Source organism: Humulus lupulus, chromosome 2 (assembly GCF_963169125.1).
Source record: "Humulus lupulus chromosome 2, drHumLupu1.1, whole genome shotgun sequence".
Classification (NCBI taxonomy): Eukaryota; Viridiplantae; Streptophyta; class Magnoliopsida; order Rosales; family Cannabaceae; genus Humulus; species Humulus lupulus.
The window spans coordinates 252,270,006-252,342,094 of NC_084794.1; the positions used below are offsets into that span (position 1 = coordinate 252,270,006).

Below are 72,089 nucleotides of genomic sequence, written 5' to 3' on the forward strand. Positions count from 1 at the left end.
ATGAACCCATTCTCCTTTAATTTTTCAACTTCTTCCTTTAAGGCTCTCGATCTATCCTTATCGAGCAGCCTTCTCTTTTGTTGCACGGGTGGAAAAGTCTTGTCTATATTTAGGACATGGCTGATAACTGCAGGGTCTATCCCAGCCATGTCTTTGTGTGAGTAGGAAAAAACCTCCTAGTTCTTCCGTAAAAATTCCACCAGTGCATGCTTCGTGGTGGGCTCTAGGTTTTTCCCGACCTTTACAACTCTGGTCGGGTCTTTTTCGTCGAGTTGGACCTCTTCCAGGTCCTCGATGGGTCCAACGTTTTCTTCAAAATCCTCAAAGCGAGGATCTAAGTCTCTATCCTCACTTTGGGCAACACCCTATTTGGTGACTTCATCACCGGATTGGGTTTGTGTATCAACCGCCATTTGCAACCTATTTGAGGTAGTGCTCTTTGATGTTCCTTTTTTTGCCTTCGTTACTGAGGCATTATAGCACTCCCTGGCTTCCCTCTGGTTTCCCAACACGCGTCCTACTCCTGCGTCCGTTGGGAACTTCATGGCTAAGTGCCACATAGAGATGACGGCTCGTAGATCAACTAGTATAGGCCTTCCAATGAGGGCATTGTACGCCGAAGGACAATCGACCACTACAAAAGTAGCGAGTAATGTCCTTGTAGCAGGCGTTGTACCTGTCGTCACTGGTAGTTTGATCAACCCAGCGGGGGCGAGTCCTTCTCCAGAGAAGCCGTATATCGTTTGGTTGCAGGGCTCCAGGTCCTTAACGGACAACTTCATACGTTCCAACGAAGACTTATACAGGATATTCACCGAACTTCTCGTATCGACTAGCACTCTCTTTACCATCATGTTATCCATCTGGATATCCACGACTAGCGGATCGGTATGTGGGAATCGGATGTGTTGGGCATCGTCATCAGAGAAGGTTATTTCGCCCTCTTCTGATCGAGCCTTTTCTGGCGTGCGGTCCTCCACAGTCATCATCTCGATGTCCTGGTCGTGGCGCAGGGTGCGAGCATATCGTTCCCTGGCATATCCGCTATTTCCCGCGAGGTGCGGGCCTCCAAAAATGTTCAATAATGTGCCAGTCAAGGGGAAAGGCTGTAAGGGCGGCGAGCGCTGGCGCGTGGGCGCCTGCTCGTTGCTACCCGGAGCTTCTCGTTGGGAATTTCCCGAGGCCCATACGTATCTTCTCAAGTGTCCTTGTCTAATAAGGAACTCGATTTCGTCCTCAGCTAGTTGCATTCGTTGGTGTCATGTCTGTAGTCGTTATGGTAACGACAGAACTTGGTAATGTCTCTCTTCGAAATATCCTTTCGAATGGGGCCAGGTTTCTTATATGGCACACTAGAAATTGTGGCCTGATAAACCTCTCCCCGAGACTCGATGAGGGCAGTGTAGTTAGTGAACCGAGGTTCATAACGGTTACCCTTCGGTCGTTTATTGTCAGAGGTGGAAGGCTCATTGTGCGTCCGTTTTCCACCATTCTTGCCATTGCCGTTTCCGTTCCCGTTGCCTTTTCCGTTGTCGTTAGGTTTGGACCCATTGGCGGCTTTGGCGGGCTCGGCTGCTTTCTTATCCTTGCCTGAAGGCTTTCCATCGTCGGCAATGGCGTCTTCGAGCTTGATGTAACGATCAGCCCGATCCAAGAATTCCTGGGTAGTTCTCACTCCTTCCTTTCGGAGGATTTTCCAGAGGGGGGAGCGACACCTAACCCCTGCGGTTATGGCCATCATTTTTCCTTCGTCCCCCACCGTTTTTGCTCCAGCTGCTGCTCGCATAAATCGCTGGATGTAGTCCTTCATTGATTCTCCATCTTGCTGGCGAATTTCAACCGGCTGGTTTGCTTCGGTCGGATGCACACGACCTGCATAGAACTTTCCATAAAACTCCCTTACGAACATTTCCCAGGAAACTATGCTTGCAGGAAGGAACTTAAAAAACCACTCCTGCGCGGCCTCAGAAAGTGTTGCAGGGAAGATCCTGCACCGAGCGTCTTCGGACACTTTCTGAATGTCCATTTGTATTTCAAACTTATTGACATGAGACACTGGGTCTCCGTACCCGTCAAAGTTTGGAAGCAGAGGCATGTTGAACTTGCTTGGAGTTTCTGCCATAGCTATCCTTTGGACGAAAGGAGTACCTTTCCTCCTATCGTGGTCGATATAAGATGTCCTTCCCCCGACCAGCTGTTGCACTGCTTGGTTGAGGGCATCTATCTGGGCCTGTACAGCGGCAGGAATCGCTATAGCCTTTGTTGCTGGGGGGACGTTCTCGCCATGCCGCTCGCGACGATCGTTGAGTACGTCTCGCAAATCCTCATCTCTTCTCCATTGCTCGTTACCCCCAAGCCGGTTGAAGACATTATTCTGCCTGGGCTGCCCCCTAGCATCCCGTCGATTGGGTTAGTCATCTTGGGGTATCTGGCCGCCGCCTCTACCCCTTTCTTCATTCCTCCGACCAGCATTTCCCTTGCCTGAGTCAGCCTCATTATACCCATGGCCATCTCTGAACCTCGATTGGCTGTGGTGGGACCGACTGTTCCCTCGATTTCCATCCCTGGATGAAACGTCCCGAGCGTTAGAGGGTGGCCTGCGCTGGTCTTTATGTCCCGAGGCATTATCATGCCGTGGGGGACCCCGGACCGTAGAGCCTAACTCTGAGTTCCTCTTATTACCAGGAGGATACTGACCTCTATTTGGTAGGTTTGGCTCATCGCCCCTACGGCATCTAGGACTACGAGGCTCATGCTCGGCCCTATTCTGCCTCTGTTACGGAGGATTGTCGCGACCAGCTTGGGATGGAGGTTGTGCCTCAGGGTCCAGCGGGACATCGTCATGAGGTACCTGAGGCTGCTCGGGCCTTTGCGGACTCGAGGGCTGGATTGGTGGGCTAGGATTAGGACCCCTCTGGGGTGGCCCATTGACAGATTGGTCAGGCTGCGAGACAGGTGCGGCCTGATTCCTAGCCAGTTGCAAGGCTGCCTCGAGGGCTGCCATGGCTTCGCTCTGGCGGCGGTCCATCTCTGCCTGCCATTCGCTTAACTCTGTGCGCTGCCGTTCAATCTCCTGCTGCTGCCGTGCCATAACCTCGGCAGTTGTCTCTTGACTGGCTCTCAGATTAGCCATCTCTTCTTGCAGCGCTCCCAGAGTACTCTTCAGCGTCGCATCATCCATTTCTTCCTCCTCAAAATCTAAATGTGGCTCATCCTCAGCCACGCTTGCAGGAGGAGGAGGAGGTGGCGGGTTTGACGATGCAGCGGCGGCCGCCTGTCCAATTTTCCTTGCAGTTTTCGCCATTGATTTTCTCAACAATGATAAATCAAGCTCTCAATGAAAGCACCAGAATGTTGACCCAGATTTTGGTCAACTGACACGGAGTCAGAATATGCTTGATGTGAATGAATGCGTTGAAAAGAACCGAATGATAAAAAGTAATAAGAACACGATATTTTATAGTGGTTCAGCCCCAGGATCTGGTAATGACCTACATCCACTTAGATTGTTATTGATATGAGAATCAATGGAGTGATCAAAGAACAAGGGTTAAATGAGTTTCACCAACCTCTGAAGAACAATACAATATTTCAAATAGAATTACACTAGTCTCAAGTAATTCGAAAGCCAAAAATCCCTCCCTTGAGCTATCTTGCTCTATTTATAGGCTCAAGGGGGATTACATGATTTTGTTGCCGATATTCTCTCCTAAATAACCAGATATCCAGGAGATTGTGTGAGTTAAATTCGGGATTTACAAATATCTTTATAGTAATATTACATTTCATGCAGAACCATCGACCAGACTGGTCGTAGGTGAGACTGGGTCGCCTCCTTTTTATAATGTACATTCTAGTCGATACACTAGCAGAGTTCCTCCAGATGTCAGCCACGTGTCCAGGGATCACTTGCCACGTCATCAATGCCAATTTTTTGGATAACAATATTACATTAATTGAATAAGATATTCTAATTGAAGACATGGTAAATGAAATGATTTCCGTGTTAGATTAGCTTATACAGGATCTTTATTTATTTTTATGTATATCTAATATTAAATAAATTAATACATAATAGCCTAAAATATGTTTATAAAATTGAATTGAAAGAGAAACAAAGAATAGAATACTTACAGTATACGCAGGGGAATTAAAGAGTCATTCCTTCAGTTTTTCTAACTCTTGTATCCTCTCTGTCACAGTGTATTATCAAGAAACTGAACCGATTTTTTATTTTCTTCACAATCTTCCACTGTATCCTTAGAACCACCTAGACTAGTGTGGGAAATTCTGAACACATGAGATAAATATAGAGAGAAGAAGAGAAAATAACAAAGAGGCTTAGAAAATGACTTGTGTTTAGAGAGAATCTAAATCTATCAGAAAATCTGAGTTGTGACTTATGTTTTTACTTCTTTCTAAGCACTCCTTTTATAGACTCAATTAGGTCATTTAATTTAATTAGAAAATCAATAAAATAATAGCCATTTTAAAGCCCTAGGTCGAAATTATCATGGGCTTTAGGCCTGTGAAATTTTCCATTTTATTATAAGCACATTGGACTTAAAATCAAGGCCAGTATTATTTTCTATCGATTTAATTAATTAAATAATTTTTTAAATCATTTATCAAATTAATTATTTATAATTTGAAGCTTAATTTAAACTTATTTATTAATTTAGATACTAATTTATCTTAATTAATAAAGCTGCCATAATTTCTCTTTTTTTCTGAAAATTACACAACTCTGTGAAACTATCCAAAATTGACCTGGTCAACTTTGATAATTAAATCAATTAATTGAGACTATGTAGATGATTTTATCCAAGGTACAATGGGGACCATGGGCCTATAAAATAAAGCTCCAATAAGTTATCATAAATCTAACAAATAAATTTACTAACTTATTAATTCCTTGTGACTCCACTATAGACTCGGAATTTCACTCTTGAATTCATAGAACGCTCTATAACAAATATAGATACGCTATTAATTATACATTGTTACAACCGTAATTGTCACTCAATCCTCTATAGACGGTCTACAATGAGATATGACTAAAATACCATTTTACCCTTCATTGTATTTTATCCTTAAAACACTTAGTTCCTTGTAAATGATATTTCAGTAAACTAATTTAATTACTGAAATGAGATCTCTATCATTTAACACCTTGAATTAAACTAAAAGAAAACCATCGTTTGACTTCTTCATCAGAAGCTATAGATGTTCATATCTATGATTAACACTCCCACTCAATTATACTACCAAGTTCCCAAGATGTAAGTATGGGCTAGTCCTTAGGGTAAGCTGGTAACGAACAAGTCAAAGAACTCAAATAATACAATCAGTTATAATACTAACCACTCAGAATTTAGATTGAATTGACCTATGGTCAACTATATGATATGACTAGAATATATAATAAAGGTATGTTTACTTATCTTATCAACTGTCAATATCGGTCCAGTCTGATGTAACAAATACATCTGATCTTATCTACTTTGGTAATGTTCTGGAAAGAACATAACACTGTAATGTGTAAGTAGATCATATCGTAGATTGGCAAGTCAGTGTAAATCCTGTGCACTGACTAATCTTAGGACTAACTTATTTTGAACATATAATCATATTTATATTGTACGGTGATGATGTCACTATAAATAAGATTAGCTATATGCTTGGGATTTAATAGAAGTTTATATTAAACAAATAATCATGAAAATAAAAACATGTGAGTAAAAGTGATTGACCAAGTCAAAAATTAATTTATATTCTTTTATTGATAAAAAAATGAGATTACAAAGAATTTGAGTTTTAATTAGGGCATAAAACCCCAACAGTCCGCTTAAAATCACTACAGTATAAGGTTTTTTAGCAGCTACATCTTATTTTCACTTAGGCATACGAACATAATCAATTTTATTATGTTACTCTTACCTATATGGGATAAAAAATTTAGAGGTTGATTATGGAAATCAGTGATGCAATTTTTAAACTTAGAAATCAACCCAAATGGCAAAATTCGAGTTTGGACCCCCACCAAATCAATCCTAACATATTTATAACCTTAATAAGTGGTAATAATTCAACTCTAAACTTGAAAACCACTGAAACTTTCTATCTAACACAATATATAAACCATTTTAACTTCAATTATGAGTCATCGCCCGAGCACTCAGTAAGGTTCCCTAAATCGGATTCCAAAAACCCCTATAACGCCCTATGTAATGCCCTGGTTACTCCAAGACAGTTACTGTGAACTTTGAATCTTGCTTAACTCGCTAATCGAGTTCTTTGGTTATAAACATGTATGTAGGTGTTATTAACAGGTGTTATCCCCGTTTCTCCCCAAGTGTACGGATCCACATTATGAGTCTGTGGGCCGCATTACAGGGACTGAAAGGCCAGATAAGGCCCAGTAGATGAAGACGGAACGAACTCTGGCAGCCCAAGTCTCGGTAAAGCTGAAAGGGCATCCTGGAATAGAAGCCAAGACCATCGCATTGGTGTGTTGGATACTCCTAGACCGCGCCATCCGATGCCTCCCGGGATGCAATGAAGAGGTCGTGGTTCCCAAGTCCGAGATTAGACTGGGACGACTATGGATGAACCTGCGTCCTAGTAAACGAACCGGGACCCTGGTAAATGAAGAGGGATGTTGGTAAACGGACGTGGACCCGGTGTCGAAGTTGGGTGTGATAAAGTGTCCCCGATACTGGCATCACCCCAAGAATTGTGTAGCTATGTCCCCATAGATAACCTGCAGAAGAGGTTACATTAGGAATGTACGCTGTCGGTTCAGAACTCCACTGTAACTACTCTGACAGATCCTGTCCCCCGAATCTCCCTCTAGAAAACAGGCAAACAGAGGTCGTCAACAAGATGTTGAAGGGAACAATGAAGAAAAAGCTTCAAGCCTACAAAAGTAAGTGGCCAGAGGAGTTTCCCTGTGTACCTCTTCATCGTCCAAGGGTTCCGCATCATTTTTCTCCTTGGCATCAAACTCGGCTCTTTTCGTGGTGGGGTCGGGGTAAAGCAGGAGGTTCGTGTTCTTGTCATGGAGCCAGGCCATATAGATAGCCTCGTCGAAGGTAGCCTCCAGCAAGGCGTCCGCTTGTGTAACGCCCTAGTTACCCCAGAACAGTCACGGTGAATCAGAAATTTGACTCGCTACCTGAGTCATTTGGTTAAAAACGTGCTTGTAAGTGTTATTAACAGACTAAGGTGGAAAACAATAAAAAGGAAAGGATATATTTTATTAAATACATAAAACTATTCATGGGCCCATAAAAACATTTACAAGTTATTTACAAATCAAAATGGTCATTACTGTTTCAAATTTACAACCCGCCGACCTAAGTGGCAAAAATATGGTAAACCCCCTAGTTCCTCTAAGAACTCCTTGGCCGTGGTGGTGAACCAAAACAGGGCAAATCAGAGAATTCAAGGTATAGAAACTTACCCAAAGATCAGCTTATGATGCACTTCAATGGAGGTTTATATCAATCCTATGGGTGAAAAGACCATTATACCCCTAGGTCAAATAAAGGTTTGTAAAGGCTCCCAAGGGAAAAATTGGTATTCCCCATCCATCTGGTTAATCATAATTAATGCTCTCCAATTCCTGCTATTCTCGATAATCTCAAACACCAATAATTAATATCCCGTTATCCTTTAATTCCCGGTAACGCTCTTGTTATCCCCATTTCCTGTCGTGGCCCCGGGACGATGGTCCAGGCCCATGGTTTGGGCGATTGGATATGGGCCCAGCCCAGGCCCGCTTAGCACGGGAGTAACCAAGGACGACAACCCAAGTGTGGTTCCGGACGTGGATGGTTTCCAGGAGGATGATCCATGACAATCGCCCGGGAGACGTATGGCCAGTTGGGGATACGATCGCGGTATACGTAAAACGATCCCGGAGTCTGGTAAACGGTCTGGGCCTGTGGTAAACGAAGAGGGACAGAGGTAAATGAACCCGGGTCATGTCCTCCAGGTTGGCAGGAAAAGGCATCCATGACCCTGAAGCCGCCCCACGACGCGTGGGAGCTGTCCCCACTTTCCACCTGCGGAAAAGGCCACCTTGGGATTGCACGTCGCTGGTTCAGACCTGCGCTGGCAGTGCACTGACCGATCTTGTCTCCTGAATCTGCCTCGTAACTCGGAATGTCCAAACCAAAAGCCCTATTTTTTCGGGCGGAGCATAGGCTTTGGGCTGCCCCAGTGGGCTTCAGTCTCGCTTAATCTTTTGTATTTTTATCCTTTGTACTGGGCTTCCATTATAGAAGCCTAGGGTATTTATCCTTGATGGGCCCGGGTCATACCTGGTCGAAGGTCCGTGCTCCTGTGAGCCTATAAATACAGATGGCAGAGCTCTGCAGAAGGGATCTCACTTTGACTTGTATACAGTTACTTTGTCAAAACATAGAGAGAAACTCCATTGTAAAAGACTTTCCAAGCTCTAATACAACTAACTCGTGGAGTAAGGCTCGTTAATGCCCCAACCACGTAAAAATCCTATTTTTATCTTCTAAATTCCATATCATTAGTCTTACCTAATATTCATTAATATAGTTTCCGAAAATCTCAGTAAACAACTCCAATCATTAAAATCACCCCGAGACTCATCCCTCGGCCCGAACTTAAACCTGTTATGACTAGACCGCTTATTAATATTCCATGATCGTCTCATGCCGAATAGCTCGAACAAACCCACAATATAATATGGTCTCAACACTATATCACCGGCATGCGTACAAATAGACAATTATACTCTCAACGGGCCAAAATAACCAAAATATCATAATAATTAAATGTGGATTGACATGCATGCGTATAACATCATATTATAATATAATTGACATAAACATTCATATTATCATTTAATGGCATAATTAAATAGTTATGGCCCTCCCGACCTACTAATCTAGCCATTAAACCACATTACGGATTTTGGGCCATTACAGCTTGTTCTTTCCCTTGACGGGTGTAACGCCCTGGATAGCCAAGACTGCTACACTGTGTACTTATAAAGGTGCAAGACTTGCTAATCAAGTCATTATTTTAAAAACGTGTCACTAAACATGTAAGAGCTACGGTTAAAAAGGTTTTTTGTCTCAAAAGAATCATTTCATATATTTAAACTATTATAAACACGGGATCCCATAAGAAAACGGAGTTAAAATGAGTTTACAGACTCCCAAAAGTACATGAGTAACCACTAGCCATATTAAGGAAAAATAGACAGTCTTCAAGTCTCGCGTCCCTGCCTAAACCTCAACCGTGGTGGCCGGGCACCTAGCTATGTATATTCTGCTCGCCGAGCTCTCCAATCAAGGCTGATCTAACTTGCCTTTGCCTTTACCTGCACCACATAGCACCCCTAAGCCAAGGCCCAGCAAGAAAACATCTTATACAACTCAATCAATGATAACAGACAATTAACTCATTAAGCATGTATTTCCCATCAGACAATCCACAATAGATATTCAGCACATACATTCAGATTCAAGATACAGTCTATCACATATTACACCCATATCACATAATATTCAGGGTCGACGACTTAGGCCGCACCCTCTGTTTAACCCACTGACTCCGACCCGCTTAAACCGAGCTCAGTGCATAATAAGCTATCCTCGTCTACCAGTGGCCGAGTCGCGCCCTGTGTGCTAGTGAAACCCTTGGCACCCTTAGGCCGTTGGTTCACTAAATGGCTTGCATGGCATAATACCATCTTTTCAAGCATTTACAATAGGGAGCCCTTAGTCCCGTCACATATATCCAACCAGGTGCAGTTTTCTTACCTTTAGTCTGTACAGTTATTGATTACGAGCAACGCCCCTGAAGCACGATCTGTTCTCGAGCCTAAGCCTTTATTACCTAGTCACAAACAAAGTATAGGGTTCCATTAATACTCAGATATAGGTTTCCAGTTACAAAACTAACTCCCGGGAAACCAAATTCCACAAAGCACGGTGGTGAAACCAATCCCGAGCATACTAGACCATTCCACCGTGCCTAAAACCCTCAAAAACTCATGTGTGCAACCAAGGGCTGCGACCCTTGAAGCTTAGTCGCGGCCCTAGCCTCAAAACTGAACCAATCCCATCCTAAACAAGACATGCGTCGCGGCCCTTGCCTTGGGCGCCGCGGCGCCCTCCCATGGCTGAGCCTCCTTGGCCTTTTTCATCCTAGGACCGTAGCGCTCTAGAACAGAGCTGCGACCCTCCCCTTCGTGCCCAGAAAACCCATCATTTCTAAGCTTGAAACCTCATCTTAAACCATCCCAAAGCTCCCCAACTCATAACCAATTAATCCCAACTCCTTTAGCATGACTTAAACAACATAATTCCACAAAAAACACAGCCTAACACAGACTAATCTCCTCTTTTCAATTTCTGAAACTCAAGAGCTATAAACACTCAAACCAGCCATTCAAATCCAATTTAAAACTTCTAAACCATGAGTTGAAACTTACCTCTTCTGATGAACCACTTCACCAAGCCAAAGCCAAGCTAAGTCCCCAAGTTTCCTCCTAAATTCTGCCTTAAGACATCAAAACCATGTTTGCTTCAACACTTAACCAAAACCCAGAATTCTAACCATAGAGAAGAAGATTAAGAGCTTACCTTAACCCTGTTTTAGTTCTTGATTTACTCCTGAGCTAAGCCTCCAAATCACCCCCTTCAATCCTCCTAACTCCAGTTGAATTCTAGCAAATTCTCTTTAAGTTTCTGTGTTTCTTCCCCTTGTTTTCCTTGAGAGAGAATAGAGAGGCAAGGCTGAGAAAATAAGGTCGGTTTATATTTTCTAAAGGCTTCCTTATGTCTATCTTACTCGTTAAGTTAATCCCGAGGCTCGGGGTGCCGGAACTGTCCCTGAGGCAAAAATGGTAAAATCCCCCAATATTCCCGCCTAGACATCCTAACCTTAAATATATCTTCATATATTTACTTTCATGACCCGATAGTCCAAATCGCTACCCGCTATCTAAAAATACCCCCGACTTATCCAAAGTCATATCTTAAGTCCCGTTGTGACTTTTCCCGCTATCTGACCCTAGGATCGTCTCGAGTCGTGCTCTGCGAACCTATCCACATAATTATGTGGTTCTCACATATACCACATATTTATTTCATATTACATTACCACATAATACCATCAATTATCATATAAACATTACTAAACATATAATTACTCATTTAAATCACAATTATTCCATTAATGCCCTCCTGGCACACTAAGCAAAGCCCTTAAGCCTTATTAGCGATTTTGGGTCATTACAATGGGTCTCCCCATGCATCTTCACCTCCAGCTGAAGCAGCTCATCTAATGTCTGAGGACAGGTCTCCACAGTCTTCAATGGCTTAAACATATCGTAGGGGTGAAAAGACTAAATTTCCCCTAGCTCATTTAAAGTTTTGTAAAGGCTCCCAAGGGTAAAACCGTCATTTCCCATGTGTTTTGTTAATCATAATTAACACCCTCAACTTCCCATTATTGTAGATATTCTCAAATACGAATAATTCATATCCCGTTACCCGTTAATCCCCGGCAACGCTGTAATCACCAAATTACCCGGAGACTCACCCCGAGCTCCAAACTTAATCCCGTTATGACCAACATGCATGAATATACATAATTACGCCATCAGCTGGCCAAATTACCAAACTGCCCCTATGATGAAATGTGGACCCACATGCATGCATTTAACATCATATTATAATATAATTCACATAAACATGCCCTTCATCTCTTTTTAACTACATAAGACCACGAAGTAATCAACGTTTTCTACCGTTTCATTTTTACTCGACTTCTCTTTAATAAGTTGCATCAGAATAATGGGGACTTCTCTTTAATAAGTTGAAATACTAATGTATTAAATAATTATGATACATTAGTGTTTCAGTGAAACTCCACATCATTTTTGGAAAACAATCTCCGCATTTTGCAGCTATGTTCATAACTACAAAATTAAAATTTTAATGATGTATAACTGTATTCTATAATTTGTTTCACCATAATTAAAAAAAAATATCTTTCACATGTGGTATTAATATATATTTATAAAATTCTAATGATTTCATGAAATTTTGTTAGCACAACTGGGAAGGTGCTATCTGAGTTGTTACACGAGGAAGTGGGTTCGACCTGGTGCATTGTTACATTTATGCTCTTTAATTAAACGTAAGTTCAACTTTTTTTACTCAACTAGCTTTCACCCTTCCATTGAAATTCAAATCAACTCTCTTGCATTGATTTTGCCTATATATATACAATAAATTTTTGCAAATTAAGTTCACACCACACTCAAAAGATTAGTTGAACATCTTCCCTATAGTATTTTAAGTAAATACTAAACATAATATCAACTGTTTTCAGTTTCAATCCAAAACAAGAGGATGCTGAAAGATATGAAAATAGGTAACATTACACATATTTTGATTTCTAATTAAAACAAAAGGGTTCGCACAACATGATCCTTTATACTAATACATTGTACACATACACTCATGTTTACTTGATAGAACCATATGGCCACATCGGCAACCATGGTTACTGAAAAAGAGTGACTACATAAACCAAATATCCATTATATATAGAACTACTACATTAGCTTGTTAAGTTCAAGTTAATTTTCTCTGTCACTAGACAACATCCTCCAACTCTTGTAAACACAAAACCATAGTGTCTAGTGCATCTTGCATAGAACCGATGGTTAAGCTGCTCAAACCTTTCTTCTCAATCTTAGCTCAGAGTAACTGAGCCGTCGTCATACCCTTGTCAAATTTCCCAATCTGTTCCTTAATAAAACATTCAATGTCAGTGGGTTTTGGATACTCTAATTTGGCGACGTCAGGTTTCTTAACAACTGGGTACGGGGATATGGTTGTTAATTTTATGCCTACAGCCACCTGGGTGGATCGAAAGTAAACCGGAGGAGTTAAATCCATTGCGATGGTGTTGCAGCCTGAATCCATCATTTGTATGGCTCCAGCGTCAGTGTCTGCGTCCACATCCAAAATTATGTCACGTTTGTTCAACTCTGAATCGTTGGTTGAGGTGGCCATCATCTTTTCGAAATATTACCCTTAATTCTGTTCGCCAAAACAGAAGTCCAATGTACAGATGTGTTTATACCAGTGTTGGATTTATATAATGGCAATTTATTATGGTTTCCACTAGTTTTGTCTTATTATATTACATGTACATTAGTGTATCTGTGCATTGAGAACCCATATATCCCACAATACCCGCCAAGCATTGAATGATTGACCAACTACCAACAATATTTTGAAATTGACTACACTGTCGTGGGATCCACCCATTTTTTGGAGTATTTATACATGTTATGGCTTCTTTAACTCAAATACTACCCACCCTCACCACACCTTCATGTCATATCCAAATTTGATTTTAATATCCATAGTGGGGCCAATTCTGTGGATGCATTGTTTATTTTCTCATAACACGACCTTACATTGTTACTTGCATTTATTTCAAATGTCACTGCTGTAGGAATGTACTATAAGAAATGATAGTGTGGCCTCGTATTGGCCCCACTTAAAATTTGTGTCATAACGCCTATGGCACTTAGGCATACCTACACCTCTCAATGACTTCTAGAGTACACCATCCATGTCCTATGCTCTTGTTTGGACTATGTTATTAGTGTGCATATGTATGGAACACTATAAACTCCCATTTAATTACGACCAACCATCTACTATAGATTCTGGCTCGTCATTCGACTCATGCAATCGAGAGGTTTTCCTCGAGGTCGCCCATCAAGAAAACATCCGCCCGGAACTGGAAGAGTTCACGCACTGTAGAATAACAACCCTCCCCCCACACCCTTTAGAGTACATAAATGATCTAAAGGATAAATTGGAGGAGAAGAAGTTCTTGATTTGGAAAATCAATTTTGAAATAGGTATGTTGGAGGAACGTAACAAGTCAATGGAAGCGAAGATATTGGAGCTGGAGGCCGAAATTGTTGAACGGTGCAACGAATTAGAAGGATTGAGAAGGATTGCTTCCAAGGACGACTACCAAAGGTTGTCCGAAGTAGTGGACGAACTTAAGTCTGAGGCATTGACTAGATACCAACAATATCTAGATGAAAAAGTGAACAACAGGGTCGGCGTCGTTTGCAAAAGGAAGGTAGAAGAGGATGAACAACTCCATTGTTAGTAACTTCAAAACTTTATGATACTATCCTTGTCTAAGTTAGTCTAAGTGGGCGTTGCATTGCATTAGTTTCACCAAGTAAGAATGGTTTGTTAGTTTTTAAGTGTTGTTCAATTAGGTTTGGGTTGTTAGTTTCTTGAGGTGGCGTATGTCACAATGACTTGTTTGTCAGATTATTTGACTAAACTTTCATAATATGCATTTGTAGTACTTATGATAATTAATAACTTATAATGGAATTATGTTCACTAGTATTACTCTAAATGAATGTCAGAGTTACACTTGAGGAGACTTAGTGGGACAGCCTTCCCATCATGAAGAAATTGTTAGAGTACCACATGACAGTGCACCTATCTAGAGAGTAGGTTCATCTAGTCTAAGTAAACTTGGTTGTTGCCATACCCAAACAGCACCTCCCATCCCCCAATTATGACCATATCTATATGCAGGTGCAATTTTTTTTTTATGAACCCCTGCCAACTGAAGGATTCACAACTACATTGTTAAAAAGTGTTGTTCTACAGATCGGTCATACATGGATCTTATTTTTTACATTTTCCCAGTTACATACAACATCCTCCCCTTATTGACTACATAAACCAAATATATGTCTTTCGGTGATACAAATGAGGAGTTACAAAAATTGAATCCATTTCTCAGTATATTTAATTATCCTTCGAAATTGGGTTATAATATAAATTGGAAAGGAAAGAACTCATGCTTTTTGTAATGACCCACTACTCTACACTTACATATAAAAACATCATAACTTTATTTAAAACTATAAAGCAAATGTTAAACTACATAAAATTTAAAGTAGGATATGGGATCCCATTGTTTTTAAAATAAAAACATAGCATAACTTTAACTAAATGGATTACAAAATAAAGTGCGGAAAATACATATAAAGCATAATTTTTAAAAGACTAAGAAGCGACTTCATCATCGAACCGAAACGCTCAATCCACCGATTCCATTCTGCCTCAATACATAACCCCTAAGCTGCCAAGAACCTTTCCGCCACCAAAGCTATTTTTCTGGACATATAAACATAAAGGAATGAGCCTAATGCTCAAGAAGGAAAATCTAACAACATAAATCATATACATAAATTTATATCATATGTTAAAAACATACCATAACATATACTATAAGCATATCATATATGTCATATATACTATAATGGCCGTTACTACTTGGGGCTTTTAAAGTAAACAAGTCATATTAATCAAACCTAGGTTAAAATTAATATTCTAAAACTATAGGTTAAACTTAGAAAATGTACAAGTGTTACCACGAGTGTCCAGCTAAATCCAAAACTGAACCAAAATCCACAGTCATAAAAATACTACAACTATTACTATTGGTACTACTATCTAACTAGCTAAGTAAAGTTCTTGGACTCTACACTTTTTAAATAATTACCATTATAATGATTAAATAAGCTCTTTTAATATTAAATAATACTCCATGAGTTCATAATAATCGAAATATTCAAAATTTTAATTATTTCATTTCTTCAGCTTTAAGAAGTACGATATGAAATCATGGGTGAAGTTCATAACCTAATAAAGCTTATTAACACAAACAACAAAGTAATTTAAAACATATATATTCTACTCACCCATGCGTCGCAAAACTATGACTGCCGGCTATCGTACTTTCATTTAGAGGAATATCGCCACTCACAGAAATGTTATTTTACCATGGTGTAGATGTTTCATTATTGCCATCGTCATTGCTTTCTCCAGGCTGGATGAAGCCACAACATACACTTGCTTCTGTGGATGGAAACTTAGAAAATGGTTGAATTTTTTGCGTCATTTGAATTTGAGGTTGAACTTTGAAAGTTGCCCTGTTGTGCCCTAACTCGTTGCAGTTTCTGCATCTTCTCTTGTTAGCCACCTTGTTATCATGCTCCTTCTCCTTTCCTTTTGACTTTTTATTAGGTTCCCTCCCCTTAGTCCGAATTAAAGCTGGATCTCGGATCACTCTGTTAGATGGGTGGGAGTGGTTCTCATTTTGCTCAATGTTTCCGTCACCGGATTGATTACAAAATTTGAAGCACATTGACTTAAATTTCTTCTCCAACCGAGACATCTCATTCATGGCCTCTTTGTAAGTGTCTCTTTGCTTGGTCGCAAAGTATCCCATTGCATTGAATTGTGATGTTAATGATCCCCATCTTGTACATACCAACACATCAGCGATCACCCTAGAATGGGGGAAACCATTCAATTCAACCGAGCTCTTAGCATCCTTCCTCCATCTAGCCTTAAACAGAAAGTCTGGAATGCAAGGTATGTTCAAGTGCTTCATAACAGCGAATATATGACGACATGGAATTCCATCGAACTCGAACATCATACATGTACAATAGATGTGTCCATGGTCAGTGTTGTAGTTCACTTGACTCCGTACTAGTCCTTTTGGGAAACGTGTCAAGTAGTACGACTGACTGTTAACTGTTACATCTACAGAGTCAACTGAGTATGAAAGAGCACTACTGATTTGCTCTGCCACCTTTTCGTACATGGTCCTGGTAAGAATGGAGGCAGCTTGTTGGTAGTACTGGTGGAGGACATTTGTTGGTATACTGGGCGAAGTGTGGTTACTGATGAAGTCATCCTCCCTTTCGGTGTGGCGAATGTTCTGTATGGCTGCATCAACTTGGCCGACAAGATCCCTAAGCTTAAGTTTGCTCGTGAGGAAGTACGATAGGTAGGAATTGATTGACTTGGACCTTTGGGTGGTTGTAAGACCCGCGAAGAAGTTTCCTCGAAGGAAACACTCAGCCCAACTTTTACGGTTGGCGTAAGTTGTTTTTGCCCAGCGACTTTCTTGAAGATGGAATTCTGAGACCATATTGTTCCATGTATCCTTAAACTGTTCCTTGGTACAATATTGATAAAGGAGCTCGTTGAATTTTTCCTTGAAAACTGGGTGAGGTGCATTGCTGGTTAAGTTGGCCTGAAGGTGCCACGCACACAAAAGGTGGACTGACTGGGGCATGACTACCTTTATTGCGTTTGCCATAGCGTGGTCTCCGTCGGTGACAATAACATGCAGTTCCTTGTTTTTCATGCACTCTAAGAACTCTTGTAAAACCCATATGTATGTCTCCTCCGTCTCATCGTATAACAATGCAACTGCAAAAACAATTGTTCTGAAATGATGGTTCACCCCGACGAAGATTAGTAATGGTTTGTTGTATGCATTTTTCCTATATGTCGTGTCAAAAGCCATGATTTCGCCGAACAAATTGTAATCTCTATGACAATTTCCATTGGCCCAGAACAGGTCTGCCAATCTGAAGTCCTTGTCAATTGTGTGTGTTTCATAGAAATCAGGGTCACGGAAACTGAGACATTCTAGGTAACCAAGTGCACTGTAGAGTCCAAGAACTTTACTTAGCTAAGTAGATAGTAGTATAATAGTAATAATAGTATTATCTTTATGACTATGGATTTTTGGTTCAGATCGGGATTTATTTGGACACTCGTAGGAGTACTTGTAGATTTTCTAAGTTTAACCTATAGTTTAAGAATATTAATTTTAACCTAAGGTTTGATTAATATGACTGATATTGAGGATAATATTTATTATACTATAAGGTTTAGATAAGAACCAATAGGATAATAACACATGTTATGTATAGGTTTATTAATGATTAAGTATTTTGAGGATTAAATATATTAAGGTTAAAATTTGAATACTCTAAGGTCATTCAGCAGCTTTGAAAACGTTAAAGGGCTTAGTCAAGGCTGTTTACTCAATTCAAATTAAGCTAAAAATGTGTAATTTCGTGTTTAAATATTTAGCGTATGCCGATATATCGCAGCTATAGGGGGCGATATATCGCAGTACGAAGATACGGAAAACACGAAACGATGCACGATTGCCTCGGGCATACTGGCCCAGGCGATATATCGCCTATAGGGGGCAATATATCGCCCATCTCAGCACATTTTGAAATTTTTTGAAATCATTCTCCATTCAAACCTTCAACCTATTGATAAGTCCAACACCTTTTTGAACGAGTCTTCAGCCTCTGCTGAACGATAATTCAAATTATTTTCACTTAAAAGCCATTATTTTTATTCAAGTTAAATGAGATCTTTTCATTCCTAAACTCTATAAATAGGACCTAGTACCCATCCATTTATTCATCTATTACTCTAAGTTCAGAGGCTGCAAGTTGCTAGGTGAGTGTGAGAGTGTAAACACTTGGGTTGGGAATCATAAGCTTGATCATCACATGCTTATCAAACACTTGGGAAGTAAGGTTTTATAGAATTTCGGTTCAAGGTTTAGATTGGTCTCACAAGTCTTCAAGGTATTTCCACACTCTAGTTCATTGGTATTATTTTATTTAAGTTCTCATAGTCTTCTACTCAGCCTTCTAACCTTATTCTTTATTTTGGTTAGGAAATCTAAGAACTTGCACATAAGTTTTTGGTAAGTGTATTCTCAATGGTATAGTCCTCCCATTCCTTTCATCCCTTCTTTTTCAATGTACTCACCCTGTTATAAATGGTTTTTAGGAGTGTTCCAAAGTCCCAACTCTGTCCTCATATCCCGGTAATTTTGGTAAGGAAAATAGGATAGAATTTATATGTTATATGTTTTTATATGTTATCTTATGATTTTTATGTTATGAAATATGTTATGTTAAGTATGTTTGTAGGCTTGGGCATATGACCCATATGACTAACAAGCCCCAAATAGATTATGGGCATATGACTTGCTTAGCTAGCAAGACCCCACTAATCTAATGGGCATATGACTTGTTTAGTCTATGAGACCCCAAGTAATAATGGCCATTATAGTATGTATGTGATATAAGTGTTATGTTATGTTTTTATGTTTTTATGAAATTTATGTATATGGACTATGTGTTAGATTTTTTCTTGCTGGGCATTAGCCTCACTCCTTTTTGTTTATATGTGCAGGAAAATAGTCTTAGTGGCGGGAAAGGTTCTTGGAAGCTTGGAGAATGTATATTGAGGCGGAATGGATTCAAGGAGTCGAGAGTTTTGGTTTCGAGGATGTAGTTTTGTTTCTTATGGTTTTTACATGTATTTTTCCGCATTTTATTATGTAAATCTCTTTTTAATTATGTCATGTTTTGATTTTAAAACAATGGGATCCCATATCCTACTTGATATTTTATGTAAGTTTAACTTTTATTTTTACAAGTTTCTTAATAAAGTTATGGTCTTTTCACTTGTAAAGATTTATTAAGGATTAGTGTTTATGTATGGTTTTCGTTAATGGTCCAAAAGTCTAGAGTAGTTGGGTCATTATATGCACCTTCAGTGTCTGTTTCCCCTTCTTCTGCTTCCTGTCGTCTTTGGCGACCAATCCAATTGTAAAGATCCTTTTTCATGAATGGAAGATACTCACATCCTCCCCTTTCTCGTGCTAGATAATTTAATATATGGCAAGTGCGTATGCCCGATCGTCTCATTGATATGACCTGTGCACCTATACATTATGGTATAGCTCGGTTGGATCGCAGGAAATGTACCTCTGTCTTTGCAGCTAGGCCATGATTATGAACTGGGTTAAAGTCTTTCGCCACCCACGTGCTATCCGACCTAACCAAGTTTACTCGGAGTAGTGCGAGACAACCTATCCTGGTAATGGCTCTGGGTGTTTTCTTTCGGTTAGTTAGGTTTTTCCACTTCTCTCTTCTGAAGCCCTGTTTCGAGCAAACCCATTTTCTTTGCCACTCTGAGTTATCGGCCTTCTCGCGGCGAACATCTTCTTTTCGAACACTAAACCCCATCCATTGGGAGTACGTGTAATAAAAATCTTCCCATTCTTGAAGGGTATTAAGGTGTTGATGTACGCTGTCTTCTTTTGATAGTTCTTGTGGATCTTTATTGAAAAATTTACCTTGGCTCGGTACTGTACAGATGTTACTTTCCATATTTTGCGTGTTTTCTCAATCTTAAATCCCTGAATACACTACAACTTGGTAAGTGCCGAGGAAAGTAGAAAAAATATTTCAGTAATATGAAAGTCGTGATTTAATAGATTTCGAGGCGTTAAATATTGAAATTTAGGATATCTCCCCTCTACTGTTTTTTAAAAATTGTGAGATTTTGTTGTTAAAAACTTAATTTTTTCTAGTAAAAGGACTTTTATTAAATTAATCTTCGACTTGCCAAAACGTGATATAATATATTTCAATTTCTATATTCAAATTCTTAATTAGGGTTCATTTAAATTAGGCAAAATTGAAAAATTTTATGTCTGTGATCTTAAAATGTACATCGGCCCGGTAACTTATATTGGACAGTGTTACTTCTTGGGTAAAATGTTGGTGTTTCCCTCCTATACTTTTCACTTTTCAGTTTACGTGGGAAATAAAATGAGCAAAACTACGGATAATGTTCACATCTTCTACTTCCTATGGGCCTGTTTGGTAAAAAAATTATTTTTTTAATTTATTAAACACAAAAATATAAATATTATTTTATTTTTATTTCTTTATTTTTAACAAATAGAAAGATGATCGGTAACTATTTTTGTTTGTTGTTTTTAAAAACAAAAAATAGTAAACACGTTTGCTAACTTATATATATATATATTTTAACAATACGAGGTATTGATTTGAAGAATGGAAGAAGAAAAAAAATTGAAAACTATTTAAACGAATTTTGAAAGTAAAAGAATAATATTTTCAAAATTTAATAAATTTTAATTAAAATTTAATAAATTAAAAAAGAGTTACCAAACATAATTTTTGTTTAATTGTCACATTTTTAATTAATTAAATAAAAAACTATTTTTTTTAAGTGTTAACAAACGACACCTATGTATAAAGAGGATGGGTGACTACAGCATGAATGCATGTGAATTATTATTTGGTTCTTTTTTTCAGATTAGCAACTGTATATTTGGTCTTATGTACAAGGCTTATACATATTCTTATTTCTTATGTCATATGGGTTTCTATTACACTATATGCAATAAAAAATTGGGAGATAAATTACCAATTTTTTTGTGCCCAAGGTGATCTTTCTGATTTCGTAATAAATTAACCATATGAAATCTTATACATAAATGGTCATAGTTTACAAAAAATGTAAATCAGAGTGTAAATACTTTGGGTGTGTAATTTTTATGCGATATTACTTTGGACTTTCATCAAACTAATATGTCTGTACGAAGTAAGATTAATTTAAAAGGTGAATGACATCAAGTACATAACATACAGATAGCCTTAACAAGGATATATCACCTACTACAAAGCATTGCAACTATCTTACTAATAAAAGGAACTTGGATTACCCAAAATAGTGTTTTAGGTAAATTTAGTACCTAATACGAGTGTGTACGTAATATAAAAAACAATAATGCATTTGCAAGACACTTGATGACATGAAATTTAACATAGTCAGGTCATAATGCAACTGGATCTTATAACCAAAAGCATGATAATGTGAAATATCAGTCAAGCACTATGATCTCCGTCCTAATTCCTGAGTCGTTAGCTTCGACAAACAACTCACTGCTAATGGTCTCTTGGTGCTTAACCATAGTTCCTAGATGATCTATAATTTGGCGCTGTTCGAAAAGGAAAAGACTTAATGTCCATTGAATTAACCCTTAAAGTTGAAGCTTTCTTAGCAGCAAGGTTTTTGAAAGTTGAAAGCTTTTCAATCTTAAGATCTTTTTTCATACAATTTTTGCACTTACCATGGAAACCAGGCTTAATCTTTGGTTTCTTACTACCATTATCACTCGGCGACATCGTCGCTGACCTGTTAACCGAGGAAGGAGCGGAGTGGGTTGTCATTTCAGTGTTCTTAGTGGACGGTGGTGTTGGGGGAGTGGACTCAACATGGAAAGGAATTAGGAATTGATGGGTTGGTGATTCAGGCTCTTTTTTAACTACGACCTCCTTTGGGAATAGATTGACGCATAAGTTAGAAGATGCCATGTTTTTTTAATGGTTCAGTGCAAAAAACTAGGGTACAAGGCGAGTGATTGGGGGTGGCGGGTTTCACTAACCGAGAGTGTTATATATACTGGGAGGCTGGGGTTGTTAATTCTCAAAACTGTTTCCCACCAAAAAATTTGTTGGTTAAGGATGCTATATTCAACCTTAACGATAATGTGTAACAGTGAAACAAAACCCTTAACAAAACGATGGTTTCATGATTACAAATGAAAGTGGCTTACATCTTCCATGTTTCAAGCAAAGAAAATGAACAGTAAGGGTCAGTGGTACCTTTAAGTTATTGTGGCCCAATGCTATCTAAACACTTGCATCCCTTCTTACTCTTCCACCTGCTCAATTACGAGTAGCTAAATCAAAGGACACAATATTCCCCTAACAATCCGCCCCAAAGAAGATCCTATACAACTTTATTAATAGGCAAATTAATTAAGGCAATATCTTTCATTTTATTCTGAAATGGCGGGATCGATTATAGAAAATGTACATATAACATGGGAATGTATTTATTGATTTTATTAAAGCTGGTATACCTTAATAAGGAGTGTTAGTTGAACATTACGAGTGGTGCATAAAATAATGAAGCCATGAGTGAAAATTGTCTCCTAAAAACAAATGAACACTACAAATCATATAGAGTAAGTATATCTTCTCGTAAATTTGTTTAGATGAGCATGACATAAAAATTACCTCTTTCAGTAGCTCATAAACTATATACTAACAAGTAAACGTTGGTTGACTTTGTGACTTTCTATGATACTAGATGTAGATCTTGCCATCCAAGGGCGAAGAGAGGCACAACATCAATTTGGTTCACAAAAAACATGTGAATGGCTCATATATATACTGTTATTGAATGAGCCATTTAATGTGGTGGTTCTAGTTTGTTGTCGCAACTGTGCCTTACATTAATTATCGTTCTCCTTACACCTGGTGGTAAATGGTGAGTCATTTCATCCATACATTAAATGACAAACATTCATCTTATTCCATAATTATAATTTGTTAATCAATAAACGCTCAAACAAGCAATAGAAGGTGACATCACCGTAAATGCATTAAAAATATGGGGTGGTAGATGTGAAAAGAAATTTACTCATTTGGTACTTTTATTTTTTTTTTGCAAAATATCGTTCTGGTATTCTGTTTTCAATAATACTCATATGATACACGTATTTTGAAAACATAGATATTTGGTATCCTAATTGATAAAATTTTGCCATTATCACCAAATTGTCAGCAGTTATTTATAATTTGTAGCTCATATGATTGAGAGTAATTTGGTTAAATTGGTAAAAATTTATTAATTAAATTTTAGTTTTTGGTACCAAATATGTACAATTTTAAAATACAGGGTACCAAATATGTCAAATTTTAAAATGCAGTGTAACAAATGAACATTATTTGTACCAAGTTGATACTCTGGAAAAATACATGCTAGCAAATGGTTACTTACCCGATGTAAAACGAATTAATATATTACAAAGGTTAAGTGTAGTGATTGACTTACATGAATCGTCTTTGTTGGGTTGAAATGGAAATGGTGACAATTGTTGGGGCTCTTACATGACAAATATAGATTTTTATTCTTGAATGTGTAAATGGTAGTACATAGTTTTTTTTAATGGTAGATGCCATCTAGTAATGAACCTTCATTTAGAAGCCATAGGAATTGAGAAACACTAGGAGTAATCGGCCATAAAGGGTATTAGTCGGTGTTACACAATACATACGAAGTAAGCTGGAGAAGACTTGTTAAAACTAAAACCATATCATTTAATATATACATAGAGGATAGTTTGCATTACACATGCAAGGACCCCTTACACATTGATAAAAAAAAGCCTTAATCATAGTAGGGGTACACAAAAGAGAAGAGTTTCCAAAAGTACGATCCAAAAGACCGTTTTACAGCAAAGTGACTTGTAAAGCCATTAAAACTTGAAAAGATACATAATCAGTGATTCCATTTATAGTAAGTGTAGACCAAACTGAGTACATATAACTAAATAGATATCTATTGATTAGGTGGCTTCTGAGTTTGGACGTATAGTGGGTACATGTTGATATAGCCACTTCGGAGCTCATTGATCGCGGCTGCCACAACTTCCATTTCCTTTCTCCAGGCCATCTCTATTGCAACCGACTTCTCTTTCAGCTCTAATACCACCATCTTGATGGAGTGTAGGTCAGACTTAAGGAGAGTGTTCTGGATGTTGGACGCATTGTATCTCCTCTCCCATTCGTTCCGCTTGGTGGCCAGCCTGACATTGTCATGCACAATTCGGTTAATGTATTGCATTTGCTCAAGATGATTGTCATCAAACGACAGGAAGTTAACGATGTTATTCATTGGCAAAGGTGTGGAGTCCATTTTAGAGAGAAAAAGAGGATATCCAAGTATACAGGTAGGGTGGTGGAGATTGAATTGAGGTCAACACGATCCCTACACACATATATATACATATAGAAAACACATTCCTCTGTAAATGGTGGAGTTGTTAATGCACTGTCACTTATCAAAAATAGGGTTGCACATCAGTCAAAATTACATAAAGTATGCCATTATTAGAAACATAAGGAAGCAGTCACGTATTACGTGGGAAGAATTAGAATTTGCATTTCAGCACGTCATGGTCACGTGAGTTGTGAGTGCTATTACGTGGGAAGTTATTTGGAGCACATTACATGAGAAAATCAAGAATGGAGACGGAATTGACTTCCATTTTCACGTTTTTTTCATGTATATCAGAAACCTTTTATTAGTGGGCCATACTTAATATCAACTTATAATTCATAGATTATTTTCAATTTAAAATAAAATCTACGTATATATGAGGGCCATACTCTCATGTTTTAGTATCGTGTAAATAGAATGTATAGGAGTAATATTGGATCCACACACAAGTACAAATCATTATATAGGGCCCCACACGTTTGACTATCTATTTGTGTTTCTGATTTTAGCTTGTTTCCAAAGGTTGCGTGCACAATTTTACTATGGATCACATTTGGTGGTCATGGGCCCACGTTATATCACTTTCATCAAGCTTTCATTAGCTTGTACCGATCAACATAAACCGAAAATACAGGATAGTGGGTTGTCATTTACACTGTACTCTACCATTATCTCTCTTGATATACTGCGGTGGGACTATATTGAGTTATTGAAACTAAATTTTTGAAAGGGCACTCGGTCATGGATTCAAATTCTTCAATCAATTCCTGCAATTTAGAGTTTCTCCATGACCTCCCACCACGACAACCAAACCCCCCAGATTGGGAACAATTCAGTTTCTATAAAATAACAACACTCCTAGCAGATCCTGTCGATTACATTAATGATCTCCTGACTACATTAGGGGAGAAGGAGTACCACATTTCAAATATTGATAGGGAAAAACGTGTTTTGGAGGAACGAAACATAATAATGAAGGAGAAGATACTGTAGCTAGAGGCAAAGCTTGCCGAGAAGTCAAATAATTTACAAGAAATGGCACGGGATGCTTCGTACTCGAAGGACGAGTGGATGGAAGATTATGAACGGCTTTCCGAAGCAGTGCTGCAACTTAAAACAGAGTCAATTACTAGGTACCAAGAATACCTAGATGAGAGATTGAATAATATTGTGGGCCGCGAACTCTCCAATTTGAGGTGGAAGAGGATGACCAGTACCTGAGTTAGTAGCTTAATCTATTACTTGTTATGTTCATTGTTTCCTTAAAGTAAATGTTAGTTACCATTTTTAATCTTTCGTTGCCTCTGTTATTTCCAAAGTTGCTGACATTTTTTAAAAATGTTTGTTTGTAAGTTGGCTTTCTAAATTATATTTAATTAAATTTTATTTTCCTTTGTTATTTATGGACTCATCACACTTTTTTTGACATTAAGTTTGAAAATATTTTACTTTCAGTATCGAAATGAAATTGAGTGTATCTGTTTACTATTATATTGATAGGACAGGACAATTTCGGGAGCCCATAATGTGAACTGTTCTTCACATTACCCCATAAGAAGGAAAGGTGAGTCTATTTTTAGGGTGGGTGGATGTAGTATTATTAAGCTCATGCTCTTCTAAGATATGTTAGAATAAAAGAAACAAATATTGTCATAATGGCCAATATCTTGGAGGAAGGCTATGTTTTACCTATTCCATGTTTACTAAAAAAGTTGACTTCAATGGTTTTTGTATATCATGTTACCTCATACACATGACCTCAATGATGGTGGTCTTTAAAAAATAATTTTTTTGTAATTTATTTTTTGTGCTATTCATTGAAATTGAGCGTGGGCCGTATAAACCCAAAAATCCATATTTTAACTGCATCTTCACCAACTCTTAAAGATCATCACTTGTCCCACATTTGGGTATTATAGTTTTTATGTAATTCATCTTTTCTCGTGGCGCATACACCATTTACAGAAATGGCCAGGAATACCCATTTGACACATTGATTAAACATGTTTACCCTTTTTTAAATAAATCTTAATTTTTTAAGAGACAATTCAAAAACTACCCTCATTACTAACTTGATAAAGAAAGAAAAACATGTTGTTTATTGTTTAATCACAAAGTTCACAAACTAGTTAGTCTTTAATCATCAGTTTTAACAAATTTGTAAACAATGAGTTTACTATTTCAGAAATTTTCCAACCGAAATCGTAAAACAAAAAATACATGAACAAGGTATTAAGTATTTTTTCAAGTAAATTGTTAAAATTAAGATTAACCGTGAAGCTTTTAGTTTAACACAATTGTATAGGCAAATATTGGTTTCTAGTAAACTGTAAACAATGAGTTTACTCTTTTTTTTTTTCAATAGCACTGTAAACAATAAGTTTACATTTCAAAGAAAATAGAGATTCACAATATTTAAAGAAAAAATAATTAGTCAATGAATCTATCTGTGTTCTACTACGGAAGAAGATGTATAAAATTCAAAATTAATACATTCAATAAATTAATGATTTATTCAAGTAATCCCCTTTTTAGTAAACAATTTTAATATTTACATGATACAATTTGATTTTCTGAAAGAAACAGTAGTATAACATAAGCAACGAATGTCATTAATTTTAGTTGACAACCATACTCATGAACTTGAAGCACTCATTATGTTGCCAGAGCCTATTAACCGTTAACGTATATCATGGAAGAACGTTCCAAATTTCCTTGTTGAAGTACTTCCTCCTTATTCACTCTCCTAATGTCAGATTCTCTTAGTAATCTCTGGTTTTGTAACAATAAAAAAATTTATAAACTAAAAAAAAAAGAGCCAAATTATTTTGTAGCTAACTAAAATCTCTGCTATGTACAAGTCAACCCACCTGTTTCCCCAAGAATTATGTAATATTACAAAAACATCAGTACAACATACAGAAGGATATATACCATAAACCATATTTAATATGGTTGCACTAGTGCATTTAAGTAAAATTACAAGCAAGGTATTTTTTGGAATGTTGGAGCCTACCTTTACCTCCACAACAATTTCAAATTCCCAGCAAGTGGTCCTCAAAGCAAGTGGATGCACTACACATTCAACATATATGTAAATTAGTTCCATTATTGGTACGAAATAAGGAAAAAACATGAATTGGAGTAATTATACAAACCAAACGATTAGAAATATGAACAATGAAGACTAGGAATCAGGTTGTATCAATTACCACTTTAATTTTGGAGATTACATCTGCAAAAGCTAGCTTCCTGAACTTTTTACATTTATGCCAGGCTATTTTCGTGGTCCTCACCGATTTCGGGTGTTAAAATCTATACAATTGATCTATTCTAATGTATAGAAACCTCTTAGCAAATTGAGCGTGTTCACAATTCAGTTAAAGTAGTGAGAGAGTGCAAATGAATGTACTGAGCTCCTATTAAGTGTTCGCACTAACATAATATATGTGATACGCTACGTAAGAAAAGTGCAAGTTTACGTAAAACGAGAAATAGAGTGTGAAAATTGACAGTTCAAGTACATGACCATCTTTCCAGCAAATATAAAGGACATGATTATGTTTTGCATATTTGAGCAGTACACATAACACAGGTCTGGTTTTTACTAATATGGTTGATGGATACTCGCATTATATGTCCCAATAATGCCTTCCTATTTAAGAGTGAATAATCAAAAAATAAACCACATAACACACATTAATGTGAGAAGCATGCATGCCCAACTATTGTATAGTCACAAAGAAATTAATAGTGTAATAGCTAATTGGTCTAAACATGGCATGGTAGTATGAAGACAAAATATGTAAATACAAGTTTAGTTCATTGACTTCCTCTTTTTTCTCATTTCGCACTTCGACCAATGTTGCTGTCTAGACTTTTTTGTTGAAAGCGTTGGAGGCGAAGCATCACGTCTTGGGGGAAAACACTTACCTTCTTTTAAGGTTGATGATTCACCACCTTTGCTTGAACAAACTCCATAATAAGCGGTTGCATCATGCATCACATCCCAAAATAGGCCATTGGATTCCGATAAGACAATATCAATTGCAAATCGGAATCTCTCATTATGGTCGACTATCTGCAAAGTAGAAGCAGGCAAGCATACATTTAAGATAGTAACGCGATATTCTAAACACAGTGCATAGGTTGTTTAACCAAAAATAAAAATATAAGGTGAAGACACCTACATAGGTCGAGGGAGGAGATTGTCCGGATGCAATGTACTCCATAAACCTCATGACAAAAATACCACAATCATGTCCATTGTCCTGTTGCGGGAGTTTTCCGGCAGGCACTATATTGAAAACTTCAAAAACAGGTTGGCCAGAATGAACATCATCCATCGTCCTCAACAGCAACTTATCAAGCTTCTTCAACTGTAATAAGAATTAAATAGTACATATACTTTATCCATTATTTAACATCAATAATATTAAATTGACAAGACACGCATACCAGTGTGCTAAGCATATGTATCATGTGCCTTTTTGCGCGTGCAGTGGACATGGAGTCCCAATTCGATGTAGAGGAACTCTTAATGTCCAATACAGCCAATATCCGGTGATTGTATTCGATGTCCTTCATAGACACTAGGATCTAAGTTAACTCATACCCAAAAACAGATGATTAGATAAGTGAATTATTCAAAGAAAATAAATAACTTGCATAAGGAAGGCTTGGAATACCTTTTCGGCATTATTTAGAACCAAAGTAACATCGACAGGTACACCAAGAAAACCAAAATCCCCCGTCTCCCAAAAGTTCTGAGCATGACCACTTTCCTATTACTAGATTAATAGAAAATGAGCAACTACTAACTACATTATCAATGTTCAACTGAGGCAATCAAACATACGTTACAACTTACCAAATTGGGATGAAAGGTGGGCAAAATTAGAGTTCTCATATCCTCCATTTTGTCACACTTCTCTTTATGTCTAAATCGTAGTACATGAGCAAAAGCATCAATAATCTGCAAAACATAATTAAGTATAAAGCCATTTATCCAAACCCACCTTATTCAACAAATGTAAGGCGCAACCCTTCATAAGATACTTTGGGCATCCTAATAAAAGTGAACTATGTGCAAACTGGGTACTTACCTTCATGTCCACATGAGCTTCAGGCCTAAGGCTCCTAAAGTACCAACGTTGCAACTTTGCCATTGGATTTTCTACCAACACCTCACTGAAAATTATGGGGTTGAAAAATGTAAAAAAAAAGTAAACCTAACAACATAAATATTTTCAATGTAGAAATTGTGTCAGACATAAAAAATGGTTGATTTAAGATGGGAAAGTATCACATACCTCAAAGACAAATTGAAGTCAAAAATGAAAAGTGCGATTTCGAAACTCGCCAGGGGCAAGGGCCTCCGCAATTTGAATGCTCCAATTTGGTAGTAATTGCTTTCATTGTATGTATGAATCATATTCTGAAACAAGTTGTCCAATTTTCATAGCTCCTTCTCTCTCCTTAGAGTGGGAGGATCGATCTTCTCATTATCATCTTCCTCTATTTCATGTACAACATGATCAACTGTAATCCTCGGGATACTAGGTTCATGAGTTGTGACTTCATCCACAATATCCTTCTCCTTCCCTTTCTCCACCTCCTTCTTTTCTTTCTCAGGAGGTCTAAGTTTAGCAAGAGATTCGTTGAAATCTTTGTCCATTTCAACCATGGTCTTCCCATTCTCTGAATTAGATGGTTCACAGGGAAAAGCATTTGGGTGAGTGTTTGCTGGGACCTCATTGAAGAACTCCTTCGGTGGTGAAAATGTTAATTCAAAATTAATAAAGTCATGCTTCACTTCCCCCAGGTTGCTTTCGTTGAAGGAGGGTGAGTAGTTTCCATAAGAAGGTTCATTCCGAAATCCTATACCGCACTCCAACAACATTGGGTCATTCCTAATTGAAAGCTTCTCCAATATCCTATTCTAATCCATTTGCATGTTTTCTAGGATAGGGTCATTAATTAATATGGCTGAATCTCGAGGCTCCTCTCCCTTACTATACTTGGGAACACCATCACCACGCACCCTTGAACTGATTCCGCCGCTCAAACTCTTACGTAATCGTTTGAATTCCTTGGCCAGTTGCAACTTCAAATCCTCATGAAATTTTACCATTTCTATTTCCTTTTCAATCATTTTGTTCTCAATCGATTCAACCTTATCACACAAAGAGGCGAGCGTGGCGGGCATCTTCGATGCTGCAGCACCGTCCTGCAACTCTATCATTGGAATCTGAAAAACATGGGAAAATTTTATTAATTCAACCAAACAAAATATTTCAAAAACAAGAAATAATTTTTTACACAATCATATACTTACTTTATTTGATTCAAACCCCCCATGCTCCTGTACCCAATCCAGTATAGCCTTGAAATCATTGTCAGACCACACATTTAAAGGGCAGAGGGATCTATCAATATATCCTTCCTTCCAAACAACGTGATGACAGTAAAATAACTACAACATGCAGAAACATAAATTTTTATACGATGGTGTCTCATAAAACAATTACAGTTGCTAAGTGTAAAGAACATGTACCTGTAAAAAATATATGCATCCTCCTACAAACATGCCTTTGTTTTTCTGATGCCGTCGAAGGGCCTTCCATAGATAATTGTACGACAGTGATGCCCAGTTAACACGACAAACTGCTGCAATGTCATTTATGGCCTTTATAGGATCCTCCACTTCGCGATCAACATTTACAGACGTATTAGGCATCAAGAATACAGAGACAATAAAGAGCAAGAAGTTTTGAACGAATGACATGTCCGCCGATTGACCTGTTATCAATTTCTCCTCTAGAACTTGCACAGCAATGCTTTCAACCTTCTTTTTCGAATGCTTCTTCCTGCTATCATGAAATAAATCGTCAACACCATCCTTAACACCAATCGTAGCACCAAATATTTGACTGTTCAATTTAAATTGTTTCCCATGAACCTCTAAAGACCCGTCCTAGGTGTTGAACCTAGACAACAACCATGTCACTAGATTCCTTCTTACAACACAATCTTTCATCCCCAAAAGTGCCCCAAATCCCATTTGTTTCACTACCTCCTTTTGATCCCCATTGAGTTTGGAAATAACAGAAAATACCCTACAAGGTGAGCATCTATAATCTAACTTCTTTGCTTCAGCCATTTTTTAATTATTTTAATCAGTCCAAACTAACCTGTCAAATAAAAAACGAAAATTTATTAGTCAAACTTAAGATTTACAAACTCATAAAAATAAATACACCATTTGCCTATCATAAAATTTACCAATGACAAAGGACAAAACATGAGGAATTCAGAGAGATTGTTCTTAAAAGTTGGTGTATTAAGGGGTTCTGATCTGATCTGCTAGGAATTATTCAGAAACTAAATAGATTGAAGTCAGTGTTGATTCAGTTTAATAAGAGGAAAGTTGGAGATGTCACAGATAGATATTTAGAAGCCAAGGAAAAATTTCAACAACCACAATATTTGCTGCAATAGCAACCTCAATCTATAGAGTTACAGCAAGCAGAACAAGTAGCATGTTCAGAGTTTAATCACTATTCAAAGATGCATGACAATTTTCTTAGGCAAAGGAGCAAAGTTACTTGGTTGCGATTTGGAGATGACAATACATCTTACTTTTATGCTACTTTAAAACAGAGGTCAACTTTTAATAGAATCACTGCTTATTTGGATGAACATGGCAAGATTGTTGATTGTTATGATGATGTGGTTAATCATTTTTTTTAACCATTTTAAAGGTTTTCTGGGCAGTCCTCGCTCTGCTACTTCTAGGATTCAGCTGGATTGTTTTAAGGTTGGCAACATTTTGAGTTTAGACCAGCAACTCAGTTTGATTAGGCCTTTTTCGAAGAAGGATGTAAAAATGGCCATGTTTAGTATTCATGCTGTTAAAAGTCCTGGTCCTGATGGGTTTGGTTCGAGGTTTTTCAAGTATATGTGGAAAGATTTGGGGGATGAGATAGCCACTGCTGTGCTGGATTTTTTTATTCTGGCTGCGTACCTAATTCCCTTAACAGATCAATTATTACCCTTATCCCTAAAAAAGATACTCCTTCCACAGCAATAGATTATAGACCAATAGCTTGTTGTAACACCTTATACAAGTGTATTTCGAAGATGATGTGTGTGAGAATGTCTACTGTTCTTCCTTTTCTTACTCATCAGAATCAGGGTGCTTTCATTTAGCAAAGATCATTGGCCCATAATATATCACTCTCTTTTGTAAGGGTTCCTATATTTCAGTTCAGATTCTGTATTATGGTTTTCGAAAATTCAGTCAGGTTTCTGGTGTTACAGTGAACTTATCTAAGTCTCACATCTACTTTGGTGGTGTTCATTTGGATGAAAGGAAAAAAATCATGAATAGCTTGAATATTGAGGAGGGATCCTTCCCTTTAAATATCTGGGATTGTGTCTAAGACCAACTAAATGGAAGGCTGAGGATTATGATTTAATTCTTAAAAAAATCCAAAATAGATTACATACTTGGTCTAGTAGACATCTTTCTTTTGCAGGAAGATCTCAACTCATACATTCTATTTTGTTGGGTATTAGGACTTATTGGATGAGTATATTTTTGCTCCCTCAAAGAGTTATTCAGGAGATTGATAGGTTATGCAGGAAATTTCTTTGGGGAGTTAAAGGCATCCATAGCAGAGTGCATTTATCATTATCGGATCAGGTGTGTTTGCCTAAAAGTTTGGGTGGGATTGGTTTTAAAGAAGGATCTAAATGGAATATTTTATTGATGGCCAAATATATTTGGGCTATTTCATCTAAACAGGACTCTTTATGGGTCAAATGGGTAGTTAATATCTATCTCAAAGGGCATAGTTTCTGGTCTTATAATCTACAATCTGATGTTAGTTGGTACTGGAGGAAGCTTATTAAGCTGAGAGATCATTTCTCTCATGATTCATTAAAGCCTTCGGTTTCCAAAGGCAAGTTGAATCTTTCTAGTCTTTATATGCATCTGGCTCACAAAGAGAAGGTTCATTATGATAAGGTGGTTTGGTGCAAGCTATCTATTCCTAAGCATATATTTATTCTTTGGCAAGTGGTTTTAGGTCACCTTCTTACTCGAGACAACTTGATTAAATGCCATATTCAAATTGAGTCTTGCTTATGTCCTGTTTGTGAGTTGGATATGGAGTCGCATGATTATCTGTTTTTTAGTTGTCCATTCTCTCAGCAGGTGTTGTATCAGGTTCGGTCTTGGCTGGGTCATCTGATGTGGCCTCCTAAATACTCAGAGTGGATGAAGTGGATGGATGGGAGACCTAGGGGGCTTCATCAAAGGATTAGTGCTGCTGTTCTTGCTGCTACAGTGTACATCATCTGGTCTAATAGGAATTGGTGTATCTTTGAGTCTTATTCTTGTACTATTTTGAAATTGAATTATTTGATTCTTATGGGTCTTAAAGCCAAATTACTTGATATTAGGAGCATTAAACTAAAGGCTGTTGAGAAGAGTATGGTTAATTTTATTCAACTTTTGTAAAGCTATAACTGTATATTCGTTTCTGGTACAGGGGGTTTTGTAAGTTGATTTTTTAGTGGAATATAATTTTCTTCTTATCAAAAAAAAAAAACTAACGCTAAGTAAACATTCCTATGCACTTACGTAAACAACCTAGCCATCTCTGTAATTAAAATGAAACAACTCTTGGGAACTCCTGAGTCCTTTCAAGTTATCACATAGTTTAACTAGATATGCACCACACATAAAAAACCAAACTATTTGATTAGAATAAATTATACCTTGTATTATAATTAATATACTTCATGCTACAACAATACTTTCATGCTTTAACATTTAGATTTGTTTATATTTTAAATACTTCTAAACAAAGATGTTAATGGAGTGGTAGTGCATTAGACAAAATAGATTTCAGTACAACAACACCCTGGCAAATAAATATAATCTACTCCAATTTCTCAAAATCTTGAACACAATAAGTAAGGTGTAAACACATTTTAGTTGATTATATTTTCCTCCAAAATCAGTTGTTTAACATGAAAAAGATAATACTTCGGTCAACTAATTACATTTGTCTAAAAGCTATCGAAGAAGTGACAAAGTAAACTATCAATGATTCAATCACTGCTGAAACTACCAGTGAGTTATGTTGCCAAAACCAATTAAGCCAATTATATGTTACTTCTAACATTTTGGTTTGTCACAGAAAACAGGTTAACAATTTTTTATTCTCATTTTTTCAATAACATATATTTTTAGAGACTTCAACTCTGCCCCTTAATCTCACACACACCACTAGAGCTAATCTCAAGTGGCATCCAATATTTTCAAATAAAGTGTCAATAACTAATTTTCTTGTGATTAGGACCTGATGCATGGCCCTTAGTTTTCCACAATGGTGTTTTATTTTATTTTTTGTACTCATTTTCACAGAGTTATCTATTTCAATTTATCATCAATTACCTTCCAATGATGACACATTCATAGTACACCATGACTATATCTCTTCCATCTAGTGACAACTGTGAACATAATCTTGTTAAACATAACAATGCTTAAATTAGCAAACTATCAATTGAAGCACACCCAAAGTCAGAAATTACTTGAGTATTCTACGAGTCTCTTATTCAGTACACTGATTCTCTTACCTTGTCTATTTCCGTAAAAAAAATTTAATTCTTTTCCAGGCCCTCTACTTAAATTCATATGCCTATTTGACGAGTGCCAACTGCATCTTTAATTGACCATATAGCAATCAGAAATTCATAACTTTTCCAATAAATTCTTCACTGAGACATTTTATCAAACAATATGCAAGCACTTTTAAAATTGATACAAATAAAAATAGAATTTAGAATTGGATGAAACAAATGCATTAAAAACTTTGATAATATCAATTTGATCACGCATTGTTATATTTCACAATCATATGATTGCTATTATAATTTCTCTCAAACTAAAATTCAAACATAAGGTGGTCACCATTATATATGCTCGGCCACTGAATAATCGAGTGCACCATTACCCAGAATTCAAAGAAGCCAAACATAATTTTTGCCTAATTAGCTAATGCCCAAAACTTATCACGTAAATGTGGTATAAGAACTTACCCGAAGAACTCAACACAAAGATGCAAGGATTTATGCTTGGCCACTCGGTCCTTCAAACTCAAGGCAAACAACAGTGCATGTACAATCAAACACCTCCAAATTAGTAGCAAATTTTACCAAACTCAATCCAAATCCTCACTACTCCAAACAAAAAAACCTAGCCCGAATTTGTCAAGGAGAATAATGGACTAAATGAGAGGAAATTTTCCTTCCAAACTTATGATTTGGTTTAGGAGGGACTTTAGCTTTTCAAAGGAGAAGAATGGCTAAACGGGCAAAATCACCGATCAAACACAAAGAAAAGGTCACCGGTTACTAAGGGGTCCCTAAGGCCATAACAGTACTTTCACACCCAATAAACTCAACAACTAAATCACACCATCCATTTTCTAAAACAATAAATCTAAAGGCTGAAAATCAAACAAAGGACTAGGTCCTGAAAATGAACCGAGGGACTGAAGAAAGTCCCATAATAATAATAATAATAATAAGTTTATTATTTACTCTTCTCTCATTAAAATTTAAAAATACAGCCTTGCTTGATGCATAAAACAACTATGCATTATCCTAATACAAGCCAAATCACAAATTAAACGAAAAATATATGCTACAGTAGTTTTAATTGATTATTATTATTATCTTACTTAAAATTGAAATTAACCTTAGTAAAATTGAAATAATGAAAAAATGTAAAATGCTAAAAACTTAGAATGTCACATCTAGAATATTAACATGCTAGGATGTCATCTCATCAACTTTTGTTATTTAGAAACATACTTATGTTTTCAGTCATTCATCTCACATAACACACAAACGTAGTCAAATGTATGAGAAAGGAAACGATGGAAATCATTTTTTTGTTTTGGTTAGGGCTAGTGTGTATTAATAGAATAGTAGTATAAATATATAAATATTAACGTCTGATCACCTATCACTATATATAGAGTTAGAAGTCAACTGATAACAATTTTTTTATATATATATATATACACATATACTTATATTAATATTTGTAAAACAAAACATAAGGCCAAAGATAGAAAGGGCAAATTTGTCAAAAAATAAAAATAAAATAACGAAAAAGATGGAACGCCAATAATAGTGTGATTTGTTTTATTATATATAATAAATTAAAAATATTAAAGTAAAGTATACATGAATGGTTTTTTCTCTCTGTATTATAATGTATATAAAATGACAAATGAGAAATGAGAAATAGATATTATTATCATCATTATTTTGAGGTTAGGTAATTATTTTGTACTATGTGTTTATAATAATATTTATTTGATATTTTGTATTTTGAAATGATACATATTTAGTATCCTGTATTTTGAAATTATAACTATTTGGTAATTAAACTCAAATTAATTTAATAAAATTTTACCAACTTACATACTTTCAATTATGTGAGTTTCCAATTCAAATTTAATTACTTAATTACATATAACTTATGACAATTTAGTCATATTGATAAAATTTTATTTATCAAATATGAGTCTAGGGTACCAAATTTGTATGATTTTAAAATACAGGATACCATATGAGCATTATTGGAAAAAGATGGTGCTAAAATGATACTTTGCAAAAACAAGGGGTATCAAATGAGTAAATTTCCTTATTTTTATTACCATTATTAATTAAAAAAGTGTATATTAAGTGCTTATTTTAATAATTGGAAGATGAAAAGGTAGTTTATTTGATAATCGAAATTTTATATTTAATTATTTGAAAACTACCTTAATGTGGAAATTGAGAAATATTATTATTACAAAATTAAAAATTAATAAAAAAACTAAATAATTGAGAAAAATTAGGAATGCAAAGAATATGAAAGAAAGCTCATATAAGTTGCCACCTCACCTCTTTTAAAATTAGCTTTATATGAGTATATAGATATAGATTTCTATTACAATATATATAGATATATAGCCTAAAAGTATAACATCAAGATGTCGATGTGGGACTATAGGGATTTTTTAAGTTATTAATTAATTCTTTTGTTAAATAAAAAAATAGAATAAATCAAAAATTATGAGAAAATAGATAATTCATATATAAATAATTCTTGGAAGTCATCTCACCTCATATATAAATATCAATAATATGTTCAATATTAATATAACTAAAAAAATTATTTGGAAATATTGAGTTAAATAAATTACCTATATAAGAAAAAAAAATACTAATATTTGGACATATTACAAATCAAAATGATGAATGGTACTTTATATATATAGCCTAAAAGTATAACATCGCAATGATTTGTAAACCATGTGTGAGACTATAGAGATTTTTAAATTGTTAATAATTTTTTTGTTGGATAAAAAAAATTTGAAAAATTTGAAAAAATAGATAATTCATATATAAATAATCTAGGAAGCCACCTCACTTTCCTATAGCTCTCCTTTAGAGCATCTCCAATGGAGTGTCAAAAAAGTAGTGCATTGTTATATTCAGCACATTTTAGAAAAATTATAACTCCAATAGTGTTCTAAAAAGTGTGCCAAAATTGGCACAAGATATAGCATGAGCCAAATTTGACATAATAATTAATGTCACTTTTTTTATTTAAGATATTTCCACTAATTTAGTAATTAACAATCAATAACAACTTTTTTTACAATAAAAAATGAAAAAATGGTTACTTTTTTGTATATTATCAATAAATATTAAATGAATTGTTAAATTTTTTTAGTTATAATTTGCATCTTGTGCATAGGAGAAAAATTGCAAATATTGAGCCAAATGTAGCATTGACTCATTTTTTGTACCAAATTTGACACACAATTTACATCTTACATTGGAGATGGTCTTATATTATAAGATCGCCCTAATCTATTTACTTTGCAAAACATCGCTCAATTTATGTTTATTAGAAAAATACCATTTTAGAAAAAAGTTCAGTGGGGCCTTATCAAAACATGCAATTTGGACCCACTAGTTTAAAATAATATATAGTGTATTTTATGCAATCTTGAAAAATAAAATAATAAGTCCCATTGTGACATAATGAAAACATAAACCATAACATAAAAGTTCATAAACTTTCTTGGGGCTCAACTAGATCGTTATTAGCTCATGGACACCCCGCATCATACATGCCTAAACATCGGAATTCCCCACATCATAGTGCGTGCCAAGAAGAAACTTTATTGCCTACTTGAAAGGGAGAAAGTAGGGGGGTGAGCTAAAAGCCCAGTAAGGAAGTACAAACAAAATACAAAAATTTACAAGAAACACAAAGTGATCTAAGTACATACATAAACTCATGGAACATCATAATAGATCATAATCGTATCATAATCATATCATAATCATATTGTAACGTCTCAAATGTCCTAATAAAGGCTAAATACCTTGATTAATGTGCCGGGAGGGCATAATTGGATTCATATGTGAATTTAATTTAAAATTTATGTGTGATTATGTAGCATATATGAGTCATATTGTGGTATGAATACTTACACATGTTTATGTGTATTAAATATGCATGTGACCCGATTTCGTTAACAATCACACTTTTGTAATTTTTACCCGTTGAGAGTATAATTATAATTATATGTGTTATGTGATTGAGACCATATTATTATGTGGATATGATCCTAGTGAGAAAGTTAGCGGAAAAAGTCACAACTGAGTCAAATACCCAGCTCGAGGTGAGCCTAGCGGTATTTTAGTAACTTAGTACATTACCAGGTTTTATCGGGGATTAGCAATTTATTCAGTGATTATTTATGTATGTCAGGGTTAATTGAGAATTTATAGTGTTATTTGTGGTTTAGTGGAAAAGGGTGGTAAAAGACGATTTTTCCCTTGGGGGCGTTTGAGAACCAAGGAAAAGGCTAAGGGCATTTTGGTTCTTTCCCTAGCCTTGGATTACCTTAGTCACTAGATTACTTCAGTGGTAGGAAACTGAAAAGCAGAAACTTTTTTTTTCTTTATCTCTCTCATTACCCTTCTCCCTCCCTTGGTGTCCCAGCTGAGGTACCGTTCTTGGTCCTTTGTTTACCTGAATTTCAAGTTGGGCTTTTGGTGTTCTTCAATTTTGAACTCAAGATTTGATTTCTGAGCTTTGGTGATGTTTTTACTTGTGTTTTTGGGTTTATATGTCGCCTTTGTTGTACTATTATGAGTTTAAAACTCAATTATAGGTTTGGGTTGTTATTGGGAGGAGTTTAGGAGAGATTTGGCTCGGAGAAAAGCCTTGAAAAATTGGGTTCACAGGGTTGCGTCGTGGTGCTGTTCTTGGAATGTTGCAGCCCGCATGAACTCAGGGGCTAGGGGTTGTTCTCTGAATCTCCTTAGTGTCGTGGCACTGGGTGGGCTGCATGCCGGGCATGTCTAGGGGAAAAAAGTGAATTGGCTCTCTGACTTGTAGAGAGTTGCGACGCTTGTGAGGGGCGTCACGACTTAAGTTAAGGATTTTGGCTAAATAGAGTTTTTGAGAACGGAAACTCAAACCTAAAGGCTCTGGACAAATTCTACTACTTGGTTTAGTAGAATTCGAGGTCCCGGAGGCTAGGAAATAATCTTGAAGTGTTTAAATAGTTTTGTTCTTGATGTTTATCCGTTATTACGTTGTGACTAGGTTATACCATTAGGGTTAGGGAGTGAGGATTGCACTCGGGATCACCATACACTATCTACTCGGGACTTGATGTAAGAAAATTGCACCATGGTTGTAATTAGGGCTCGAGCCCTATTGAATGAACATGACTTTAATTATGTCTGTGATTACTTGATTAGGCATGCTTGGATACATTATATTTGATTGAGTGTAAAGTGAATTGTATATCTGATTATACCTGATTTGAAAGCTCGGCCTAAGAGAGTCAGGGTCAGTGATAAGCGTGCGGAACGCATGCTGTTTTGGCTAGGGCAACTTGGGAGTGCAATATGCACTTGTCTGGCTCGAATTCCACCTAAATAATCAGAAGTGCAGTCTGCACTTGTCTAACTCGTTGGTTGTCTAACCATTGAGAATGAACTTTACTGTGGATCAGTATGCAGAACTGTATGTGAGAGAGATTGTACGTCTCCATGGGGTTTCAAAATCTGTAGTGTATCTCCAAGTTTTGGGGAATCCTACAGAAGTCTATGGGGACTTAGCTGAAGTTCAATACAACTTATCATCCTTAGATAGATAGGCAGTCTGAGAGGACGATTCAAATATTGGAGGACATGCTTAGAGCATGTGTACAATATTTTGAGGGGTCCTGAAGTAAGTTTCTTTTGTTGATTGAGTTCTCATACAATAATAACTATCAATAAACGATTGGAGTAGCTCCATATGAGATGTTGTATGGCAGGAAGTATAGGTCTCCTATTCATTGGGATGAAATCGGAGAGTGGAAGTATTTGTGTCCTGAAATGGTTCAAAGGACTAATAAGGCTATTTAGAAGATCATAGCTCAAATGTTCGCCTCATAGAGTAGACAGAAAAGATACGCTGGCCCGAAGCGTAGGAACGTGGAGTTCCAAATAGGGGACCACAAATTTTTATGAGTTTCACCACTGCGAGGAGTAAAAAGGTTTGGGTGGAAGGGCAAACTAAGCCCTAGGTTTGTAGTGTTGGGGTTTTATGCCCTAATTAAAACCCAAATTATTTGTAATCTCATTTTATTATCAATAAAATAATAAATCATTTTTTGACTTGGTCAATCACTTTGCTCACATGTTTTATTTTCATGGTTATTTGTTGAATATAAACTTCTATAAAATCCCGAGCATATAGCTAATCTTATTTATAGTGACATAATCACAGTGGAATATAAATATGATTATATGTTCAAAATAAGTTAGTCCTAAGATTAGTCAGTGCACATGATTTACACTGACTTGCCAATCTACGATATGATCTACTTACACATTACAGTATTATGTTCTTTCCAGAACATTAGCAAAGTAGATAAGATCGAATGTATTTGTTACATCGGACTGGACCGATATTGACAGTTGATAAGATAAGTAAACATACTGTTATTATCTATTCTAGTCATATCATATAGTTGACCATAGGTCAATTCGATCTCAATTCTGAGTGGTTAGTATTCTAACTGATTTTATTATTTCAGTTCTTTGACTTGTTCGTTACCAGTTTACCCTACAGACTAGTCCATACTTACATCTTGGGAACTCGGTAGTATAATTGAGTGGGAGTGTTAATCATAGATATGAACATCTATAGCTTCTGATGAAGAAGTAAAACAATGGTTTCCTTTTAGTTTGGTTCAAGGTGTTAAATGATAGAGATCTCATTTCAGTAATTAAATTAGTTTACTGAAATACCATTTACAAGGAACTAAGTGTTTTAAGGTTAAAATACAATGAGGGGTAAAACAATATTTTAGTTCTATCTCATTGTAGACCATCTATAGAGGATTGAGTGACAATTATGGTTGTAACAATGGATAATCAATAGCGTATCTATATTTGTTATAGACCATTCTATGAATTCAAGAGTGCAATTCCAAGTCTATAGTGGAGTCACGAGGAATTAATAAGTTAGTAAATTTATTTATTAGATTTATGATAACTTATTGGAGCTTGATTTCATAGGCCCATGGTCCCCATTGTACCTTGGATAAAATCATCTACATGGTCTCAATTAATTGATTTAATTATCAATTAGAATTATCAAAGTTGACCAGGTCAATTTTTGATAGTTTCACAAAGTTATGTAATTTAGAGAAGAAAAGATAAATCATGGCAGATTTATTAATTAAGATAAATTGGTATCTAAATTAATAAATAAGTTTAAATCAAGGTTCAAATTATAAATAATTAATTTGATAAAGAATTTAAATAATTATTTAATTAATTAAATCAATAGAAAATAATACACGCCTTGATTTTAAGTCCAATGGGCTTATAATCAAATGGAAAATTTCACGGGTCTAAAACTCATGATAATTTCGACCTAGGGCTTTAAAATGACTATTATTTTATTGATTTTTTAATTAAATTAAATGACCTAATTAAGTCTATAAAAGGAGTGCTTAGAGAGAAGTAAAAAGAAGTTTAATCATTGGTTTTCTGATAGTTTTAGATTCTCTCTAAACAGAAGTCCTTTTCTAAGCCTCTTTGTTATTTTCTCTTCTTCTCTCTATATCTATCTCATGTGTTGAGAATTTCCCACACTAGTCTAGGTGATTCTAAGGATACATTGGAAGACTGTGAAGAAAATAGAAGATCGGTTCAGTTTCTTGATAATACTCTGCGACAGAAAGGATACAAGACTTAAAGAAACTGAATGACTGACTCTTTCATTCCACTGCGTATACTATAAGTATTCTTGTCTTTGTTTCTCTTTGAATTAAATTTTAGAAACATTTTCTAGGTTATCTCACATTAATTTGTTTAATATTAGATCTACATGAAAATAAATAAAGATCCTGTATAAGTTTTCCTAACATGTAGGACCTTTTGAAAACCTAGAAAAGATCGAGAAGATAGCCTATAGATTGGCTTTACCCCAGTTATTATCAGGAGTTAATGATGTGTTTCATGTCTCCATGCTTCGGAAGTATGTGTTGAACACAACCCATGTGCTGGGTTATGAGGATTTGGAGATACAGATAAACTTGTCTTATGAGAAGTCACCAGTTTAGATCCTAGATAGAAAAGACAAGGTTCTGACTCACAAGACAATTCCTCTAGTTAAGGTTCTGTGGAGGAATAGTAGGGTCAAGGAAGAGACCTAGGAGCTAGAGTCGGATATGCAAGATCAGTATCCTAAATTGTTCAGGTAAATTTTGAGGACAAATTTCTATAAGGAGGGGATAGTTGTAACTTCCCAAATTTGCTAATAAAGGCTTAGTGCCTTGAGTAGTGTGTTAGGAGGGCATAATTGGATTCGTATGTGAATTATGTGAATTTAATTAAAAATATATGCATGATTATGTGGCATATATGAGTTATATTGTGATATGAATACTTACGCATGTTTATGTGTATTAAATATGCATGTGGGCTCGTTTTCGTTAATAAGGGCATTTTGACCTGTTGAGGGTATAATTGTAATTATATGTGTTATGTGATTGAGACCACATTATTATGTGAATATATTTACGATATTCGGCACGAGGCAATCCTAGTGAGCGAGTTAGCAGAAAAGTCACAACGGGGTCAAATACCCAGCACGGGGTGAGCCTAGGGGTATTTTAGTAGCTTGGTACATTACTAGGGTTTACCGGGGATTAGGAATTAATTCGGTGATTATTTGGATATGTTGGGGTTAATTGGTAATTTATAGTGTTATTTGTGGTTTAGTGGAAAAGGGTGGTAAACGACGATTTTTCCCTTGGGGGTGTTGGAGAACCAAGGAAAAGGCTAGGGGAATTTTGGCCCTTTCCCTAGCCTTGGATGACCTTAGTCACTAGATTACTTTAGTGGTAAAAGCAGAAGATTTATCTCTCTCTATCTCTTTCTTTCTTTCTTTCTCTCTCTCTCTCTCTCTCTCTCTCTCTCTCTCTCTCTCTCTCTCTCTATCTCTCGTTGCCCTTCTCCCTCCCTTGGTGTGCCTTAAGTTCTTTGATTTTTGGAGGAAAAGACTTGGACTTTGGGAGCTTGGAGAAGCCACAATTGGGTTAGGAGCAAACAATTGTTCCTTTGTTTCTTTGAATTTCAAGTTGGGTTTTCGGTGTCTTGAGTTTTGAACTAAAGGTTTATTTTTGCGCTTTGGTGATGTTTTGGCTTGGATTTCTGGGTTTATATGCCGCATGTGTTGTACTATTATGAGTTTAGAACTCAATTATAGGTTTGGGTTGCTGTTGGGAGGAGTGTAGGATAGATTTGGCTCAGAGAAAAGCCTTGGAGCGCTGCGACCCACATGAACTTAGGGGCTAGGGGTGGTTCTCCAAATCGCCTTAGCGCTGCGATGCATGTCTAGGGAAATGAGGGAATTGGCTCTCTGACTTGTAGAGATCCATGGCGCTTGTGAGGGGCATCGCGACTCAAGATGGGGATTTTGGCCAAATAGGGTTTTTGAGCACGGGAACTCAAACCTATAGGCTCAGTAAGGATTCTACTACCTGGTTTCGTAGATATCGTGGTCCCGGAGGCTAGGAATTAATCTCGAAGTTAATAAATAGTTTAGTTCTTGATGATTATCTATTATTGCATTGTGACTACATTATACCATTAGGCTCAGGAGTAAGGATCGCGCTCGGGATTGCCTTACGCTATCTGGAAGGGACTTGAGGTAAGAAAACTGCACCCTGGTTGTAATTAAGGCTTGAGCCGCTATTAATGAACATGACTATAATTATGCATGTGATTATTTGATTGGGCATGCTTGAATACATTATATTTGATTGAGTGTTAAGTAAACTATATATCTGATTATACCTAATCTGAAAGCTCAGCTTAAGAGATCCGAGGTCGGGGATAAGCATGCGGAACGCATGCCCTTTTGACTAGGGCAACCTAGGAGTGCCATATGCACTTGTCTGGCCTAAATGCCACCTAAATAATTCGAAGTGCAGTCTGCACTTGTCTAACTCGTTGGTTGTTGAAATTGGACTATGTGTTTGATTGAGTAGGGTTATTACTGTTAAAACTGTTATTTATATTCTGTTGCTTATCTAAATCTATTGATTTATTTTTCTTGTTGAGCCTTGGCTTACGAGTGCTATGTGGTGCAGGTAAGGGAAATAGGAAGCTGGACCAGCCATGAGTTGGAGAGCTTTGGGGGTGGTGTGTACATTTGCAGCTGCTCGACCACCACGGCCGAGGATTCAAGAGGGACTAGAGTCGAACTCTAATTTTGCCGCTTAGGCCGGCTTGTGTTGTAATTACCTTGGAGTTGTAAATCACTTGAAAATATTTACTTTGGGATCCCATGTATAGACTTAAACTTTTAAATGAAAGTAACTGTTCCTATGATCAAATCTTTTAAATCCTAACCCGTCAATTAAGATTACTGTTAGTTACACGTTTAAATCTAAATAACTTGATTAGCAAGTCCAACACTATTTAAATTACATAGTGTAATGGTCTTGGCTATCCAGGGCGTTACACATATCATATTCATAATCATACATCATGTCATTGTAACGACCCAATGAATACAAGATAAAAAACATGCAGAATTTTAAACTTTTACTTTAAATCATTGTAACAAATTCCATATAAAAAAAACACTTTTAAGAAAAGACTGGGTGCACACACTTTTAGTTTAGCCAACGAAATTACAACTACTCTTCAACAGAGTTATAGCATAACAAATGTCATAAAAGAAATAACAAGCTCCCAGCTTTTTCTTTTCAAAATGGTGTTCCATCAAAAACCTCCTTACACACACATGTATACTAAAACTCAGCAATGGGTCGATCTAAGGCAGATATAACTACCGATCACTAGGGTATGGGATAAGTCTCAACCCTACCATACAATTTTGCAAGTAATAGACATAATAGATATCAACACTTTGGTTGCACTCAACAACCAATTTGTTACATAACATAAATAACCTGCTCTCTGAAAATTCCCAGAACATTCGATATAGATAACCATATCCGAATAATAACTTTGGTTGTTTCTAACAACCAAGTTCACACATAGCACAATAACCTGAACTCAAAGAATTCCTAGAACATACAATATATCACTCATACCGTAATATCCGGCACTTAGAAGATTCTCATAATATTCAAGATACATTTAAAATACATCATGACTAAGCAATTAAATTATCAACAAGGGATCTGGGCCTCAACCTGATTCCACCGTTAATCTCTTGGCTCCAACCCAAATTTATTACCATTGCCCTGGCTCCAACACGGACTATATGTTCACCATGTCCTGGCTCCTACCCAGACTTTATTCTTACCATATCCTGGCTCTATCCCGAAATATATTATGCTAAGGTTCTGACTTGGTCATATGAAGCTTTTATCTAGGTAATCTTGTAGTTGTGCTTGCCATTCTTTGAGCTCTACCAGTGCCACCAGATATGGTGCCTTTGAAATGGGTGCAATTCCTAGAATTAATTCGATCTCGAACTCGACTTCTCGGTCTGGGGGTATCCCTGGAAGATCCTGAAGAAATACACCTGGAAATTTGCACACCACAACTACCTCCACCAGTTGTAGCTTAGCCTCTCTATCCTTGTCTATTACTTCGCTAGGTAGCCGATACATCCATGGTCTAGTAGTTTCCTTGCCTTCAAGGTGGAGATTATAGTGAAATTCTTCTCGCGGGTTGTGCCTTGGTACACGAGTGGTTCTTCCCTTGGTGGGTTAAAAGTCATCTTTATTCATTTGCAATTCACCACAACCCTGTATTAGGTTAGCCAATCCATACCAAAAGTAACATCGTACTCATGTAAATATAAAACTAGCCAATCCACGGTCAACTCCCGGTTTTCTACCCAGATTGGTATGACTCTAACCCAAGACCGTACCATCATATCCTCCCCCGAAGGTAAGGATACACCACATACATTTTCCACAGGCTCAGATTTCCTATCTATCTTATCGACATAGGATGCAACAATAAAAGAATGGGATGCACCAATGTCCATCAATACATATGCTGAGTTATTAGCCACAAGAAGCTGACCTGACACCATGTTAGAAGTCCCATCTCCTTTATCACCCTGGGTGAGTGCATAAACTCGCAGTGCAGCTCCTATTAGCTTTGGTTGGTCATTTCCTTCCTTCTGACCATGAGTCGGGCAGTGCATGGAGAAATGACCCAGCTTTCCATAGGTGAAGCAGTTTTTGTTGTTGCACTCGCCTTGGTGGAATCGATTGCATTTGTTGCATTACAGCCAATAGTTGTTTTCTCTTCTCGGTTTCTTGTTGAAGTTCGAACTTCGGCTTGGTAGCTCCATCCTTTGTTTATTATTTCCTCCACTAGGAAACCGAGAGTTTCCTGAAGTATTGGTCTTTTCCACACTACTGTTGCCTCTGGATGCAAAACTTCTAGAAGGGCCGCTTTGGTTGCTAGAGTACCTTCCCCGGCCATTGGAGACATGTGCTCGTTCTTCAACCCTATAATGCTCTTTCTTCTCTTGTACCAGCTATGACTATTGGCAAATTGCTCGCTCCATGATTTCATCATAAGTATCTGGGATGGTCTTCCCAGTATCCACGAACTGAGCTATCTCCCTTTTCAATCCTTTCATAAATTTGCGTACCCGGTTGGCTTCAGTGTTTACCAGATCTGGAGCAAACCTTGAGAGTTGGTCAAAACTTGTGCATGTACTCATGTACGGTAGATAACCTTTAGATCAGGTTGGAGAACTCAACCACCTTCGGATCTACCACCGTCTGGTTGTAGTACTTAGCATTGAACAAGATCAGGAATTATGCACATTCCATTCGTGCAACATCATGTCCTTTCCTAGCAATATCCCACCATATATGGGCATCCTTCCTCAACATATACACTGCACAGATTACCTTTTTTCGTTCGGTAGTTTCCACAAAGTCAAAGATCCTCTCAAGTATGTTGACCCATTCTTCTGCCACCAAAGGGTCCGAAGTCCCTTCGAACACGGGTGGGTTTTGTCTGCTATACCGTTCCGAGATTGGTTTTGGCAGTTCATCTCTAGGTGCATCTACTGGCGGATTTGCTCCCACCGATGGGTCTTCTTGTGCTGGAAACTCCTATTGTTCGGGAACGTCTTCCTAGGGTGTTAGGGGTGCGGGGTTGTGTGGCGCTTCCGGGAATCTCCTTATCAATGCCTCAAACATTTGAACATTTTTTGAATTCGCTCATGCACAGTCCTTCTCAAATCCTCTATCTGAGTTGCAAGATTTGGTTCCGGCTATACCCTTTGTCCTTGACCTCGACCTCGACCCCTTCCTCTGTCTCGGCCACGACCTGCCTCTTAGTCAACGAATGCTCTCTCTGCTGGGTCTGGTGGGTTAATAGCTCGACCTCCCCTAGCTTGGGTGTTAGGCACCATCACGAATTTCTATACAATAATGTTTAAAACATTTGAGTATACTAGTTTCCCATACACAAGGAAAGAGAAAGTAAAAGAAAATAACTCACAACGATTTAACTCAAAACAGGTAATCAATCATTCAGGGATATAACATAGCAATACAAAATGATCATGAAAGATCATGCTATAAGGTTTTAGTTAGCATAACGATAAATACAAAAAGAAGAGAACCCTAGCTGGACGTCAAGTTTCTACATCTGCTTGTTACAACTACACAAAAGCCCTACAACCTAGTAGGTTTGCCAAGTCTTTACAGAAATTATAAACAAGACCCTCATAGCATAACCTAATCTAGGCTATCCATCAGCATATCCAACTCTATGTTGGTATCCTCATCCGGATGCTCGGGATCCTCCTCTGGCTCTACCGCCCTGCCTCAAGATATGCTATCAACCATGGAGATAGGCCAATCCATGGACCAAACGCTAACTCGAGCTGCATATGGAAGTCGCCGCACGTGTCGCGACCAAATGCCAACGTTTGTGATGAAACCATACCCGAGCTGCACCTCTTAGATAAGTGTTGACATACCGCACTCATTGTTGCTCGGGTGGGTTGGCTTTACCGAAGACTTTCCTCATGTACTACATCCATTGCAAAACGACACATCAATGCTGTCGATCATACTCAAAGTGGCGAGGAACCTCGTTGTGATATAATCTATAGTATTAATCTTGGGCGTAGGGATCACGGGTAGTTTTCCTTTCTCAAGTATATCGGCCATAACCTACGATTTATAGAATTGAGGTAAATAAAAGAAAGCAAAGGAAACAAATATGAAAAGACAGTACTTATAGTGAGTGCCGGTCAATCTTGCAAAATGTACATATGGGTTTGTCTACAGAACCGGTTTAGCCCGGTGCTCTGATACCACTTGTAACGACCCAACGAATACAAGACCAAAAACATGCAGAAATTTAAACTTTTACTTTAAATCATTGTACCGAAAATCCATATAAAAAAACTTTTAAGAAAAGACTATGTGTGCCACTTTTAGTTTAGCAAACAGAATTACAAATACTCTTCCACAGAGTTATAGTAAAACAAATGTCATAAAAGATATAACAAGCTCCCAGCTTTTTCTTTTCAAAATGGTGTTCCATCAAAAACCTCCCCAGGTCGGGCCACATGTACATATCCACAAGAAGACTCCGATGCTCACTACTCCACTTTGCTTTTGCACTTACCTGCAATATGAATAACTAGGTAAGCGACAACGCTTAGTAATAATATCCTTACACACACAAGTATACTAAAACCCAACAATGGGTCAACCTAAGGTAGATATAACTACCGATCACTAAGGTATGGGATAAGTCCCAACCCTACCATAAAATTTTGCATGTAATAAACATAACAGATATCAACACTTTGGTTGCACTCAACAACCAATTTGTTACATAACATAAATAACATGCTCTCAGAAAATTCCTAGAACCTTCGATATAGATAACCATATCCGAATAATAACTTTGATTGTTTCTAACAACAAAGTTCACACATAACACAATAACCTGCACTCAAAAGATTCTCAGAATATTTAAGATATATTTAACACACATCATGAAAAGCAATTAAATTATCAGAAAAGGATCCGGGCTTCAGCCCGGTTCCATTGTCAATGTCCTGGCTCCAACCCCGACTTTATTACCATTATCCTAGCTCCTACCCAGACTATATATTCAACATGTCTTGGCTCCAACCCAGACTATATACTCGCCATGTCCTAGCTCCAACCTGGATTATAAATTCACCATGTCTTGGCTTCTACCCGGACTATATGTTTACCATATCCTGGCTCCTACCCAAACTATATTCTTACCGTGTCTTGGCTCCAACCCAAACTATATTATGCTAAGGTTCTAGCTTCAACACGAGCCTACTTACTATTTAGCCGCAGAATGAAAAATCATTGCTAGAGCTAGTATTAAGCATACCCTAGTCTTAATGACCCAAACAAAACTAGTGTAATCTATTACTACAAACACACACTAGTATATTCATGTTATAGCCAAGAAGGGAAAGGCTAACTTACTTAGAGTCCTTAGTTCCCAGCTGGATCTTTAACACTGCTATTTGTTTTCCCTTTTGCGGTTACTATAATTAATATAGTGTACTCTGATTAAACTATGTCATATTCTTATAGCTAATATTCTACGATAGCTACATGAAATAAATTCTTAGAGACTCTATACTATAGCCTCTTATTCACTTCACAATGTATAAGGCCATCTTTTGTTTCAGTCTTTATGGTATCATAAGAAAATTGGCCTCGCCGCAACACGCTCTCCGTGCTGTGCATTTTAATATTCTTTAAATAAAGAACTCTCTTATCAGATAACTCATATTTTGGTTTTTAGAAAAATGAGTTTTAAACAACTCTTATCTTTAGAAAAGTACCAACTTTTTGCTCTCTTACGAAAGTTTACCATTTTCTATCATTTACCAAAATACTGATATCCGACTCTTTAATTTATAATATCCGACAATGTTACGCATTTCTCTTAAAGGTTCTACAAAACCTAAACTCCCATTTTTACTATTTTTATCCATTACCTAGGATCTCATTTTATGTTATTTTTGAAAAGAATGGAAATAGGACGCTTACATTATAAAATGGTATAAATCAACTTTAATTAACTTAAGTCGATTTTGGGATTGGTTAAATCTCCAATTCATTAGTTATCTTTGCAAGGAACTATTTCTTTTCATTTCAAAAACTTTACTTCCACTATTTAAATTTAAAGTGCTAAAGTCTCATTTTTAAACTTTTGCCATAAGTTGAGCTTTTGGAAAAAACCCTTAAACTATCATTCATGTATTCTACGTCATAAGGATGGGAACTAGGCGAAAGCCTCGCGTCAAAACTTGTTTTAGGTTAAGAGAGCTAACCTCCCAAAAGTCATTTTTCGTTAAGGTAAATACCACTTTTCAGTTTTTAAGGCAAACTTAGAAAATTATTTCTCTTCAACCGTGGCACATTTTTCTCTAAACTTTTACAGAGGTTCTTATACACATCTTAAATAATTCCCTTCAAATTTTTATAATTTTTGGGATGGAAAAACCCATTCACATATTTAAAGAAATCTGGGCAGTGCTTGCTAGCCAAAAGTTTTTCCTAGATTTTAAGGTAACTTCGAAAATTTATTTCCCTTACACCATAGCCGAGTTCTTTCTAAAATTTTACAGGGATATTTATTCATGTCTAAGTTAGCTTGCTTCAAAACCTGTTCAAAAGTCAAAACAATCTGGGCAGTGCATGTTGCCCAGAAATGTTCCATATTTACATCACAATGCCAAAAAGTGCATAACTTGGGTTTAAAAATATATTTTTATGATTTTCCAAAGTCTAACCTCAAGTAATAACAAAGAACTATGCAACTAGATAATTTATTTTCACAAACAAAGGCAGTAGAGTGTGATCTAACCCGTTGGAAGCTAGACCACGAATTTCGGTAGCATGCATTTTTACACAAACTTAACAACAACAAACATTTCTAGCATAACCCTAGCCACATGCATGCATGCAAATAATCAAATCACACAATCTCAACATTAAGCAAAAAATAAGCTCCAAAAACCATTAAAATAACCTATACAACCAGATCTACAAATATCAACAACAAACTCAAAGAATAACCATAGATTTCTACCTTTTGATAGTTCTAGCTTAGAGATGTGTTTCCTTAGCTTCTCAAAACATCCTCTTGTGCTCTACACTCTCAAATAGATCCCCAAAGTCCCACACACAGATTTTTCAAAAAGAATTAGGGTAGAAAGACTTAGATGAGGGACAAGAACATGTAAACTACAAAGATCTCTTACCTTAATTTTACTTAACCACCAAAGTGCTCAACCTTTGAGATCCAACTAGTACAAGCTTCCCTTGAACCCTAGAACAAAAGATCAATGCCATGCATGGCTATTAGATAACATGCATGCATAATAAACCCTTAGCATTTCGGGTATGAAAAATGGAAGAGAAGATTAATGAGGTTTCGAAACTTACACTAGACAAGGTTTCTCTTGAGCTTCTCCCTTCTTCAATGGAGGGATGAGTGTAGTTGGCTTATGGGGGAAAATTTTTAGCAATGGAGGAGTGTAGAGCTTAGGTTTTCGGGTTTGGGAGAGGAAAATGGAAGAGAGAGTATTTTTTGAGAGAAAAGAAATTTTGTGAGAGAAAATGATTAGGTCTTTACTTGTGAGTGGGGTAAGACTCTTACTCTTCCCCTAGGGTATGTGTCCTAGGCTCTAGAGAGCCCTAGGACATAGCCTTGCCGCCCAGCACTCTCTCTCTCTCCTCCCTTGGAAAAGACCTTTATGCCCTTGCTCATTCTCTCTCCTAAGACACTAAGGGCCCTTTGGTAATTTTGCTTATCTAAAATTCTCTAAATTTTTACCTTATAGTTTTTAAATCTCCAAGCTTAATTATGTAAATTAAATGTGACCCAAAAATAAAATTTGTCACATATCACATAATTTTGGCAATTTATCAAATTGACCAAAATGCCCTTAGAGACCCAAGCAAGAAAATCTTATTCTTAGGCCTGATTAATTGGAATTCAAACCTCAGTCATTTTTCTTAAATTTATTGGCTCGACTATAAAGTCCCAGTTGCCAAAATATTTTTATGCCATAATATTGTCTATTTTACCAAATCTGAGATTTTTCCACTATTAGGGTTTGCCCATCTGTTCGAGACCAATTTTTCTTTGCATAAACTTAAACCATTTACCAGATCATCATAATGACTATAAAATTCATGAAATAACACAATTTCATATGATATTATTTATCAAAATAATATTCCATACAATTCTTCACTAGCTTGAACCGGCTACTAACGAGTGTTCGAAACTCGGGATGTCACAGTGATCATGGCACCCCTATTGTTCATGTCACATCATGAGGTAACTACTAAAGCATAAACCAACAAAATCTCATCTATAAGGTAAATAGGAACTTTGGTCCTCAAATAACCTCGGCGTGCTCGCCCTATGAGTTACGTCATATCCTTAGTAACTCATTTGTTGTGTCGCGTTTAACACACTAACAACCTACTGCTTTTCATACAACATACAAGCACATATACAAGCAACTTATCTCATAACGTAATAGCTCAATCATCTCATAACATAATAGCTCATTCATCTCATAACATAATAACTCTTATACCTTTCATAACATAATTCATAAGAGATTCTAGCTAACTTCCTTACCTCAAGCCCAAGCAAAAACAAAATAAAATAGCGGTGTGCTTCACAACGAGCCTAGAATCACAATTAAACACTCGTCTCATTATCAAGTAAGACTAAGCGTACTATACAAGTATACCCCACATGTGCACGGGACATGCATACATGGCACAGATTACATATCAACGATAAACATACAATTATTTCACATAAAAATCATTAATGAATATTCCCAATTGTACTAGTGAATCCTCAATGTCTGTAAGTAGAAACACACATTTAACTAAATGACATATATTTGAACGTAAAACTATGTTTGCATGCAACATGCATACATGGGAGGGTTTTTAGAATTCGCTCTATTTATTTCATTGTTACATTCTTAAAATTCAATAAGAAATAAATTTACCAACTATATTAATGTTGTCATAATGCCTCCTCAAGACAAAGTTTCAATCTAGATGTCATTTCATAAAATTATTTAATTAATTAGCACTTTAGTCACATTTGTTCCAAAATAATAGAATCTCATTTATTATTTAAATGAATATAAAATATGACAATATTTTTCTATTTCTCATCAAATAATTAATTTTGAGTAATTAATTAATTTTATAAATGCTCTCATTTATTAAATAAATTCATTGGTCCCCTTTTTTAAAAAATAATTTTCCTTAATTATTTTGCAAATAAAATTTGCATTAATACAAATGAGAAAATACCTATTTGAATCATGGAAAAGAACCGTATGTTTTCATGTATAAAATCTAAGGCATAAATCATTAAGACATACGCTTTATATCTTTTAATTAGAAGAAATTTTTCTACAAAACTAAAAAAATCAGCAAGCAATATATGTCCAAAATTCACAATTATAAATGTTGAAAAAGATTTAACTATGCTCCCATTTATCAAATAATTTCTTTTGTCATCTTTTAGAAAATAATTTTACTAAATTATTTTGTAACAAAAATCTGTATGTATATAGAGAAGAAAATTCATAGATAAACATGTGAAAATCACCATTTTACTTGTCTTAGTTTTAAAACATGCACATTAAGATATAATTTGTTCTTTTGATAAATTATTTATAATTTTCATAAGGTGTAAAAAGAAAATCAGGAAGTTCAATTTATTCAAATATGCTCATATTCATTTTAACCAATTACCCTAGCATGTTTCTATACTTGAACAAATTCAATAACACATTTTAAGCATGTAAGACTAACAACAAATCAAAACAAGTCAAAATCACAATGTATGTTCATGTTCAAATTCTATACAACATAATAACATAAAATATCACAATTAACAACATATGCTCATTACCCAAAATTTAAAAGTAAAGTCAATTGAAATTTCGTTTTTAGTAATTACCCAATTAATTAAACCATGTGAATTAATTAAAGTGCAGAATGATAATTAAATGTTTAAATAGATTTCAGTTATGTCGAGACATAATCCAAACTTGTCACGACAGAAATTGAACACAGTAAAAAGACAGTGCAAAAACAATAAAGGACACAACAAATTTTTACAAGGTTCAAAAACCCTTTCGGATAACCTACTCATTGGAGCCACACCAAGAGAATAAAACTAATTAATAAAGAATCACAAGTACAAAATATTGACTTAAACAAAACAAGACTCGCTCTTGAGATTTGTTGCAACTTTGTTGTACTTCTCTTCACTAATCTGATCTTGATTGAAACGCTCAACCACTTGAACTCCCTTCAATGGCCAGCGAGAGCTTGCATCCTCCCGATGCAAGGCTTGTAAAAATCTTCTCCCGAAGACTATAAAAGCTGTGTTCAAATTACAATGTGTATTCGCCCATGAATGTGGTATAAACTCACCACAAGAACTAAACAATCATTTTTCTACAAGATCACATGAATACTATGATCTCGAATACAAATAAGGAACTCTCTCAAATATTACAAAACACTCACAAATTATGCATCTAAGAGTTCACTTTTTCTCAATGCCTTAAAAGTCTATTTATAGAATCCATTTCGTGCTCAGAAAGGCTGAGAAAGAATCTCCTAATAAAAGCAAGAATATTTGAAGATATTCTTGATTGATGAAGAATTTCCTTTTTTAGAAGATTCAAATCCGACAGATACGATTATGGTGGAGACAACTAATATCTGTGTCGAATCAAAATGCTCAATATAGAAATAATAATTAATAACATCAAAGATTCTGAATTTTATAATCTTGAGCTGCACGAAAATTTAAAGTCAAATATTCCAGAAACGACTTTGAGTAAGTACTGAATATTTGCTTTAAATAAACAAGATATATCTTCCATTTATGATCAAATTGTGATAATATAAAGCTAAATAAGGAATGTAAATATTCCAAAAATCACAAGAAAAGCAAATTATGAAAATTACAATAAAGGGAAAGTAAAAATTATCTTTTAAATAAAAAGATATTTCTATAAAATATGCAAACTTTAGGATTTACAATCTCCCCCTTTGGCAATTTTATAGACAAGGCATAACTATTCTTTTAAAAGATCCTGCATAAAACAAGTGAGTGCTTAAATTCACAAGAGTCACAAAATGACCCCCTGCCAAAAATAACCAAAGCACAAGACTAAAACAATTAACAAAAACAATGAGCAACTGCAGGTCAAACAACATAATCAAAGGACCAAAAATAGAGTTACTCCCCCCCCCCCCCCCCCCCCCCTCATTGTCTAAGAAAAATGCCAAAGAACAAAGGAAACGAAACCAAAACAAAGACACATTTAGTGTTCTTTTACATTTATCAAAAGCAAATAAAAATAGATTGAAAGGGACGGTAACCATCATGGAGCTGGAGTGGTAGATGCATTGATGATTGCCAAAGAAGCCGAAATTTGGCGCTGAGTATCCTCCAAGGTTGTGAACTGCTCAGAGAGACTTGCAAGTCCTGTCGGGACAGAAGCAAGAGTAGTCGGGATAACAGGGGTATCAGACTCGACATCGCCAGACCCAGAATCAACCAAATTAATGTCTTTGACCTTTCTAGCTTTGGTGGTGGAACCACGACCTTGAGTCTTCATGGCTGCTAGAAGAGAAACAAACAAAGACACACAAAGAACAAAAACCTAAACAGCTTGGGTACAGGTGAGCGAGAAAGAAAAACAAGAAAAAACTTAGAATTAAATAGCCAAGGTGAATCTGAATATGTAGAGAATTCGGTGAACAAATGAGGCAAGTTCGAAAATGAGAAACCGAATTTAATGTGATAAATGCCAAAATATCTCATTTTTTAAAAAAAAAATTCTTTCACACCTCAAAATTGGAAACTTTTTGCATGATTTTGAATATAATGAGATAAAACAAATAAATTGCATCAATCATTTTTCAAAATTGATTTTTTCTTTAGTACTCGGTCAATTTTTTTTATTTTATTATTATTTTTTATTTAAAAAAAATTGTCGAAAATAAAATGTAAATTGCCATACCATATGTGTCCATGTAAATGCCAAGTCCAGCTCAAGAGAAACAAAATAACCATTTTTTTCACAAATTAGAAAAATGAGTTATAATTAAAATTCTAAGTGGCCATAATTCGAAAAAATATACCAATCACAAAACATATTTTAATCAATTCATTATATGCATGAGTCTTACAACAATCTTACACAGTCTAGTCAACAGGTATGTGTGTGTGCATGTGTAATCAATTTGGCATTTTTTTTTTGGCCTTTTAAAGCTAGGGTCATTGCCCATATTTGGAGATTGCATCCTTTTTAAAATTATAACCATAATGGAGGCTATAACTCTTATATTGATGGTAGCCCTTTACACTGGCAGAGTATCCTCCAATATAATTGCTAATTACCTGGTACCAACTTACTCAGTGTCAGCTTTCACACATCAGTATAGGTAGCTCTTTTCCAAAATGGAGCCTGAAAAAGAAACTGGATTAAGGAATGCTTATACAAAAACAAACATAATGATTTGATCAAATATAAATTGGATGGTCCATAATTTTTCAAATATGGTTTTTATTCCTCACAAAGTATAAGAGTTATAACGTTCATTTTCTAAATTTTTTTAAAAAAATGCTCATCAAATTTCTTCCAAACAAGACAAGAGATTTACACAAACACATATGCAAGGCAAGACAATCAATTGTTGCCAATTTCAAATAAAACAAACCCCTAAGGATTTCTTAAGGGAATCAAATCTGACCGTGTCTAAAGCTTTTGTTAAAATATCTGCAATTTGTTTGTTAGTCTCAACATATTCTAAAATCAATGTTTTGTTTTCAACAAGTTCCCTAATAAAATGATGACGAATGTCAATATGTTTGGTGCGAGAGTGCTGAACAGGAATTTTGGAGATATTAATAGCACTTGTATTATCACAAAAAATGGTTAAAGTTTTAAGATCAAACCCATAGTCAGCCAACATTTGTTTCATCCACAAAAGTTCAGTATAATAGCTTCCAGCAGCTATGTACTCAGCCTCGGCTGTTGACAAGGAGATGGATTGTTGTTTTTTACTATGCCAGGAGACCAAATTATTTCCTATGTAAAAACAACCACCACTTGTACTTTTGCAGTCATCAGTGTTTTCTGCCCAATCATCTCCAAATGTGACTTCCCTATTTTTCAAAGTCTTGAAGTCAGTGAGTATGCTTTTGTTACCTGTCATATGCCTAGAACAATCACTATCAAAATACCAAGAGTTAAAAGCACATGTTCTAAGACAAGTAAAGGTAGAAAGACATTTGAATTCATTTTTATTCACCCAAACTTTCTTAGGTCGTGTCCTTTTCTTCAAGGGAATTTGTCTCAAATTATTGTGATGATTAAAGTAAATTTTTTGAAGAAAATTCATCAAGGTAAAACATTTAGGTCGAATGTGACCTTTCACTCCACAAAAATGGCAAATTGGAATAAAATGACCAGTTTTTTTATTCTCGAAATTTCTGGTCTATTTCTCATGTGTTGTGACAGATTGAGAAGATGATGCCACATGAGTTTGAGTTGTTCCTACAGAAGGGTCAGTTGTCGAAACAATAGGAAGATTTCCAGAAATATAAATTGTTTTTCCTTTAGGTTTAGATCCATTTGATCCTAACCTAGAAAAATCACAAGCTATTTGACCTGCGAGCAGAACATCATCCAAAACCATAGATCTATGATTAAGCATTTTGACACCTTTCACAATTTTATCAACTACATTAGAAAAATGATTGATTTCAGAATCTTTAGCAACAATCTCAATTTTATATTTTTTAACAAGAGAGTCAAGTTCTTCATTTCTCTTCTTGAGAACTTTGTTATTGTTTGCCATCAAATGATTATCTGAACATACTTTCAACCATTGATCATGCATATTTTTGTATGATTCTTTCAAGGAATCCTCATCCAAATCGGATTCATCCAAATCACTATGGGAACCCTCATCTGTTGAAATAATATTATTTAAACAAACAAGGTTCTCATTCACCTGCACAGAAAGAGGTAAGCAAGAAAAAACAGAAGTTAAGGCAATATTAGAATTTTCTTCCTCATCACTATTTCCAGAGTCCTGGTCACTCCAAGTGATTGCCATGACCTTCTTATTTTTCTTTAAGGTATTGGCACATTCAGATTGAATATGTCCAAAACTTTCACACTCCCTGCATTGAATACCTTTTTTATTAGTAGATTCAAAAGGTTTTGAAAAATTATTACCTTTGGAGGATTTAGACATGTTTTTCTTGTTACCAATCTTTTTCATAAAATTCTTATTTTTTTTTTTATAACAAAATCATTTCATCATCATCTTCCTCATCTAAGCTTTCCATTTTCTCTTTGGAAGATTTGAAGGCAATCGATTTCTCCTTCACAACAATTTGTTTCTCTTGTTGGCAGATCTTTTGATTTAGTTCAAAAGTTCGAAGAGATCCCATCAATTCCTCAACTTTCAAGGTGTCAAGGTTCTTTACCTCCTCAATAGCTGTGATCTTGAATTGAAACCTATCAGGAAGAGATCTAACAATTTTCCTAACCAAAACAGAGTCAGAAAACTTTTCTCCTAAAGCAAAATATTCATTAGGAATGTCAGACAATTCTTCATAAAACTCAGTGAGGGTTTCTTTTTCAGATATGCGAAGGTTTTCAAATCTTGTGGTCAACATTACAAGCCTACATCACTTAACATCAGCGATTCCTTCAAATTTAGTTTGAAGGATTTCCCAAGCATCTTTGGCAGACTAACAAGATGAAATCAATTTTATATAACTCTCACCAACACCATTAAAAATTGCATGTAAAGCTTTATTATTATAAATTGACAATTTATCTTCTTCATTAAACCATTCAAGTTCAGATTTTACCTATGTCTTACCGGATTTCGAATCTGTCTTGACATGTGGTGTCCAACTGGTCATTATTGATCTCCAAGCCTTTTCATCAAGGGATTTGACAAAAGCTTTCATCCTTACTTTCCAGTGTGGATAGTTAGTATCATTCAGCAATGGAGGGTGAGTTATATATCCACCTTCTGTAAAGAAAGACATTTCACAAGAAACAAAACAAACGAAAAACCACAAAATCTCACTAAGAGTTTGGTGACTTGCTCTGATACCAATTGAGATTCCCTTTTTAGTAATTACCAAATTAATTAAACCATGTGAATTAATTAAAGCGCGGAATTGTAATTAAATGTTTAAACAGATTTCAGTTCTGTCGGGACAGAATTCGAACTTGTCACGACAGAAACTGAATACAGTAAAAAGACAGTGCAAAAACAATAAAGAACACTACGAATTTTTACAAGGTTCAGAAACCCTTTCGGATAACCTACTCCTTGGGGCCATGTCCAGAGAATAAAACAAATTAATAAAGAATCACAATACAAAATATTGACTTAAACAAAACAAGACTCCCTCTTGAAATTTGCCGCAACTTTGTTGTACTTCTCTTCACTAATCTGATCTTGATTGAAATGCTCAAGCAGTTAAACTCCCTTCAATGGCCAGTGACTGCTTGCGTCCTCCTGACGCAAGGCTTGTAAAATCTTCTCTCGAAGACTATAAAAGTTGTATTCAAATTACAATGTGTATTTACTCATGAACGTGGTATAAACTCACCACAAAAACTAAACACTCATTTTCTACAAGATCACGTGAATACTATGATCTTGAATACAAATAAGGAACTCTCACAAATATTACAAAACACTCACAAATTATGCATCTAAGAGTTCACTTTTTCTCAATGCCTTAAAAGCCTATTTATAGAGTCCATTTCGTGCTCAGAAATGCTGAGAAAGAATCTCCTAATAAAAGCAAGAATATTTGAAGATATTCTTGATTGATGAAGAATTTCCTTTTTTAGAAGATTCAGATCCGACAGATACGATTTTGGTGGGGACAGCTATTACCTGTGCCGAATCAAAATGCTTAACATAGAAATAATAATTAATGACATCAAAGATTCTGAATTTTATAATCTTAAGCTGCACGAAAATTTAAAGTCAAATATTCCAGAAATGACTTTGAGTAAGTACTGAATATTTGCTTTAAATAAACAAGATATATCTTCCCTTTATAATCAAATTGTGATAATATAAAGCTAAATAAGAATGTAAATATTCCGAAAATCACAAGAAAGGGAAAGAAAATCATGAAAATCACAATAAAAGGAAAGTAAAAATGATCTTTAAAATAAAAAGATATTTCTATAAAATATGCCAATTTTAGGATTTACATCAATAAATCAAACAAAATTCACAACCCTTTAATAAAGCACTAGGTCGAACCATATACATATGTCTAATCAAATTTGTATTTTTATATATTACCAATGGCATGCAATTAAACAACTAAATCGTATTAGGAACATAAACTCCAAGTATTACACCATGGCCGAGACACCTAATAGGCTCAAATGAAAAAAATGCAAAACAAATTAAGACATTTCTATCATGCTTCCTAACTCAAACATACATCCATAACATATTCACGACAAAAGCATTACAATATAATAAATATTAAACTAAAATGTGTTTTTGTTGTTATCTCAAAAGGAATTCTAACATGTTCTTTATTCAATAACTTTTTCATGCTCATAATTTAAATAACCAAAGAAATCCCTAAACCTATAATATGTTATAGCCAAAATCTGTATACTATAACAATTTCATGAATTATAATTTTTCTCACATAAATTATCATCATAACCCAAACTCATGTCAATAATATGATAAATTATCATCATATTAATCCCTACCATATGCCGAAATATACATTCTTGTTTCATAATTTAAATAAAGACCAAAATACTGAGAGATGTGTAGAGGTCGATACGACCAAAATACTGAGAGATGTACAAATATAAGGGAAAAACTTGTGAAAATTGCCCTCGAAATGTGGAATTTTTTTCAAATGTGGGCTTAAGGCTCCGTTTCCACTCAAATAGAAGCATTTACCCATGAGATGTCATGGTGGAAAATATCAAACGAGTAGAACACGAGAATAATACATTTCGGAGAAATTAGTGAAATCTCCAATTTACCAAAGGGGTACCCCTTTCAGAAAAATTCGACTGCTTTTGGGCACCCCTGCTCGTGCAAGCCAAATGCGGACCTCCCGAGATTGTGGATATCTCTCCTCCTATCACTGGAGGAGGGACGTCTTGATCGAACTGAGACCCGGGCTGACTGACCGGGGCTTCCGGAGCAGGTCGGCTTGTTGGAACCCTGTTCCGTGCGTACTGAGCCAAGGGGCCGGCTCTGATGAGAGTTTCGATCTCATCTTTCAAATGCCTACAATCATCGGTATTGTGGCCAACGTCGTTGTGGAAACGGCAAAACTTGGAGGTGTCTCTCTTCCCTTTCTGGTGCTTTAACGGCTCTTGCTTCTTCCAGGGGAGGCGAGCAGAGTTCGATAGGAAGATGTTCTCCCTAGAGTGGGTGAGCTCTATATAAGTCGCGTAGACTGGCTTAAATTTTTCTACGGACCTATTCTTCTTTGGGTCGTGCTGGTTGCCCTCGCCGTTCCCCTTTCTTTTGCTTCCACCGAACTGGTTATTCTGCGTAACGTTCTGGGTCGCTGTCACGACCTCCGTTCCCACTCCAGCGGGCTGCTCAGGGACCTGGCTGGTTCCTGCAGCTGAGGCTTAGGCCTCCTCCAAGTTGATCCACCCTTGGGCCCTATTTAGGAATTTTTTTACTAAGCTGACTCCCTTCCTTTGTATTTCATTCCAGAGTCCCCCTCCGACGAGGATTCCAGTTCTCAAAGCCATGAGCTTGGAGCTGTCATCTGCGTCTCTGGCCCGAGCAGCGACGTTCACGAACCTGCTCAGGTAAGCCTTCAAGGGCTCGTCAGGTTGTTGCCTCACGTTAGCCAGGGAGTCGGCCTTGACGCGAGCAGCCTCGGAGGCTCGGAATGCCCTTTTGAAATCAGCAGAGAAAGTTTTCCAGGAGCTGATTGATTGTTTCTTGCTTTGTTTGAACCACTATTTGGCTGGCCCGGTCAGTGTGGAGGGAAATATCAGACACCTCAGCTCAGGGCCAATGTTGTGGGCCATCACCAGGGTATTGAACATCCCTAGATGATCCGACGGATCTCCATCTCCGTTGAATTTAGACAGGTGCGGCATACGAAAACCGGGTGGGTATGCCGTTGTTGCTATGCTGGGGGCGAAGAGCTCAAGCTCGTCCCCCGAATCATATTCGTCTTTCTCTTTCTCTGACAGGAGCTTCCTCATTAGCTCCTCCATCTGAGCCAGGCGCTCAAGGGTTTTGTCCTGATTTCCTTGGTTATTCCGGGGCTGTTCAACAGCTCCGGATCCATTGTATACGTTTGGTGGGTTATCGCCCCTCCTATCTTGAGATAGGTTATTTGGGACATTCCTGCCGTTACGTACCTCGGATAGGTCTCCCCCTGAGCGAGCATGGCTGCCACCTCCTACCAGGTCCCCCCTATGAGAGTTAAGGCAATCTCGTAGGTCGCCCCTCGGGGTGGCTCGAGGACTTTATGCCGAGCTTAAGCGTTGACGCAGGTCTCCACCAGAAAGGTCACTCCGGCGAATGCCGGTCCAGTAGGTCCCGTTAGAGAAGCTCGGAGTCCGCCTCTGGGGGTGAAGATCCGGGCTCCCTCTGGGCACCCTGGTACGAAGAGAAGGTCCTGCGGATGGCGGGTTTCTCCTGCTGCTTCCATAAGCTGGAATATCTCGGATAGGCCGAGGAGGAGACGGATATCTTATTGGTGACGGAGGATGTCTGAGCGGGGATGCAATCCTGGTTCCGTCCGGGCAGATCAAGTTAGGTGGGGGACTTTCGGCCCTGCCAACCTGCGGGCCCTGTGCTTGGCGATCTGGACAAGGCGCAGGACGTCTGGAGGGGACGGGCTGGTGCTGTGAGCCATCCCCGAATCTCCTTCTAGAATTCCTTCGAGCCCTCCTGGGCGCACTCGAGGCTGGTAATGAGCTGGGAGTTGAAGTTCGGATCGAGCGGCTATACTGTTGTTCGGCTCTAGGTATTTCTTCGAAGTTTGCCTCTTGACGGTGCGATGTGGGAGTAGAGTTGGATGTCGGAGGTCTGACCGAGCAGCTAGGCCTGGACCGATTACCCCGGCGGGGCTTATGAGTTTCGCCTTGCCTCTTTCCGACGTTAGCGTCAATTGTAAGAGGGAGTAGCCGGGCCAACACCTCCTTAATCTGCTGACTAACTTTTGCCAGTTGACTCCTTAGCTGAGCGTTCTCCATCTCTACCGCCGTGTAAAAATCCGGGTTTGGATTAGGTGGCCAGGGTGCCGAACTTCCAGTGTCATCCTGGCCTATCGGCTGCTTGCCCGACCGCTGCTGGACTTCAAGATTTTTCTCACCGGAGATGGCGGCATGATGAGCCTCCAACCCATCATGTTGTTCCGCCTCATTACAGGATACTTCGTTACATAATAGAATCCAACCCCTTGCAACTCCCAGGGTCTCCATATTTATAGGAGAAGGCACCTGGGAGTTGGTAAGGGGGGTCATCCCGTGACCTTCTTACCCATCATGTCACTTCTGTGACATTCATGATTAATTCCTAAAACCTGACAAATGAAGTGTGGTCTAATCAACAGGTAAGGGGGATAATGGGTCGCACGGGCTAACCTAGTCGTGGGTGTCTGAATACGCACGTTCATGCTGCGTGTCTGAGAATTCAGGGATATATCAGACACGTGATGTCTGATATATCCACGTTTACATTGCGTGGTTGATTTTATAAAAGGTCATAGCTTCCAACTCCAGCTCGTATCCCGAGCTGGATGCCTTCTCGACCTGCGGCCTTCAAGGTCCTAACTTGGCCCTTAAGTAATCTTTGGCGAACCTTTGGCTACCTCGAGCTAAAGAGGTAGGACCTGACAACAGCAGCTCCGGTCATTGGGGTATCCACCTGGCTGATATAATTATGCCATATCTCAGCTCGCTATATCTCAGCTCGCTAATAGCCCGTTGGAAAATCAGGGCGTACAAATTCTATAAATAAAATTAAGCAAACGTGCATATTGCACTTAGCTTGTATCTAGTATAAATATATATATATATATAAATATAAAAATTCTTTTGAAAATCAAAGCTTGTAAACTCGCAACACCAAATTTCAAAATAAAATCATAATCCAATCCAAGTTTCAAGCTTTGTTATAGAAATAATTTTTTTAGTTACAAAATTAGTTTTGCAAACTTATGTTATAAAGATGGGTTTTTTAATTACAAATTAGTTTGTAATTGTTGTTTACAAAAATTCATTTATGTAATTGATTTTTTTTAAATATTGCTTACAATTTATTTTTTTCTTATTGCCTAAGTAGAATGTTCCTGCCAGGTCATTTGATTATTTTTAATCATCAAATTGTATTGCAAAATAAGATTACAAGGGTGTGATTTAAAATATTTTGGGTAACGATAAGTTACAATGTGGTAACGATGAGTTATAAATAAGATGGTGAAAATGTTATTTAAATATTTATGTAAGGGGGAGTTACAATGTGGTGTATAATTTAAATATTTTGGTAACGATAAGTTACAATGTGTTGCGATAAGGGGGAGTAACAATGAGGTTCAATATGGTAATGATAGTGCGATTTATATATTTTGGTAACAGAGAGTTACTAAAGAGATTGTTAGAGTGTGATTTAAATATTTTGGTAATGATGAGTTACAATGTCATAACGGTGAGTTACAATATGATGATGATGATGAGTTACAATTTGGTAACAGTGAGTTACTATTTAGTAATGATAAATTTCCAAAATAGTAAATAATGGTTACCAAATCAATAAGGTATAATTACTAATAGTTCTAACGAGTTAAGAAATTGGCAATTCATAGTTACCAATAGGTTTTTAGACTACTAGTTTAGTCCCTAACAATTTTGTAAGTATGAGTTACTAATACTTACAATTCTTTTTGCCAACAAAGTTCATCCAAAAGGAATTATTAAATTAGTCACCAATAGATCTAATACAACCTATTTTTTAATGATTAATTGTTTTGTTTGTTTCTTATCTTATCCCCATTCGTTTTTTTATATCCATGAGTTTGTAAAGATATCAAATAATTGATAACTAGAATTTTGATAAGTATGTGTTACTAATTGCTGGTTATCAAATTACTAATTGATTAAAAGAATTATCGATAAACTATTTTCATCAACGCTTTTCAGCAACGTGGAAAATGATTTCGGTAGTAATACATAAAGTTTATCAAACACATGTACCCCTAATTGTTTATTGCATATAAAATAATGAATATTTTTATGTGATTTTTCTGGTATAGGAGTAAAATTCAGAATAAATTTGGGTTTACCACAACTCCAAGAAGATGAATTAGGGTCTGATTGGTTTGCGATTGGAAAACTGTATTTTTGAAAAGTGAGATTCTGAAATGAAAATCTGAATTTAGTAACTAAACACATGTTTCTGAAAATGTGATTGGTTCAATATCTGTAAACTGTTTTTGAGTTTTAAAAAATTGAATCTGTGATTAGTATTAAATTTGAATGTGTAATTGGTTCAACTGAATTTGAATATTATTTTAATTTTATATATTCTATATACATAGGTTGTATAATATTAAATTTTGATTTATCAATAGATTTAATTAAGTAAAATTTAATAATATTGATAAATTAAAATTTAATAATAGTGCATTGATTAAATTCTCCTATAGGGGCTTCACTTTGCTTTACCGGTGGGGCTCTCAGTGTTCTCAACCCGTGAATAGTTTTCGGCGCAATTTTTTTATGACTGTGTATATTGTAGCTATTTAGGGCATCCTGCAAATTTTCAGAAAATTCCGAATAGTTTACAGTACCGAAAACTAGGTTCAAACATGTTGTTGCACGCGTGACTAATTTTTTTTATGTGCGTGGAAAGCAACATGTTTGAACATAGTTTTCGGTACTGTAAACTATTCGGAATTTTTTGAAAATTTGCAGGATGCTCTAAATAGCTACAATATACATGGTCATAAAAAAGAACCGCGCCAAAAACTGTTCAGAGGTCGAGAAACAGTGAGAGCCCTACCGGTAGGACTTAAAGTGAAGTCCCTATAGGAGAATTGTCCTATATATATATTTATATATATATGGAAGACTTCTCAATGGTTACTACCCATAGATGTGTACTAACAATTATGATGATGTGACAACATAGTGACTTGGTATAGTAAGTCACTAACAAATAAATAGTTTTTTTTCTATAATAATTTCGAATTTAGTTTTTTTTTGTCATAATTAATGTTGTTTCCAACTAATGAGAGACATTAGCTATATTTAGAAATTGACATACATTTGAGAAATGAAAAGTTTACAATATTATATTTTTATAATAAATACACGTTTTTCGTCAGGTAACCCTTCTAAAAATTTGAAAAAATCAAAATTTATGTTTAGAAATATTAATTAACAATTATAAATATGAATCATTAATTTTAATCCAATAATATTAAAATAATCATCCATATATAGTAATCATTAAAAATACACTCATATATATATATATAAATATATATTATATATACTAACACACACTAAAAGTAAGTCAGTGAAAAAATTGAAAAATAGATAAAACAATGTTTTGTTTTCAATTATATAGGCAAAAGTTTAAAATCATATTCATATTTTGTTTTAGGAAATAACTAACCATTCATGAATTATTATGGGTCTACTTATTTTTAGTTTTTGGAAACATAAAATTGAATCCTAATCACATACCAACCACACCCTTAGAGATTAGTGGATTTCCCGTGGAGAGTGGTTGTGAAGGTGTTTTCTTTTCAAGGCAAAAATGAGCGTACAATTCTTATAAGCCCCTTTCTCTAATTTTGCCTCCTGTCACATTAGAGTTGTCACATCGAAGGATAGCTTATCTGATTTTCATCTAATTTCGAGATAAAATTATATATTTTTTTAAATTTTGAAATTAGATGAAAATCATATAATATTTCAAAAAAATATATATAAAAATTAGATATTTTTAAATTTGAAATTTGTTGATAAAAAAAAAAATCTAAATTGTTTTAAATTTGGCTCGATTTTACAATTTGGATTTTTTTTTTAAATTTTGTGGTTAGATATTTGGAGCATCTTATGTTATCTTATTAAAATAAGCTTTTAAAATATAGATATTTTCTAATAAGAAAAATGATTTATTTAAATTAATTAATTACTTAGGATCTTTGTTAGATGAATCCTATGCCCAATTATTATTTGTTAGTTAGGATTTATTATTTTTAGCAATATTTTTATTTTGGAAATAAATGTCATAATGAGTAACATGTCATATAAAATAATATGTTTGGCTCATCTAATTATTAACGTGTCATGCATCATTATATTTGATATTTTTACAATTAGGCTTAGATGCATGTTATAGTGATGACTCATATTTTTGTAATATGTGAAAAATTCAAATAAAACTTTCAATAAAATGTTAAGTTTTATTTGGGTCCAATAGAAAACATAAAGTTTAAATATCTTTCTTGTGGGTGGTTCCACTTGTAAATGGTCATTTGTCTTGCATTATTAAATTGAGTCTAATCAATTTATAACAATTAATAAAACGAAGATTTAAATTCATGTCTTTTAGATATTGTATGGAGATAGGGGTCAAACTCATAAAATATGAAATAAATTGATTTCGTTACTTTGATCGAATAGGAAGGTTGTTAATAAAAAATTATAGACTTTTTATTAATTTAGATGTTACTCTATTTAATTAAGTGATTTTGTGACTCTCGCATACCAGGATACATGTTTCATGACTAGTTAAAATACATTAGAAATAGTGATAAGTGTTTTATTAAGTTTTTATAATTGTCATATAAATTTTAAATAAATAAAAAATATTATACATAAAAGAATGACATAAACATATTAAAAGAAAAATTAACAAAAATAATAATAATAATATGATAACCTTTTACATCACAAACTACCTTATTTAAGGTACAAAATATTTATTATATTATTCAAATTACATATCAATAATTGGATAAGAAACTTGCTTATTGTTGATAAAAGAGAGATAAATTATAGTAAATGACTCAAAACAATGACATCAATAAGCTAATATCATCATTTTTAAAATTGTAGAAAAATGACCATATTACATTGTTGATTACCTACATTGTCATTTTCTATAATTTTTTTATTTATTTAAGAGTGTATGACTTTAATATAGTGGTATATGTATATTAGTTTTGTTTAATTAATTTTTATTTTAAAGTTATATTGATTTTTTATGTTTTTTTATGGGTTGTTGGTGTATTATTTTCCAACTAGTGTATATGTTTTTTTGTGGTATGGTATATCATTTTTTTTTATGATATTTAGTTCTATCTTATTATACATAATGGTAATATATAATTTTGTATCATGGTATATATATTTTAATGGTAGTATATAATTTTTTTAGCATAATATATACATTTTTTAGTAATAATTTTGTAAGTTTTGTTGGTATATTATTTTTCAACTCAGTATATGTATTTTGTGGTATAGTATATCATTAAAAAATTCATAAAAATGAAAAAAAAAATCAAAATAACTTTAAAAATAAAAACTAATTAAACAAAACGAATATACATATACCATAATATTAAAATATTTAGAATAAAATGGTAATTTGCTAAATGGCATATTTGGTAATATGTAATATTAAAAAGATGGCTAGGCTATTTTACTACAAAATTATAAACATGGACATTTACTTACTATCACACACCATTAAGAGTCATTTTGCACCATGCCCCTAAAAGAGATTTGTTATTCTAATTTATTACGTAGCTATACAGTCATAATATTTGTATACACATGATACTTATATATTATGTATTTATAATGTTTGTTGTTATTTAATATAAATATATATAAATTATATTAAAAAATAACATGTTTCCTTTTTTAAATATAAATGATAAAAAATTTAATAAAATTTAAGATTATGTATTATGTATTATTATAATAATAATATTTTATAATATTTGAATATATATTAATATAATTATTAAATATCTAATTTTGCATTAAATATTATTATAAAAATGATATTTTATAAAATTTAAATTTATATTAATATAATTACTATATATCAATTTATAAAAATTTTATAAGAATTAGTGTTACACCCAGATTTCGAGCCATGTTAAATGTGACCTCGAAAGCTGGATTCGCAGCGAATGAACCCGTAAAGTTCGAAGTAGGCTCCAGGATTAAATATCGAGCCTGCAAGACTCGAGACGACCTCGAATGTGGTGGCCTCGATACGTTCACGATCTCGAAAGGTAGCTCCCGAGACGCATCTATCCTCAGGAATGACCTCGAATCAAGGGTGCCGAACCTGACACACGTGCGATCTCGAAGCCATGTGACCTCGGGAGATGTCATTAGCTCGAAAGCTGATGAGAAACCTGGGAGACTAAGGTCTTGGAGATATATGATAATGACTGAATATCTATAAGTGTTGTTTATAAGGGGCGTGTTCTGCATTTATTGTTGTAAATCCCATAAAATCATGGGATATTATTCGATTAGTTATACACCCCCTGGTCTTCAGGTGACGTTTCCTTTTATATCGGATCGCAGGCATTTAAAGCCATTTATTTTATTTACACCAAAAAGAGTAACTACCCAAAATATGTGGGATAGTATTCTGCATCCTTCTCTATAAATAGAGAGGTCATGCACCATTGTAATAGACCGAAATTCTGAACCTTGAGAGAAAACTCTGAAGAATTCATGCTTAAGAATTTTCAGAGATAATCTTGAGTTTAATAACAGAGACTCGTGGACTAGGCAGATTTAACTGCTGAACCACGTAAAAATCATGTTTTGTGTTGTTATTTTTTAATTGGTCATTACTATTTGTTGTTTACGTGCTCTTATTTCACTGTTGACGAAAAACGGTGTCAACAATTAGAATTATATATTATATATTATATATTATTATAATAATATTTTATAATATTTAAATTTATATTAATATAATTATTGAATATCTAGTATTGTATTATATATTATTATAGTAATGATATTTTATAATATTTAAATTTATATTAATATATTTATTTTTAATTGATTTTAAAAATATATTAAGTTAAAGTAAAAAAAAACCCAAACTACAAGTAATTTTCTTTTAAAAAAAATTGTAATAAGAAACTATATTTATAAATCCATATAAAACTTAGCTATATAGAGCTGACATGGCAGGACGAAATCAATTCTTTATGATTTATTTATTTTATGAGAATCTATGTTTTATTATAATTTTTATGTTGACGATAACAATTTGTGGAGAACACAACGTTTAATTTTTAATCATGCTCACTTATTATTAATTAATTAATTTTATTTTAGTTTATTATCTATTATTGTATAGATTATTATTAATCCTAATGTAACACACGTTATGCTCACTTATTATTAATCAATTTGTTTTATTAGTTTATTATCTATTATACAAATTATTATATATATATATATATGTTATATTAATTCTAATGTAACGGACATTTATATTAATGTTAGTAAATAAAACAAAGCTTAAACATAATGGGGAGCATCCTAATCAAATAAAAAAAAATGAACCAACCTCCTATAATAATAATAATAATAATAAATGTAATTAATTAATTGTAAAATTTAATAATCATATTTGATTACTTGTTATGCATTGCGCATCTGTGATTATATTTGTTTATAGG

The 72,089-nt window shown here is 35.6% G+C and overlaps 2 protein-coding genes across 2 annotated transcripts; both read right to left on the reverse strand.

Moving 5' to 3' along the window:
- Positions 1 to 15,900: 15,900 nt before the first annotated feature.
- On the reverse strand, positions 15,901 to 17,445 carry LOC133815371 (protein FAR1-RELATED SEQUENCE 5-like). The gene has a single exon (XM_062248219.1). It carries the CDS (start codon positions 17,443 to 17,445, stop codon positions 15,901 to 15,903), a length of 1,545 nt encoding a protein of 514 aa, XP_062104203.1.
- An 11,001-nt stretch (positions 17,446 to 28,446) lies between these two features.
- On the reverse strand, positions 28,447 to 29,094 carry LOC133815373 (uncharacterized). The gene is made up of 2 exons (XM_062248220.1): positions 28,820 to 29,094; positions 28,447 to 28,710 (listed from the first exon to the last, which is right to left on the reverse strand). Exons 1-2 carry the CDS (start codon positions 28,973 to 28,975, stop codon positions 28,447 to 28,449), a joined length of 420 nt encoding a protein of 139 aa, XP_062104204.1. The 5' UTR covers positions 28,976 to 29,094.
- Between the last annotated feature and the right edge of the window lie 42,995 nt (positions 29,095 to 72,089).

Excerpts from the sequence above, each read along its gene's own strand:
- LOC133815371 (XM_062248219.1), bottom strand. The coding sequence starts at position 17,445 with ATGGCTTTTGACACGACATATAGGAAAAATGCATACAACAAACCATTA.
- LOC133815373 (XM_062248220.1), bottom strand. The coding sequence starts at position 28,975 with ATGGATGATGTTCATTCTGGCCAACCTGTTTTTGAAGTTTTCAATATA. Across the intron at positions 28,711-28,819 it reads AATCTCCTCCCTCGACCTAT|ATAGTCGACCATAATGAGAG; the intron begins GTAGGTGTCTTC and ends TCTACTTTGCAG.